Source organism: Megascapheus bottae, chromosome X (assembly GCF_031878675.1).
Source record: "Megascapheus bottae isolate mThoBot1 chromosome X, mThoBot2.hap1, whole genome shotgun sequence".
In the NCBI taxonomy this organism is placed as follows: domain Eukaryota; kingdom Metazoa; phylum Chordata; class Mammalia; order Rodentia; family Geomyidae; genus Megascapheus; species Megascapheus bottae.
In genome coordinates, this window is record NC_143547.1 from 45,962,466 (window position 1) to 46,031,941 (window position 69,476).

The window sequence follows — 69,476 nt, forward strand, 5'->3', positions numbered from 1 at the left end:
ATAAATAAAGGGAACTCTGTTTAGCTATTTAGAGCAGAATGCTCACTGAGTAGATCAAGACCAATGGGTCAATCATAAATACAGGGCAATTGATTGACTTAAAATATTGTTCCATTTATTGCATCCATTGAACAAATAGGCATGTAGCATTTATTACATACAGGCAAGCAGCAAGCAGTGACAGCAGTGTGGAAAGGCACAGAGGATGGATGATGAAATACTCACTGCACCAGATCCTCAACAGAAGGAAGGGCCCCAGGCCTCAGTGGTACTCCTCATTTCCCTCACCCACTCCTGAAGATCCCCGGTGGACAAGGGAAAATATTCAGAGGGATCACAATCTTTCGGCTAACTTATTTTCCTATGACAATCAGCTGAATGTAACAGAGGAACTAATGTCTAATGACAAGAGAAGCATTCAGAGCATCCAGTCCAGGATCATGAAGGCCAAACACATCACCTGGAGACCAGTATGGAGTCACAGCAGTCTCTACATTGAGCTTCCAGGAGGCGCACTGCCTAAAGGGAGCCAGGAGGATTTTACAGTTCTGCTGGAGTTTGCTGAAGGAGAAGCTCCAAGATGTCTATATCTTCATTTGCTCCTATAAGAACTGTGAAGGCAGAGATGCCTTGCTTCCATCTTTTAGCATTTTTTTTGCCAGTCCTAGGGTTCAAACACAGGGCCAAGATGATGTCCCTGAGGCTTGTGCTCTATCACTTGACCTGCAGTGCCACTTCTGGCTCTTTTGAGTCGTTTATTGGAGAAAAGAGTCTCACAGATTTTCTTGCCCAGTCTAGCTCCTGAAACTTGTTTCTCAGGTCTCAGCCTCCTTAGTAGCTAGAATTATAGGCATGAACCACCAGTATCTGATATCCTTCAGCTTTTTAAGCTTTGAGATTATGAGATCAGGGCATTCCCTTTTCCCCAAGAGACTTGATGTTTGTTTCATGGCCTGCACATTGGAAAGAGAGTCTTTGGGTAAGGAGAAGTAGTAGGTCCAGTATGCATTCTTGTGGCTGTGTCTTGTCTTGAGTGAAATGGGAATTCAGACTCCTTTTTCCTCCTTTGTTCCTAAGTCATAATTCTGCAAACAGATACTCATTCCAAATTAGCAGTATATTTCTTGAAGTTTAGTATTGTGTTAATATTGACATGGATTTAATTCTAAAGTTTATATTTTACTTTTTATGGCTACTATAGGATGATTCAGATTCTCCTTGTAATTTGAGGAAGCATTTCTTATTTGAAGTCTTTGAAAGTTGTACGTTTCTTGACTTGGCAAGATAGGCAATAATTTGCCCTTCTATTGTGCTCAAAAATCTAAATAAAAGTGATTGCTTCTATCACAAAAAAAATCCCACAACTGCCACAATTGCTATAGAGGATTCCAAAAATAAATGAGCCTTATTTTCACACTGGCTGATGAAAAAAATACATATTTGCTGTGCCAAAAGATATGTGAAATCAAGTATATAATCAACATAAACAGAAGTGCTCTCTATATAATTATACTCACATATATATATATATATATATACGCATACACACACACCATACTTGGATCATTTGTTATATTCATGGAAAACTGCATTAAAATATCACCACGTTGAGTAATATTATAAAGTACCTTCTATTATTACCAGAGAGATGTATGTTCTCACAAAAGAGATTGGCTTATACAAGCAGTCACATACACATGGGAATCAGGAATTTAGAGTTCATAAAATAAAAGGTTTAGCCAGGTGCTGGTGGCTCATGCCTCTAAACCTTAGTCACTGAGGGGACTTAGATCAAAGCTGGCCCATTGTTACATTGGTTTACCCTCTGTCCTATGTTTCATGATCTTTTTCCCTTCCCTTCCCTAATTCAAATAAACAAATAAATGTATATATAATACACCAGGTACCAAAGTCAGATATAGCAAGTTTTGTGTTGATTTAAAGAATTCAATCTTGTTTTCCACAACTGACTTAGTATACCTGGGGTCTTGATAATCCTCAGATGGCGATTAGGATTACAGCACCTCTCTGGGGCACTGTATCACATATATGGAGCTCTTAGATTCATCTGTATTGGAAATTTTTCTGTCTCTATAACAAAATACCTAAGGCTAGGTACTTTGCAAAGAAGAGATCTATTTAACTTACACTTTTGAAGAATACAAATGACATAATTGACCTTTGGTAATTGTCTCTCTGGCACAATATGGCAGAGAAGTCAAAAATCAAATGGCCATATGTAGAAGGAGATATATAAACTAACCTTAATATCACATGCTTTTCCAACAGCTAACTCAGTCTGTGAAAACAAGATTTGATTTCTTCTTAGAGTAGTTTCCTAAGTAATAATCAGCATTTAGTAGATCCCTTTTGCTAATTCTTTACCATGTGTCAACATCACTACATTAGGACTAAGCTTCTGGCACATGAACCTTTGGGAGACATACTTACAGCATTTTACCTCTTTAAATAGTCCTGCTCACTTAGCTAAAACTATAAATTCCCTAGAATTTACTTAGTATAATTTTAGAAATAATTTTCTAGAAATGGTACTATTGAGCTGTTTGAATCCATAAGTTATCAAATTACTTCCAATAAAATAAGAATTGTATAGTTTATTTTATTGTATGTGCAAGACCTTATGCACTGCCTGTCTACCTGAATTTCATTCTATTCTAATAGGTACTACCAGAGATGGATTCAAAGATAACTTTTATGTGCGGGTGGGTGTGCCAGTACTAGAGCTTAAACTAATGGTCTGGATGCTGGCCCTTAGCTTTTTGCTCAAGGCTTATGCTCTTCTACTGGGATCACATCTCCAGTTCCAAAATTTTGTTGGTTAATTGGACATGGAGTCTTATGGATTTTTTTCTCTCCACCTGGCTTCAAATCACCACCCTCAAATCTCAGCCTTCTGAATATCTAGGATTACATGAATGAGCTACCAGGACCCAGCTAAAAACACCTTTTAAAATTCTGGCCTAGAAACAAAAGGTTTATCTTTGTGATTGTTGTTCTTAATGTACTATATGAACTTGTTTCTTTTTTCTTTTTTTCCCCTTATGGTTAATCTCATGTAGTTTCTGTATCTGACATTGTTACACAGTATATTGCATATATGTATATTTATTTGAAGTAGGGAAGAGAATGGGGAAAACACGATTATTGGGAGGGACTGGGGGGAGGGAAAGGGGTCAAAAACATGAGAAGTGGTATCGATGTACAAGAGGTAATGCACCTACTACCTGACGAATGTAACTGTAACCCCTCTATACATTATCCCAACAATAAAATAAAATCTAAAATAAAAAGAACCACAAAAGAGCTAAAAAAATATTCCAGCCTAGGAAATAGGAGACTGGACTCTTTCAATATGATGTTTAGTAAGTTATATCCTCTCTAAGCCTCATTTTCCTCATGTGCAACATGAAGAAGAGCAGAATCTCAACCCTATCTACACATTAGAACCACTTAAGAAACAATTTTTTAAAACATCCATCTGTATGCCGGGGCCAACCGGCAGCAAACCAGGGTTCGCAGATTGGGGTTCCTGAAATCGGGGGCAAGGACTAGGAAAAAATAGAAGAGAGACAGACACACCCGGTCCGGGATGTCTGCAGTCCAGGTAAAGACTGCCGCGTTTATTTTCCACTCCAGCTTCTTCCCTCCTTGAGACCCAGGGAACTTCCAGGTGTTACATTCATATGGTAAATCTCAGGTCATTTAAACAGAATAAGGCCAGAAAACAATAAGACAATAAAGCCATTGTCTGATGCAAGTCAAGGTACAGTTTGATTCCACTCTGGCTCCCAACATCTGTACTCCTGGCAAACTGAATTAGAGTGTTGGAGAATGCTCCTGTGTGCTTCTAATATACAACTGCAGTTGAGCACCACTGCTTTTTTTTGTCTATTGTAGTACTTGAACTCTGGGCCTGGGCACTGTCCCTGAGCTCTTCAACTCAAGACTATCACCCTACCCCTTGAGCCACAGCACCACTTCCATTTTTCTATTGATTCATTGGATATGAGTCTCACGGATCTTAGTGCCCAGACTGGCCTTGAACTGGGAACCTCAGATCTCAGTGTCCTGAGGAGCTAGGATTACAGGCGTGAGCCTACTTTTTTGTGTGTGCTGGAACCAGGCACTGAACGCAGGGCCTGGGCCTTGTACATTAGCTTTTATGTTTGAAGCTAGCACTCTACTGCTTGTGCCTTAACTCCATCTCTGGTTTTTTGATGGTTCATTGCAGGTAAGAATTGCATTTACTTTCCTTCTCTATGTTACCCTACCAATAAAATTATTTTTTAAAAGGGCCCCCACTTAAGACATACAGCTTTATTTCCTTCTGTTGTTTTTCTTTTTGCTGGTTTATTGGAGATAAATCTCATGGCCTTTCATGCCCAGGCAGGCTTCACTTTGTCCCTCAGATCTCAGCCTCCTAAGAAGCTAGGATTAGAGGTGTGGGCCACCATAGCCCATCTCTTCAACAAGTTGTAAGAGACTCATAAACTATGATTAACTGTGAGTGCAATAGTAGTTAGTAGAATATTATACTTGATAATGACGATACTTTATACTCATTGAAATTCAGTTCCTACTTCCCTTCTACAACTCTCCAAAAATGATTTCTGCTGTCTGTTTTCTTGAATTTGAGTATACTAGGTATTTCATATAACTAGAAATACCTAGTATTTGTACTTTTATAACCTGGCTTATTCTACTCAACTGGCACAACGTCCATAAAGTTCTTCAGAATGTCCTTCTTTTATAGTTAAATAATATTCTACTATATATGTATATCATATTTTCTTTCTATCTGTTTTTATTTTGGTGCCATATTTGGGGCTTGAGCTCAAGCTTTGTCACTCACGACTAATGCCTAACCATTTAAGCCACAGCTCCACTTACAGCTTTTTTAGTGCTTCATTAGAGATACTTGTCACATGGACTTTTGCCCAGGTTGGCTTCAAACGATCCTCAGATGTCAACCCTCTGAGTAGGTAGGATTATAGGGATGAGCCACGGACATCTGGCTTTTATTCATTTATTGATAACCATACTTAGAGTTAAATCAAACTTTTAGTTACCATGAATAATGTTTCAGTAAACATGGGAGTTAAGGTATATCTTTAAATTCATAATTTCAAAATCTCAAAAGTGGGATTTCTGTATTATGTATTTATATATCTAATTTTTGAGGAAATTCTACACTATTTTCTACAAGCTTCATTTTCTTACATTCCTAGAAACAGTGCAAAAACATTCCTTTTCTCTGCTTCTCTTTCATTGTTGCTACTTTCCAATTTTCTAAAATGGGCATACTACTGGGTGTGATGTACCTTTCACATCTGTCTGGCTCTTTATATGTGACTTCTTTGGAAAAAAATCACAACTTCTTTACCATTCTGAAATCATATTATTTTTTTCTCTTCATTTTTAGGAATTTTCAAAATATAGTCATATTTTATTTGTCAAGTCTATAGAGACATTTATGAGTTTTAGGATATGTATATGCATTGCATACTACTTCTGTACAGATATATCAGGCTTATAAATGTAATTCTTGTTCATTTAAACTGTTCACAGTTTATTTTACTGCACAGAAATATTTTAGTCTAGTACAATCTCATTTATCTTATTTATTTTGCTCCCTATGATTTTGGTATGATATTCAAAAAGTCATTTCCTAGACCAGTGTCATGGAGCATTCCCACTGATTTTTCTAAGAGTTCGATAGCCTGAGGTTATTCAATCAATTTTGAATAACACCATTTATTTTTGTGCGTTGTGTCAGTTAAGAGTTCCATTTCATTCTAATTGGCATGAACCAGTATCTTACTGTGTTGATAATTTGCATTGTCCTGCTGACAAGAGAGGTTATCTGTCATTCCAAGTGCTTGCTGAAATCACCTACTTTCTTTGGCTAAATCCCTATTTGAGTCCTTTACCGACTATTAATTGAGCTATTTGTTTTTCTGCTTTTAGGTAAGAGTCTTTACACATTCTTGTGTATGACACTAATTTTGTATGTTGATCCAATCTGATAGTCCTGAGGTAAATCCTACTTTCCCTAACTATTATTATAAATAACTGTTTGCTATTGAATTGAATATGCTGGGATATTGTTAAGAACTTGTAAATTTAATGGGGACCAAGACATGTGAAAGGGTATCAATGTATGGGAATTAATGCACCATCTATCTGGCAAATATCATGTAACCCTTCTATTAATTACAATAAAAAATATATTTAAAAAAAGTTATTTTCACTCAGGTATACCAGGTCATTGACATGAATTTGTAGATATAAATACATCTATATGATAGAATATATATTCTATAGACATATTGATATATTATTTAATTCAGTATGCATTTATGATAAGATTCAGCTTAATTTTAATTATGTTCTTAAATTTATGTGCCAGTAATTGCATAGAGAATGTTTATCTTTAGTACTTGTTTGTAGAACATGACATTTGAAATGTGATGTAAAAACTCAGTTTTAAATGGAAACAAGAAGTTTATCCTTGTGAAAGGAACATAGGCTCAATGGTTTCCCTCATTTGTCATAATCAGTACAAATCTTGGGCTCTCATAGCAGAGATTTACAATAGAGAAAAACCTAGATACATAAGGCCATATAGTATGATGCTAAATGAAAGGACCTCCAGGATATAGAAACAAAAGCCATATGATGAGTGATTGTTGTCTTTAATGTACTATGTTATCTCTCATCTCTTTTGCTGTCCCTTGGTTATCTCATATTGTTACAGTATCTCACTTTGTTATCTGATATATTGGATATATTTGTATTTGGTTATTTGAAATTGGATAGGGAACGGGGTGGAAACAAGTTGAGGGGTGAGGGTGGGGGGAGGGAAATGGGGAACAAGACATGTGAAAGGATATCAATGTATGTGAACTAATGCACCTTCTATCTAGCAAATATAATGTAACCATTCTATTAATTACAATAAAAATATATGGAAAAAAAGAAGTTTATCTTTGTGATTGTTATTCCTAATGTACTATGTGAAGTTATTTATTTCTCTTTTTTCCCCTTATGGCTAATCTCATGTGGTTACTGTATCTGACTTTGTTACCTGGTATATTGTACATACATTTATTTGTATATTTGAAATAGGGAAGGGGGAAAAGAAGATGATTGGAAGAGTTGGGGGAGGGAAAGGGGGACAAAAACATGAGAAGGGGTATGTGTGTTTGAGAAGTAATGTACTCACTCTCTGATGAATGTAACTGTAAATCCTCTATACATTACCCTGACAATAAAACACAATTTAAAAACTCAGTTTTAATAAAAGTTTTAATTAAAAAGTTACTTTCATTGGCACTTATTAGGTTGTGTACAGAGTTTTCATTATATTTCATACACACTTAAATGTACTGATCATATATATCTACTTGTTTACTTTCTTATTCTCTCCTTTCTTCTTCCCCTTTTTCCCATATTTTGCTTTCCCTCTTTGACTTTCATGATCTTGTTTTGGCTTGCTTTGTCTAATTTTCCTCTAACTTGCACAAATGAGAGAAAAGGTGCAATATTTGTCATAGTGGGACTGGATTATTTTACTAAACTTGGTGATTTCAAATCCTAACCATTTTTTATTGTAATTAATAGAAGGGTTACATTATATTTGCCAGATAGAAGGTACATTACTTAACAAACATTGTTAACAATATGATTGTAACAACCATATTGTTACAGTATCTTACTTTGTTACCTTATATATTGGATATATTTGTATTTGGTTATTTGAAATTGGATAGGGTAAGGGGGAAAACAAGATGAGGGGTGGGGGCGGGAGGGAGGGAAATGGGGACCAAGACATGAGAAAGGGTATCAATGTATGTGAATTAATGCACCTTCTATCTGGCAAATATAATGTAACCCTTCTATTAATTACAATAAAAATATATGAAAAAATTCAGCCTATTAAAAAAGACTCAGAAAATTTACAAATGAATACAAACTCCATAGCAATATTATTCCTTCCTCTATGTCTATTTTGTATTCCTTCTGTGAATTTTTCAAAAATAAGGAAATAGGGGCTGGGAATTTGGCTTACTGGTAGAGTTCTTGCCTAGCATGCATGAAGACCCGGGTTCAATTCCTCGGCACCACATACATAGACAAAAAAAAGCCAGAAGTGGTACTGTGGCTCAAGTGGTAGAGCTCTATCCTTGAGAAAGTCCAAGGACGGTGCTAAGGCCCTGAGTCCAAGTACAGGACTGGCAAATATAAAAATAAAGAAAAAAATAAACCCAAAACTTGTGTGGAACCACAAAAGATACAAATAGGTAGACCAGTTGAGTGTGAATAAAAAAGCTAGAGAAAGAAATGAATAAGAAAGAGTAATAAAGGAGTGAATCATATCAAATCATATTATATTCACACATGGAAATATCTTTTTTTTTTGCCAATCCTGGGCTTGAGCTCAGGGTCTGAGCACTGTCCTTGGCCTTTCTCAAGGCTAGAACTCTACCACTTGAGCCTCAGCACCACTTCCGGCTTTTTTTCTATGTATGTGGTACCGAGGAATCGAACACGGGTCTTCATGCATGCTAGGCAAGCACTTAAACCACTAGGCCAAACTCCCGGCACACACATGGAAATATCTTAATGAAAATTTTCTAAATAACTCCTACATATTGGTAAAAATGTAAAAGTACAGAATAATAAAGCTGAAGACACTGTTCTTGCTTTCAAATTACATTACAAAAAAAGGTGAGACAACCAAATGATGATACTGGTGTTTTTAAAATAGACACAGAATACAAAAGAATAGAGTAAGGAGCCCAGAAGTAATTCCCCATATATATTAAAGTCTAACTAAACTTTTTTTTGTGGTTCATGGGGCTTGAACCTGACCTGGGCACTGTTCCTGAGCTCTTAAGCTCAAGGCTACTGCCCTACTTTTGAGCCAAGCCCCACTTCCAATTTTCTAGAGGTTAATTAGAGATAAGAGTCTCAGATCCTTTTGTGTCCAGTCTGGTTTTGAACCTTAATCCTTAGATCTCAGCCTTCTGAATAGCTACGATTATAGGCATGAGCCACTGAGCCCAGTGAAATCTCTAACAAAGGTGCAATTTGGATAGAACAGTAATCTATAAGTGGTGTTTGGTAAACTAGATACCCATGAGAAAAATAGATGAAATTCAACCTTTCTCTTATACTATATTTGAAAATCAACTCAAGGGCTGGGAATGTGTTCTAGTGGTAGAGTGCTTACCTGGCATGAGTGAGCCCTGCATTCAATGCCTCAGTACAGAATACATAGAAGAAGCCAGAAGTGGTGCTGTGGCTCAAGTGGTAGAGTGCTATCGTTGAGCAAAAGAAGCTCTGGGACAGTGCCCAGGCCCCGAGTTCAAGCCCCAGGACTGGCCAAAAAAAAGTCAACTCAAAAAAGGATTAAGGACCCAGAGTTTGGCCTAGTGATAGAGTGCTTGTCTAGCATGCACAAAGACCCAGGTGCAATTTCTCAGTACCACATACATAGAAAAATCCAGAAGTGGTGCTGTGGCTGGCTGCAATGGTATAGCACTAACCTTGGAAAGCCCAAGGACAGTGCTCAGGCCCTGAGGTCAAGCCATAGGACTGGCAAAAAATAGGATTAAAACATTTGTTGGGCTCTAGTAGTTCATGTCTTTAATCCTAATTACTCTGGAGGCAAAGATCTGACGATTGTTGTTCAAAGCCAACTCAGGCAGAAAAGTTCAGGAGATTCTTATCCCTTCAAAGCTAGCCCAGACAGGAACATTCATGTGATTCTCCTCACCAAATAACCACCAAAAAGCTGGAAAAAGAGCTTTGGCTCAAATAGTAGGGTGATGGCCTTGAACAAAAACCAAAACAAAACAAAACAAAAAAAAGAAAAACCAACTTTGGGACAGGGCCCTGGCCCTGAGTTCAGCACCAGTATCCATCCCCCTAAAGCAGTAATGTTTAAAAGTAGGACCTGCTCTAAAACCATAGAAATCCTAGAAAAAAAGGGGAGGGGAAATTTCCTTAAATGTAATCTTGACAATGCTTTCTGGATAGGACATCAAAGGCAGGAACTAAAGCAAGAAGAGATAAGTGGAATGATAGCAGATTAGAATAGACCCTACCCAGTGAAGGGATCAGTTAGTGAAACCAAATTCAGCATATAAAACAGGCAAAAGTATTTGCAAAAGACATGTCCAATGAGGGGTTAGTATCTAACATATCAGAATTCTACACTACTCTAAAGCAAAAGAGAAAAAATCATTTGAAACAGAGAGATTTAAATAGACAATTCCCTACACATAGCATAAACATGGCAAGTGGATACATGAAAAGGTGCTCTACATCACTAACAAGGAAATGCAAATCAAAACCAAAAACATCAATGAGATATAACCTCATACTTTTGATAACGTATATAATCAAAAGGGAAAGACTCCTGACAGGGATTTGGAAACTATGGAATCCTCATACACATTGGTGAAAATATACATTGATAAGTCTGTTAGGAAATAAAAGAAAGTTTCTTAGAAAATTAACAATTACACTGTCTACAATCACTAGCTTGATGATTTATTTCCACCACCATGATCATTGTACCTTTATTCATAATATCCAAGACATGACAATCTAAATACCTGTTGATAAGCACATGGATAAAGAAATTTATGTATAAAATATAATACTTAACAGGAAACAAATACTCCCAATTGTGGCATAGATATAACTGAAAGATATATGTGACGTGAAATAAGTCAGCCTTCAGCCTTTTAAATATTGAGTGATATCGCTGGGCATGGTGGCTCACGCCTATAATCCTAGCTACTCAGGAGACTGAGATCTGAGGATCGCGTTTAAAGCCAACCCGGGGCACTAAAAAAGGAGAGATTCTTTGTCACTAGAAAATGAGAAGTAGGCCTGTGGCTCAAGGAGTAGGGTGGTAGCCTGGAGCTGAAGAGTTTAGAGACAATGCCCAGGCCCAGGGGTTGGGCAATAGCTTTGAGCTGAAGAGCTAAGGGACAGTGCCCAGGCCCAGAGTTCAAGCCATATGACCCACAAAAAAATTGATATTACTCATACGCAGAATACAAAAATGTTGAACTAATAGGGACAGCATAGAATATACTGATTCCCAAGGCTGGGAAGTAGAGAAAATGAGAAAGTAATTGTCAAAGTATTAGCATAAATTAATTGTACAAAGAGGCCTCATTGTGACATTTGCAACAAACATATAATTACTTTGATCAAATTAATTCTATATTATTGTCTCTCTTTCTTTTTCTGCCAGTCCTAGGGCTTGAACTCAAGGTCTGGGCATTGACCTTGAGCTTTCTCAAGGCTAACCCTCTACCACTTGAGCCATAGCACCACTTTCGGCTTTTTTTGTATATGCCGTACCAAGGAATTGAACCCAGGGCTTCATGCACACTAGACAAGCACTCCACCACTAGACCACACTCCTGGCCCAGGAAGTTTTATGTATTTAATTTTTAATTTTTTTTTTAAAACCAGGCCAAGAGCAATAAGGTTTCATCAAAAAGAAGAGGCCTATGTGAGAGGAGTCTCAGACCTACAAGTACAGCCACATGTTGAAAATTCACACACACAAAAAACACAAGGATTGTACAAACAGTTTGATGTTCTGTAACATTCTCCAAGGCATTCATTTTGTTTTGTCTGCTTAGATCATACCTCTAACTTTCAAAGCATATATGGTTTCTGCAATTAACATTCCTTTTCCCTGATTTCTCCTTTAGAATGCTGGAATTACACTATCTGTTGAAGGTTACTTTCATCTTCTTTTAGCCTTTTGGAACTAGAAAGAAACTTTAGATAATGTACTTCTATCTTGTTATTTTCTAGATGATATTGAGTGACCCCCGCCAAGACTACATAGCTTGTGCGTTGTAAAGCTTACTTCAAAGCTCTTTTCAGAAATTGATGCCTCCTGTAATTTTAGTTCTTTTTTACATTTGTTCATCTGTGAAAATTTTCATTTCATAACATTTGCTAATATTTATTTCTTCATTTTCTCCTAACAAATAAGAGTTGCAGAAAGTTATGAGGGGAGGGGGTAGGGGGAGGGACATGGAGACAAAAACATAAGAAGGGATATCAATATGTGAGAAGTAATGCACCCTCTATCTGGTGAATATAACTATAACCCCTCTATACATTAAAATTTTTTAAAAAAGGGTTGCAGAAAGTTTAGTTTCAAGTATTGTTCAGGAAAAGGGAACTTTGATTTAAATGACTTAGTCCAATTATTTAATGCAAACACAATCCTGGAATACAGACAAAAATAATTCACCAAAATATCTTCAGTTCTACATGAAATTGAGGCCTACAAGTCATGAAAGTAATATTGCTAAATATATTGAGGAGTTATGCGCCTTGACAATGAAATATGGTATTTTCAGTGAAGCTAATACTGTCACCAAACTGGTTTCACCTATTATAACATGTGTTCAGGCCGGGAGTTTGGCCTAGTGGTTAAAGTGCTTGCCTAGCATGCATGAAGACCTGGGTTCGATTCCTCGTGTACCACATACATAGAAAAAAAAAGCCGGAAGTGGTGCTGGGGCTCAAGTGGTAGAGCTCTAGCCTTGAGAAAGTCCAAGGACAGTGCTCAGGCCCTGAGCTCAAGCCCAGGACTGGCCAAAAAAAAAAAATAACATGTGTTCAATACTTCCTAGTCTATACCTCTGCGATGGATTATTCTTATCAGCTCCATACATACATATATTTACTTGTAAATTCCGAAGAGTCTTTGATCTCTTTGTTTCTAACAAGTATCGCTAAAAGTTATTCCTTTCTCTTCTATACCTCTGTTCAGTGAACGGCAAAAGTACTCCATCAGCGTGGCACCAGTGGCTCATGCCTGTAATCCTAGCTACTCAGGAGGCTGAAAGCTGAGGATCAGCGCAGTCCAAGAGACTCTTCTCTCCAATTAACCACCAAAAATCCCAAAATGGAGCTGTGCCTCAAAATGGAAAGAGCACTAGCCTTAAGCTGAAGAGCTCAGGGACAGGGACCAGCCCTAGGAGTTCAAGACCCACAACCAACCAAACAAAAAAAGGACTTCAAAAGTAGTGGGCAATGAAAAACTATGTCCAAGTCATCCTAGACTTCATCCAACTCTTTCTCATTGAACTCTTTTTCTAAAACCTCATGACTGTATCTTAACAGTTGTTTGCGGATTTTCAAAATCTTTGCTATCACTAATACTTCAATTGATGCTACTGCTGTCTCTCATGTGGATAATGGTGAAAGCTCATAGATTTAGATTATTTGCCTGGACCGAGAAGACCAAAGTAATACAGAATTTAGATATTGTAATTGAGCTTTAATTGGTGGCAGGCTGTTCATAACCAATTAGCTAGTGACGCTGTAAACACATGGCTGGTGGATAACATTATTGCTGCTTTTGTATACTTACTATAATCTACTGTAAGGATTATTAGATTGATGATGTCTATAAAATATGCTTCATACTGATTTGATTAAGTTGTATTGCTATTAGACTTGAAAAATATTTCCGCTGAGCACCAGTAGCTAATGCCTGTAATCCTAGCTACTCAGTACTGACCTAAGGGTCAGTGACTGAAACCAGTCTGGGCCGGAAATGTCATGAGACTCTTACTTCCAGTCAACTACAAACCAAATCCAGTAGTAGAACTGTAGCTTAATTAGTTGGATGGTAGGGACAATGCCTAGGCTCTGAGATCAAGCCTCAGGACTGACACACAAAAAAGAAACATGTTTCATTTATTAATTAGGTTATTGCTTTTCGGAGGGTTTACATTTTGGGGGGGACAGGGCACTTAATTTTTTGAGCTTTAAGTATATTTTAGATACAAGGCCCTTGTCTGATGCATAGTTGCTGGGTTAAATAATGTTTGTCAAAATGAACTCCAAGGCAAAAAAATGAAACATGTTCAAAATACAGATTTTGGAACAATTTGAATATAAGAACAATTTATTTGTTTATTCCACAATTCATGAATGAGAACATCTATGTGTCCAAGTGAAATTACTTACAGAACAGAAAGCACAAAAAATAAGGACACACTCTTAGGAGAGGGCAACAAAAGCACAATGCAGATGTGCAGCTGATTATACAAATAATATTTTTTTAAATAAACTCCAGGAAATAGAAACAGAAGTTTTTTTTCTTTTGATCTTGTTGGTTCATTGATCTGTTTATGGGGAGGGTAAGGGGGCAAAGAAATGGAAGGATAACAGGTAAATTAATGCAGCAATGGTACTCATTAGACATGAGAAAAATGAACTTGTGGGTGGGGATGGGAGGGCAAAACTGGGAGAGAGTAAGGGAAGGGGTGACACTGTCCCAAAAGAAATGTACTCTTTACCTGACCTATGTAACTATAACCCCTCTGTAAATCACCTTTATAATAACAATAATAATTTTTGTGGGGGGGAGGCATGGGGCTTGAACTTGGCCTGGGTGGTATCACTGAGCTCTTCAGCTCAAGACTACCACCCTACTCTTGATCTAAGCCCCACCTCCCGCTTTCTAGAGGTTAATTGGAAATAAGAGTCTCAGGTCCTTTTGTGCCTGGGCTGGCTTTGAACTTTGATCCTCAGATCTCAGCCTCCTGAGTAGCTAGGATTACAGGCATGAGCCACCATGCCTGGCAACAATAAGAATTTTTCAATAACAGTTTTCTAAATGTACTCCAATTGAAATGGAAACAAAAGGTTTTTTCTTTATTGCTGATTTTGTTTTCTTTTCTTTCTTTTTTTTTTCATTGATTTGCCTTTGGGAAGAACAGAAATGGAGGGACAAAGGGTGAACATGCAGCAGTGGCCTTCACTAGACACTATGTTGAAATGAACTATACAACTTATGGGTGGGTATGGAAGGGGAAAACTGGGAAAGATTGAGAGGGAAGGGGTGACATTCATAGTCATAGCCAGGTGCAGTGGCGCTTGCCTGTAATCCTAGCTACTCAGGAGGTTGTAATCCTAGCTACTCAGGAGGTTGAGATCTGAGGATTAACTTTCAAAGCCAGCCCAGGCACAAAAGGGCCTGAGATTCTTATCTTCAATTAACCTCTGGAAAATGGAAGTGGGGCTTGGCTCAAGGGTAGGGTGGTAGCCTTGAGATGAAGAGCCCAGGGATAATGCTCAGGCTTAGGGTTAGCCTTGAGCTGAAGAGCTCAGGAACAGTGCCCAGGCTGAGTTCAAGCCCCATGACCACAAGAAAGAAAGAAAGAAAGAAAGAATGAAAGAAAGAAAGAAAGAAAGAAAGAAAGAAAGAAAGAAAGAAAGGGAAAGAAAGGAAGAATGAAAGGAAGAAAGAAAGGAAGAAAGAAAGGAAGAAAGAAAGAAAGAAACGCATTCATTAATTGACTTACGTAATTGTAACTGCTCTGTACATCACCTTTACAATAACAACAGAAAAATTAAATGTAAAAAAGTAGTTTTAAAAGTAAGGACTCCTACTTTCTCTGAATGCTTTGTATCCGGTCTCGTATCTGATATTTCTTGATGCCTCATGCTCTTAAAATAGTCTTGTTTTGAATGAATCTTATTAGAGAAATTAGCTCTAAGGATGATTCAGGTTGAATATGTTTGATGACACTACTGCTGTTTTCACTTACATTCCTCTATGTATTGTCGGTAATCATCTCCACCAATACTACATGACAATTCCAAAAGCAAGGACTCTGATGATCTCTGCATTATTTTCAATATACACCATATTGGCTTACTTAGACAGTCCAAGTATATCTGAATAAATATGTCCCTTTAAAATAGTTTCCTAAGTAAAATAAAATATGTAAAAATACTTGGGAAAATCAGACAGAATTAAAAGATGAATAACATTAAAGCAATTTCTTATTGGTGAAATGCCCAAAGATAACTGAACAAGAGGTTTTGACAATAGCTTGAATATTTGTAAATGCCAGTTTCAATGAAAAGTGCTTCTTTATGAAAAACATATTGCCTTTGTTCTTTCAATAATTTAGGTAGTTCTATTTTGTGTAGCAGTTGTTACTTTAAGTAGACAATTCTATTTATGTATAAAATATCTCAATTTAAAAAATAACTTTAAAAATTCCTGTAAAATGAATGCTTAATATAAAATTCAGTTTTCCTACACTTTTCTATTGTGAAATGAGAGGTGTGCTGCTTTAGGTAAATGTTTAAGATAATATAAAATTATATAATGTAATCATTCTAAAATACATAAAGGATAATTGATAGTTTTCAAGATAAAATAGTAAAGTTATAAGCATATTAACAAATCTATTTTCTTGTTTTATGCAATACTCTAAATGTCAAGTTGATCCTCAACTTTAATGTATGTAAAACAGGGGTACTTATTAAAAGTGTAGATTCCTAACAGGATATAAAGTACAGACATAACTTAGGCATTTATAATCAACTTAGTTTTGTCAAGGGCCTCAAGAAGTGATAGAAAAGTGCTGGGAAGATGGGTTTGATGATACAGAGCACGAGCATTTGGGAGATAGAGGAAGGAGGAGGATGTGTTTAAGGCCAGACTGTGCTACATAGGAAACTCTTACCTGAAAAAGAAAATAACAAAAACAAAACATTGCTGAGAAAACTGTCTGTCCACAGGCACCTGCACACAAAGACAGACAGACAGGCATGCAGGCAAGCACGCACACAAAAACAGACAGGCAGGTACACACACACACACACACACACACACACACACACACACACACACACACACCCCAGTGATCTTCACTTGATATCACTCAGATATGAAATATTTTAAAAGTTGATCTAATGTAAGAAGACAGGGTGATAGAACATGGTCCATCAACGTGTACTAAGCTATAATTTGTTAGGAGTAAGAAGTTCTACTATATTATATACCAGTATAATCAAAACAAGGTACTAAGTACATCATCTAAAAACTAGAAGGCAGGATTTTGAAAGTTTTATTATAAAAATCATGAACGTTCAGGGAGATAGGTATGATATTCTGATTCTTTTTTTCTTTTTGCCAGTCCAGAGGCTTGAACTCAGGGCCTGAACATTGTCCTTGGGCTTTCTCAAGTTTAGCACTCTACCACTTGAACCACAGCACCATATCTGGCTTTTTCTATGTATAGGGTACAAAGAAATCAAACCTGGGACTTTGTGCATGCTAGGCAAGTACTCTACCACTAGGCCAAACTCCCGGCCCTGGTTATCCTGATTCATACATGATAAAACATATGCATGTATTGAAATACCAAATGTTGCCCCATCAATAATATGTGTGGATTCTCAAACTTCTCAATGATTTTGTTTTCATGTTTCAATTAAAATTTATTTAATGAAAAAAGTAAAGATAAGAGCAGAAATGAATGGCAAAAAACAAACACTGCTCTGAAGTGAAATTAGTAATGATTACGAGATTAAATAAAAAGACTAGACTGATATGTTACTAAATATTTGGGTAGAAAGGATTACGTATAGGAGATTTAAAACCTCTACCATGAGAAAGACCTGTTTACAAATTCTGTCCTGTACTCAATTTGGAAATTAAGATTAGGGAATTTTCCTACCATACTCTAATTGCTAAAGGCTTCTCGCTATGTCTACAATTTTGCAAATAATTGAAGTTTATGCTGAGTGCATTTCCCTTCTTTTAGTTTGGAGTTTTCTTAAATGTTGGGCAGGTGATGCCTAGGTATCCAATGTCCAACAAAAACTTTGAATGCTGAGAAATTGTCTAGTGGGCCCTCTGTAGCAAAAACACCACACACATGTCGCTACTATTTTTTTCCTTAGGTAAGTACAACCTGTGTGACCTTCATGGGAAGGAGAGAGCACTCAGGAAGCTACATGGGAATTTCTGCAGACTGTATCCTTCCTTATGATACAATTGGATAGCCTTACTATCCATCAGTAGCAGTGTCAGCCCTAATAAACTATATGCTCAATGCGTCTAATAATCTCTGAATCTAGATCTGTTCCTGGGGTTTCCAAATTGTCTCTCCTCTCTAAGAACTCTCTATAATTTACAACAGAAAATCAGTAAACATTTTTAGCTGTTTGTTAGCATATTTTGAAGGTTCCTAAGTTTCAAAAAATTAGGATGATATAATATTAAATGAAGGGAAATAAAAACATAGCAATATGGCCATGCTTAAAATTTTAAATTCCTTAAATATATAAAAGTTATTTTTCCCATGAAAAGAGCATGTTTTCACTTCCAACACTATGGTATTCCTCCCAAAGCCTTGCAGCCAGATATTGTCAGCTAATTTCACTATTTCTGGCAGCTTCTCTCTCAAAGGAGATCTGATTAGCATACCTCCATGGCCACCAAACTGATTTAAATCATTTTTATAATGATAATAAATTCCCTTCAGGAATCCAATTCCCTGGCATACAAGCTCAACAAAACTGCAACAGTATCTTAGGAATAATAAAAATATGCCTTGTTAGAATTAGATATGGAAATTCTCTAAGTATAGTATGCTTATGAAATCAATGTTTATCATTCATAAATGCTTTTATAGCAAATTTTGTGTTTTAAGAGTTTTTCCCCAGATCAGTATAATCAAGCTACTAGGTCCTGGTAATTTTCTGCTTAATATAGGTCTCCGTTTGGAAAATCTTTGTACTGATCTTGCCAATTGGGCTGAGACTCTCAAATGCACGATAGTCTGGAGTTCTTATCTAATTCTTCTAACTCTTCTTTCACTAGTACCAGACTGAAGTCTATGGTAATTTTAAGGCTCTTATTTGTTACTGCTTAGGAGTGGCCTAATAGGCCACAGGCACCCCCTCCCCCAAAAATGAATCACTGGCATTTCTAAATTCATGTTGTACTTGCTGTCTGAAGAATCCAAATGGTACCAAGCCATGGCACAAAAACCGAGACTGGTTTTGAAGAAGAGATGTATCTAGTATCATAACACCATACCTCAAACCCTACTACAGAGACATAATAAGAAAAACAGCTTGGTATTGGCAAAAATAGACTTGAGGACCAATGGAATAAATTCAAAGACTGAGAAATAAAACCATACACTTATAGTCATCTAACATTTAATAAGGGGGCCAAAGACATACAGTGGGGGATAAAATAGCTTCTTCAACTATTGTGTCAAAGACCTCAACATCAGATCCAAAATTTTGAAAGTGCTACAAGAGAGAGTAGGAGAAACATTAGCACTTATAGGCATAAGTAGAAAGTTCTTAAATAAAGTCTCAGGGGCACAATAGATAGGAAATGGGCAAGGGAGCTGAGAAGAGACTCCTCAGAAGAGGTAAGAATGGCAAAGAAATCCATGAGGAAATGTTCATCATCCCTGGCCATAAAGAAAATGCAAATCAAAACAACTCAGAGATTCCATCTTGATTGGCCAACATTGTGACTTCAAAAAACACACACAAATGTTGGTGGGGATGTGGAGAAAGAGGAACTCTACTGCCCTGCTGGTGGGAATGTCAACTAGTACAACCACTCTGGAAAGCAATGTGGAGGTTCCTAAACATATACCCACCTTCCCTATGACCCAGCCATACCACTTTAGGCATCTACCCTGAACATCATGAATCAGGATATGATAAGGACACCTGTGCATCCATGTTTGTTGCCAAATTATTCACAACAGCAAAGATATGGAAACAGCCCACATGCTTCACAATAGATGAGTAGATCAAGAAAATGTGGTACAATGGAATTTTACACAGCCTTTTGGAAGAATAAAATATGTCATTTGCAGAGAAACAAATGGAGCTGAAACAATTCATGTTAAGTGAGGTAAGCCAAACTCAGAGAGATAAATGGTAAATGTTCGCTCTGATATCAGAAATTAGATCTAAAAAACACACTGATATGATAAATTTTATAGGATTCTAGATACACACAATGAGACCCAAAGAGGATACTCTCAGGAGAGTAACACAAAGATACAATGCCTAAATGCCTCTTCAAATTTATATAAATCAATGTATGTATACTGAAACAAACTCTAACATATGGAAATAAAAGACCTTTTTAGCTTTTGATGATTCTGACTTCTTTATCTTATATTCACCCTCCTAAAGGAGGGTGTACTTATGTGTGTATCTTTGGCAGCAGTGTAAGGGGAGAACACAGATCCTGGGAGAAAAAGAGTAAAGAAGTGTAGCAGTGTAGCTCATTGGACACTGAGGAAAGTGAACTATACAGGATGAACTCATGGATGGAGATGGGAGGGAGAGACTAGAAGAGAATGAGGGAACAGATGCCACTGCAAAAAAGAAAATGAACTCATTACCTTACTCATGTAATTGCAATCCCTCTGTACATTGCCTCTATAATAACAATAAAGTAAATGCTTTTTTAAGAAAAAGAAGTGATTTATTGCCCAAGTGGCAAAAGGGATCCTCACTTATGTGGAATAGTGACAGCCCAGTTGCCAAAAATTTATTTTAAAGTTATTTGGGAGGAACAATCAAGTACAAGGAAACATAGTTGCTAGTGATAAATGTAGCTGTACAACTGCAAATGAAAAGAATAAAACTGGCTGGAAATTCCCTTCCCCCAACAAAAGAAAAATAGAACCACAATATGATCCAGTAATTCCACTCTTGGGGCATATATCCAATGGTAATAAAAATCAGTATGTACAAGAGGTATCTACTCTTCCTGTTCATTATATCTTCATTTATGATTATCAAAATGTAGAATTCATTATTTCCATCAATGTATGACTATATAAGAAATTATATAGGAAAAATGAGGGGAGGGATTGGGAGAGGGAAATGGGGACAAAAATATAAGAAGGGGTATCAATGTGTGAGAAGTAATGTACCTACTATCCGGCGAATATAACTGTAACCCCTCTATACATTGAAATAAAAAATTATTTTAAAAAAGATGAATATTTTTATGAAGAAAAAAGAAATTATGTATATACATAATGTTTACCTTAAGATGGTACATAGTACATGCACAATAGAACAGAGCTTTGTAGAAACAGGAAATGCTATCTTTTAGAGCAGCATGGATGAACCTAAAGGATAGCATAAATGTATAAGCCTGATTCTGAAATATAAATACTGTATTCCTGAAATAAATACTGAATAGTCTTATCTCTATGCACAATCATAGAGGCAGGGAGGAGAATAGTGCTTACCAAAATAGCAGAGAGATGTTGAGAAGATGTTAAAGGATACAAAATTTCAGTTATGTAGAAGGAATAAGAGATGTATTACACAACAAAGTAATTAGCAACTTAAACTCTATATGAGATGGTGTGTTAACTTGTTCAAATTAGCCATCCTACAATATATGCATACTTCAAATATACATTGTACATAATACATAATTTTTTTGCAATTAAAATAAAAACTGATAAATGAAATATCATGAATTATGTTAATTGAAGTATACCAGTTATATGATTTCATTTGTATGAAATATCTAGAATAGGTCCATTTGCAGAAACAGTGTAGATTGATGGTTTGAGAGCAATGGGAAGGGAAAAGTTGGGAATGGCTACAAATAGATACTGGATTTATTTTGAGGGTGATGAAATATTTTGATGACAATGGTTTAGTATATACACTAAACAATTCAATTATACCATTTACAATGATCAATCTTATACTCAGGAGGATGAGATCTAAGGATCACAGTTCAAAATCAAGTGGGCAAGAGAGTCTGTGAAACTCTTACTTCCATTTAACTACTGAAACACTGTATCAAGTGGTAGAGTGCTATCCTTGAGCAAAAACACTCAAGGATAGTGTCTAGGCCATGAGTTCAAGGTCAAGGACCAGTAAAAATAAATCAGTCTCATTAGAGAAAGCCATTAGAAAACAAAGAGAATAAACAAACAATATGATCAATAAAAGTGATGTTATTTTATATTTCAACACAAATAAATAAAATTGGGGCCAGGAGTATGGCCTAGTGGTACAGTGCTTGCCTACTATGGACCAAGCCCTGGGTTCGATTCCTCAGTACCACATACACATAAAAAGATGGAAGTGGTACTGTGGCTTAAGTGGCAGAGACCTTCCCTTGAGCAAAAAGTGTCCAAGGATGGTGCCCCAGTCCTGAGTTCAAGCTCCAGGACTGGCGATAAACAAATATAACTATTATGCACTGGAAAGAAATGCCAGCATTTCACACCCAGAAGATTGTTTCAAAAGTGATGAAACAAAGACAGTTTCAGAAAAAAGTTAAAAGAATTCATTACTAGTTGATCATATTAAAAGAAATAGGTAAAAAATGGTTTTCAGTAAAATGGAATATAATATTGAAGAGAAACCACACATAAAGAAGTGGAAGTCTTCAGAAATGTTTAAATGAAAACGACAATTTTAATCACTCATACTCACTGTTTAGAAAACTGACTATAAAATAGCAGCACGTATGTAAAAGTAAAGCAGAGGATAGGAAGGAAGAAATGGAAGTGTTCTATTATAAGGTTCTTAATACTATAGGTGAAGCATTGTGGTAATATTTGAAGTTATACTGTGAATCCATATGTATATTCCAAATCATAGGACAACTACTTGTATTTTTCCAAATGAGGTATAAACAATAATTACATTAAGGGTAAATTTTAACGCTAAATCAGGAAAGCACAGAGTCCAGAAATAAATCCATATCTATATGGATAACTGACTTTTAACAAATGTGTTAATACCACAAAGTAGACTGAGGATAATCTTTTCAATAAGTGTCATATCGAAACCTCTTTGTAACAACTTGGGATGATGTCTCATACTTGTAATCCTATTTACTAAAGAATAAAATGAATCATTGACTTAACTGTAAACATGAAACTATAAAATATCAAGTTTTATAACCTTGGTTTAGGCACAGTTATATTAGATATATTACAGTAAATCTCATACTTGTTAAAAATGACTGAGAAAGATTTTTCAAGAGTATTGAATGCATTCTCTTAATGTCTTTATATTTTAAAAAAGTTGTGTAGCCAGGCATTGGTGGCTTACACTTGTAATCCTAGTACTCAGGTTGCTACAATCTGAGGCTCATGATTCAAAGCCAATTTGGGTAGAAAAGTCCTATGAGATTCATCTCCAATGACCCACCAAAAAGTGTAGCTGTGGCTCAAGGGGTAGAGTGCTTGTCTTGAGCAAATAAAACCCAAGGACAGCAGCCAGGCCCTGAGTTCAAGCCCTAGGACTGGCACAAAAAGAAAAAAAAAACTTAAGTGAGAGTATTACATTTGTTCAATTCACTACAGTGGCCATTTTATTATACTATAATATCTTGTTGAAAACCTTAATTGTTTATGATCAAATTTATTGGAAAATTGCAATGGGAGAAATTGAACTTAACTCCAATGCATTAACAGCAGATTAGTAACCATTGATGAGAGGATGAAAGGTGATTTAGAGGAACTTGTTTAGGTACCAACCAGAAGGTACATTCACTGGAGATCAGGGCAGAATAAGGGACCCTTGATGAACTGGTTTAGCAAGATTCTTGCTCAAACTAAGCTGAGCTGCTCAAGATGAAGACCTCCTCTAAAAAGAAAACTCTAAAAAGTTGTACTAAAACTTAGTCAAGGAGGGAGTCCTTAGTCATCTCTCCTGTTCAATGAAAGAAGTGACCTTATTCTTTGCTCTAAGCCCATTTAAACTTGATTATCTTAATCATTAAGGACCAGAGTAAGTATCTGTTGTGATGAGATAGTAGAGATACATGATGTGAGCCATCAGGCATTTGATAAATGAGGTACTTAAAGAAAGGAAGACAAAGATGACTGCTTACAAGAGATCATAAACTCATTATTGTAATCTAGAGGGTATATAGTCCAGAATGTTTCTAGATGTTTTGGTCTAAAGCATGTTTAGATGATAGAGTGAGGACAGCAGTGATAAGTTTATGGATTTCCTAATAAACAGTTTAAATGTTTCTGGGGATGACATAGACATCCGAGGGGTTCTAGCAAAACCATCTATCATCATGAGTATTGTCTGAAGTAAAGCATAATAACCAACTTAGCAGCAGTTGTACATATCAAGATTGTCCATTTGCTGCCGGGATGAGTCCTTTGAAGTTTATAGCAAGTGGTCTAACTTCAAGTTGTAAGATTTTCTAGGTACCCAAGAGAGGGTGGAGGAAGGCAGGGAAGGCCACCTAAAACTTTAAAGATTTAATACAGCGTTAGGGTTTAGTTTTCAGTGATGTCACATCAGGAACATGAGAAAAAAAGGAAATATTAATCTTGAAAGTTGCATACAGATATTGAAGAAAACTAGAAAGAGTTAATATCTTGTAAAGATTAACAAAATTGCCAAGATAACAAAATATAGCACAATTTACATCTAGGTAATAAGTGAAAAGAGCAGCAGCATGATATTTACCATAAGATGATATACAGCTCAATGACAATGAACTACTATGACAACTGTGTTTATTGCATCATTATTTACCATAGCTAAGATTCCCTTCAGTAGATAAATGGATCAAGAAATGTGATATTTACACACAATGGAATTCTATGCTGCCATCAGAAAGAAAGACATTGCCCTATTTATAAGGAAATGTGAAGACTTGGAAAAATCATATTAAGTGAAGTAAACCACACCCAAAGGAACATAGCTCCATAAGCTTTCCTCATTTGTCATAATTACTATATGTCTGGGATAGTCCTACAAGAGGATCACAATAGCTTAACACTATGTAAATATGACTATAAAAATTATGCTAATCAAAATGGACTCAGAAATCTGGAAACAAGAGAGGTTATTTTTTTGTTCCTTTGCTTTTGTTTTTGTCCTTTAATGTACTGTGTGAAGTGATTTCATTTTTCTTTCTTTTTTACCTTTGCTTTATCCATTGTTGACACTGTTTTTGTTTTTGGTACCCTATTTCTTGTATACACTTTTATCTGATTTGGGGAAGGGAAGAAGAATAATAAAATGGACAAAGGGCAAACCAAGGTAACAGTGATACTGATAAAACACGGTTGGAAACTAACTTTATAACTTGGGAGGGAGGGGAGTAGGGGGAGAGAAAGTGGGAGAAAACAAGGGAAAAGGTAACAATGTTCAACAAGAAATGTATTCATTACCTTACTTATGTAATTGTAACCCTCTGATAACACCTTTGCAATAAAATGAAACTAAACTAAAAAAAATAAGAAAAATACTAGAACCATGATCACTCCCCAGAGCAGATTACTTTCTAGTGAAAAAAATTTTCTCTACATCTTTCACTTTGATCAAAGATAATAAAAATTGTTATTGTTATTTACAAAATAAATCTTGATTTATTCGATATGGACTATGTCTTAAATGCAGCCGAAATGGTAATTGACTTTTTTTTTGCCAGTCATGGGCTTGAGCTCAGGGCCTGAGCACTGTCCTTGGGTTTTCTCAAGGCTAGAGCTCTAACACTTGAGCCTCAGCACCACTTCTAGCTTTTTTCTATGTATGTGGCACCAAGGAATCGAACCTGGGTCTTCATGCATGCTATGTAAAGCACTCCACCACTAGGCTAAACTAACTTTGGTTAGTCAACCAGAATTTCCAATTATGTACTGTTATAAGGAAGATAGATCCTTATTAAATCTACATAATTATATTGCTTTGAAAATAAGATTACTCAATACGATTTTTTAACTCTGAAGGAAACAGCAAGAGGGAAAACTTTCATATCTGGTGGGAAAAATTATAATCTATTTAATTGTTATGTAATATAAATTATGCATAGCCTAAAAGAGAAGATAAATTTGTTTTTTATCTACAGAGAATAGGATTATTGAAGCATCAAAATGTTTCCAACAAAAGCTTACAGTCACCCTGGTAGCTAATTACAATTTTTTGAGGAGGTATTCAAGTAATGTATGAACTATCTATAGATGACAGATCAGTTAAAATGACCGTGGTTAATAATTAGATGAAACTTTATTCAAAAAAATCAGTCTAAGCGGGAGTGGTGGCTCACGCCTATCTACTAGCTACTAGCTACTCTGGAGGCAGAGATCTGAGGATCGAGGTTCAAAGTCAGCTTGGGCACTACAAAGCTGTGAGACTCTTATCTCCAATTAATTACTAAAAAATGGGAAGTGGCGCTGTGGCTCAAGGGGTAGAGCAGTACCCTTGAGCTGAAGAACTCAGGGACAGCGCCCAGGCCCAGATTTCAAGCCCCATGAATGCCCCCCCTCAAAAAATTCTATAAGTAAGTTTGTTCCTGTACTATTGATAAATGTTGATGAACACTGATAAAATAACAAAAAAGGGTTATGATTAATAACATAATGATAATCTCAGGCAAAACAATACCAGGACATATCTTTAACAGTGAGGGCTTTATATAATGAATGATTGTTGTCCTTAATGTACTATGTTGTCTCTCATCTCCTTTGCTGTCCCTTGGTTATCTCATACTGGTATAGTATCTCACTTTGTTATCTGATATATTGAATTTATTTGTATTTGGATATTTGAAATTTGATAGGGAAGGGGAGAAAACCAAGATGGGTGAGGGGTGTGAGGGGGGAGGGAAATGGGTACCAAGACATGTGAAAGGGTATCAATGTATGTGAATTAATGTACCTTCTATCTGGCAAATATCATGTAACCCTTTTACTAATTACAATAAAAAAAATAATAAAAAAACAAAAAAACAGTGAGGGCTTTAACAAATTTCTAGGAACCTTGCTTAAGTTCTAACATTTATATTTATGTTAATATAAATGTAATATAGGGGAGGCTAAACAGCTCTTATTTGATGATGTTTCTCAGACAATTTAATACATCAAATTAATCTAATTATTTTCACGTCTCTCTTTTTATAGTATAAAAAACAAATCCAGGGAGCATAGCCTAGTGTTAACATGGCTTGCCTACCATGCATAAAGCCCTGGGGTTTATTCATCAGTAACACATACACAGAAAAAGCCAAAAGTGGCTTTGTAACTCAAGTGGTTGAGTGTTAGCCTTGAGTAAAAAAGTGTCCAAGGACAATGCTCAGGTCCTGAGCCCCAGGACTGGCAAGCAAGCAAGAAAGGAGGGAGACAGGGAGGGAGGGAGGGAGGAAAGAAGGAAGGAACGAAGGGAAAAAAAGAGAAAGAAAGAAAAATCCATTGAAATTTTCAGGTTAACTTGAGGTCCAGGGAAAATATCAAAAGTTTCAAAAATGTCAAAATATAATAATCTGTTAAATAAGATCATGAGTCACTGTGAAACAATATTTAGTGACCTATTTTAAGTAACAAAAGATTTCAAATTAAATAAAAAAAAGAATGAAATTTGGAGCAACATAGATGAACCTGAAGAACATCATGTTAAGTAAGTTAAATAAACCAGGCACAAAAAGACAAATACTACATGTTATCGTTTATTTGTGGAAGCTAAGATAGCTGGCCTTGGACTCCTGTAGCTCAGTTTTACACACACACACACACACACACACACACACACACACACACACACACACACGCACGCACCTACTTCATATAGGGAGGTGATAGTAAAGATATTCATTAATGGGGACAAAATGACAGTTAAATAAGAGGAATCCTATAGTACAAGTGGCAAGTATAGATAATTTGTTGTGTATTAAAATAGCTAAAGGCATGCATTTTTTACCAGTCCTAGGCTTGAACTCAGGGCATAGGCACTGTCATTGGGCTTTTTCAAGACTAATGCCCTACCACGTTAGCCACAGCACCACTTCTGCTTGTAAAGAAACAGAGAAGTAAACATGACTGCAAAAAAGCAGAAACACAACCCTTTAGCTCCTTTAAAAAAAGAGAAGACCGAGCCAGGTACAGATTGCTCATGCCTGTAAATCCTAGCTACTAAAGGTGGCTGAGATCTGAGAATCACAGTTCAAAGCCAGCCTGGGCAGAAAATTCCCTGTGAGTGAGACTCTTATCTTGACTTAACCACTCAAAAATCGGAAGTGGAACTGTGGCTAAAAATAGAGCAATAACCTTGAGTTAAAGAGCTCAGGGACAACACTCAGGCACTGAGTTCAAGCACCATGATTGGCATACATACATACATGAAAAAGAGAAGACTGTTTTATTAAATAATCAGGAATATAAAGTTAACCTAAAGCATGGAATAGTATTCTGATAAGTCAGGGAATCTTTGTTTTATAACTGCTCAGAAACTAAAGAACATCTTGTGTCTTTTGAAAAATATTTACCTGTTATATTTTAAAATCTTTTTAAATGATATATAAAAACAACACAATTTAAAAATTAATAGATTGTTATGTAGTGTTTTAATACAGATACCCATCATGTAATGTTTACAAAAGCTTCAACATATCTATCTCCTCAAGCACTTATCATTTCTATATGTCAAAAACTTTCTAATCCTTTTTCTAGCTATATGAAGTGTTCAGGTAATTGCTGTTGTCTAGATTGCTGTTAACACTACTATACAATAGCACAACAAAACTCCTGCTCTTAATTGTAGCTGAGTATCACTTGATCTACCATTACTTTTCTGTCTCACACTCCCTCAGTCTCCACAGGCTCTGGTAACCATCATTATTCTCTCAATTTTTAGACCAGCTTTAAAAAATTCCACATATGATTGAAACCATACATTACTTGTCCTCCTATTCTTGGCGTACTTAATATAATAAATTCAATTACCACTCACATTATCACAAACCCTGAAATGTCTTTTTTATGGCTTAGTAGTACTATACTGTGTATATGAGCTGAGCCAAACTTTCTTTACACATTCATCATTTATAAGAAATGGTGGGATAGTTAAACCATATAAGATTCCTATTTTGTAATAGGGTCTTCTACTATGCAGTCCAGGGCAGTCTTAAACTTGCTAAATAGCTTAGGCAGGCCTAGAACCAACAGTCCTCTACCTCAGCCTATCCAATGCTAGGGTTACAGGTTATATTTCTATTAATTTTAGGAGGAAACATTATACTGTTTCACAAAAAGGGGCATACTTATTTACATTCTCATTAACAGGATGGAACGGTTCTCTTTTCTCCATGCTCTAGCTGGAGTATGTTGAAATTTCATATTCAACAGAATCATTGTTAAAGACTTGCTGATAGTGCTATTTTGCGAAAGGGTAGAAAAACTTGAGGAGGAAATGGTTCACTGGGTCATGGGCTTGTGGCTACATCTTGCTTTTTTTTTTTTGCCAGTCCTGGGCTTGGGCTCAGGGTTTGAGCACTGTCCTTGGACTTTCTCAAGGCTAGCATTCTACCACTTGAGCCTCAGCACCACTTCCAGCTTTTTGTTATGTATGTGGGGTACCAAGGAATCGAACCTGGGTCTTCGTGCATTCTATGCAAGCACAGCAAGCACACTACCACTAGGCCAATCTCCCGGCCCATTGCTTTTTTTTTTTTTAAGGCAATCATGGAGTTTGAACTCTGGGCCTGCCACAGTTTCTGAGGTCCAGCTTAAGACTAGTGATCTACCACTTGAGCTTCAGTGCCACTTCCAATTTTCTGGTGGTTAGCTGGAGATAAGAGTCACGGATTTTAGTGCCCAGTCTGGCTGTCCACCACCATCCTCAGATCTCAGCCTTCTGAGTAGCTAGGATGATAGGTGTGAGCCACCAGTGCCTGGCTTGCTCTTACATCATTCTGATGGTCGCTTTCTGATTCCTGGCTTTCCTAAGATGACCAGGTTTCCCACGTTAGACCTTTCGTTCATACTGCAGACCTGGAAATAAGAAAGTCAGGAACTATGAAGTAATCATGAGCCAACACAAAACTCTCCTCCTTTACATGGTTTCTGTGAGGTTTTTGTCACAGAGATGAAAAACCTCAATCTCACCGGTTTTTATTTTACCTTTGTAATAATGGCCATTCTAATTGAAATAAGTTAATATCTCCTGGTCATTTAATTAGCCTTTATCTGATAATTAGGGATGTTGAGCAAATGCTCAAAAACCTGCTGGCTATGCATATGTCTTGTCTTGAGAACTGTCCATTTTTGCTCAGGTTCTTTGGGTTTTCTTTGCTACTGAATTGTCTTAATTCATTATATCAACCCTGCATCAAACATATATTGCAAATATTTTTTCTCATTCTGTAGGTTATCTTTTTGCTTTTCTTCTGCTATGTGGACTATTTTAATGTTGATGTAATCCCATTTGTCTGTTTTTGCTTTGTTGCCTTGCTTCCTCTGAAATCCTTGTCATTCCAACGTTTTAAAGAATTTATGCTTTCTCCTAGTAGTTTCCTAGTTTCAGATCACATACTGAGCTTATCAATCCATTTTGAGTTGACCCTGAAAATGGTGAGAGACAGGTGTCTAATTTCATTCTATTTAATGTGGATAAGCAATGTTCAAAGCATCATTTCTTTAAAAGTTTGTCCTTTTTCCATTGTATATTCCAACAACTCCATCAAAAGTAAATTGGTTATAGATGTCGCAGGTTTTCTTCTAGGTTCTATATTCTTTTACTGGTCTATACTGTTTATTATAGCTTTATAGGATATTCTGAACACAGGCATTATAATTCCTCTGGGTTTCTTCTTTCTCAAGATAGTTTTTAATTATTTGGGATTATTTTGTGATTTTAGGATAATTTCTTGCTCTCTGACTATTATTTGTGTTTTGGTAGGGATTGCAGTGAATCTGTAGATCACGTTTGCCATTATGGGCATTTTAACAATTTAATTTTTCCAATATATAAAAATGTTTTCCCAATATTGTCTTTTTCAGTTTTCTTTCAGTAGTGTTTTATAATTTTAATTATAGAGTATTTTTCATTTATTTTGATAAATTCATATGTACTGGGGATGCTACTTATTGTAAGTAGATGTCATTTCACATCTTTTTCAGATGCTTCCCTACTGGCCTATAGCAATGTTATTCATTTTGTATCTTGAAACTATGTTGAATTCATTATTCTAGTAGTTTATTTGGTGTGGTTTGGTGGTTGTCTTAATGTAAAATTATGTCAGCTATAAACAGTGAAAGCTGACTTCTGTTTTGGCGGCCATATTGTTTGGGTTAGGACTGTCAGAATTATGTTAAATAAAAGTGGCAAGAGTGGTCATTCATGTTAATATAGGTATTAACACATTTCTTAAAATCAAAGCTCTAAAATTCCTAGAAGTAAAGTCATTAGTGACTTGGATAGAGCATGTAAAAAGCTAAGAATCCATCCAAATTTAAACTTTAGTTTTGGGGAAAGATGCTGGAAATTTAAATAAGACACACATTGGGAAAATTACTTGGAAAACCCATGTTTGATCAAGAACTTATGGGTTAATGGTCTACTAAATTATCCTTCAATTGCAAGAGTCAGTAGAGGAACTCAACAGTACTCACATCTTTGAAATATAACGGTGAATGGAGACAGAGCAAAGTCAGCCAAGGAACTAAGCATGGGGCAAAACATAGAGGAAACCAGGTGCACGCTTCCAAGTGGAGTCAACACTTAATTACTTCACTTAGAAGCTGTGAAAACAGATGTGAAAAGTTGTCTACCTGTTATACTCATTAGTCTCACTGCCAATGATTTTCTGTGGTTGTTGTGTGGGGAAAGTTAGTCACATGGGCACTTTCTGCCTACTGTGTATCAAAATTCCAGACAGACTGCCAAAACGAAGGCAGGTGTTCAGCATAAACCATATTACTAGTATAAACAATTGTTTGCATACTACTTAGGCAGAATGATTCATTCCTTTTTATATAACTAAAGGAAGCATAGCAATATATTAATTTTGAAGACATATAAAACTCAATGTACATCATCTACAAGAGCAAAAACATATGCAAGGACAGTATGAAGAAGTACATTACAGTATAACAGATTGTTGTAATGTTTTACATCAAAGGGAAGGTATATGCAGGGTGAATTTTACTACCTCTAGAATGACCATAAAATACAGATATGCATTTATTGAAGTATGTGTGTGTAAATATACACATAAGCATATACTCACACACAAACCCTATTTCAATAGAAAGGAGGAAGCCAGGCACCAGTGCCTCATGCCTGTAATCCTAGCTACTGTAGTTCAAAGCCACCCTGAAAAGGAAAGTTTGTGAGACTCTTTTTGTTTTTTGTCAGTCGTGGGGCTTGAACTCCTGTCTATGACCTCTTCAGCTCAGGGCTAAAGCTCTACCACTTGAGCCACAGCACCACTTCTGTTTTTTCTTGTGGTTAATTGGAGATGAGTCTTACAGACTTTTGTGCAGGGCTGGCTTTGAACCATGACCCTCAGATCTCAGCCTCCTGGGTAGCTAGGACTACAGGTGTGACGCACCAGCGCCCAGCTGTGAGACTCTCTTTAAAAAATTAATTGAATTTGGGGCCGGGAGTTTGGCCTAGTGGTAGGTAGAGTGCTTGCCTAGCACGCACAAAGACCTGGGGTTTGATTCCTCAGTACCACATACATAGAAAAAAAAGCCAGAAGTGGTGCTGTGGCTCAAGTGGTAGAGCTCCAACCTTGAGAATGTCCAAGGACAGTGCTCAGGCCCTGAGGTCAAGACCCAGGACTGGCAAAAAAATCAATTGTATTTATTTTTGTTTAAGTGGTACCAAGGAGTTGAATCCAGGGCCTCATGCATGCTAGGCCAGCGCTCCACAAATAATCCACATTTCTTTCTAGCCCTTTGTGAGACTCCTAATTCCAATAAGCTGCCCTCTAAAATGGCCCAAGTGCAACCGTGGCTCAAGAGGTAGAGCACTAGCCCTGAGTAAAGGGAGCTCAGGGACAGCACTCAAGCCCTGAGTTGAAGTCCCATGACCAGCAAAAATAAAGGAGGACAAAAACCAGATAAAACAAGTGGAAAAATAAATGGTAATATATTAGACTGAACACATTAGTAATAGTATCCTTTCAATGGTAATGGACTTAATAAATACTGGTAATGATACAAATTGTCAAAGTGATACAAAGCAAAGCCCAATTATTTGCTATAAATGAGAAACTTGCTCTAATGAAAGCACAAATAATTGAAAGCCAAGTCTATGGCAAATTACTCAACAAAAATGAGGTTATCTAGCCAGCCTTGCAAACAGCCACTTTAAAAAATAAATTTCATTGTGTATATTGAAGGCAGATAGCATTATTTTCTTGGATACATATAGAAATCAAAAGGTTACTATAGTGAAGTATATTAACATATCCACCATCTTACTTAGCAACCCATTTTTTTGGTGGTGTTGTTGGTTGCAGGGCTTGAACTTTGAGCCTGGGCGCTGTCCCTGAGCTCTTCAGCTCTACCACTTGAGTCACAGCACTACTTTCCCCACTTTTGATATTGTGTAGGAGAACTCTGTACTTTTTAATCTGACATATCTGTTACTTTCCTCTAATCTATTTTTCCCATTTCCTTATTTTTCCACCCATGGTAATTACTGCTTTGTTTTGTAGTTCTGTTAAGTATGATGTTTTAAATTATTTAACATATAAGTGATATTAGGCATTTTTTCTTTCTGCATTTGGCTTATTTCACATATCATAATGTGTTCCAGGCTCATCCAAGTTATGGCAAATATAAGATATCACTTTTTTTTACAGCTAAATAACATTCTGTGACCCTACCACAGTTTTAATAATACTTTATAGCTGATGCTAATCAGAGAAAATGGCATAGTTTTCTTTTCAAGTCTTTGGTTACTGGTGTTATAAAACATATTTGGAAATATTCCCCCTAGTTATGTTTTTCAGAAGTTTCAAAAACATTGATATTAATTTTTCTTTGAATGTCAAATTCTGCTGAGATGCTTCCTAGTAGTGGGCTTTTCATTACTGAGAAGTTTTCAATTACTTATTCAATATCTGTTTGTTGTTGATCTGTCCAAGTACTCTATTTCTCCTTGAATATATCTTGCTAGGCTGCACTTGTCCAGGAACTGGTCTACTGGTCATACAATTATACAATTTGTTGGTATATATTCATCCATAAGTCTTATGCTTTTTATTTCTGAAGTGTGTATTGCAATAGCTCCACTTCCATTGTATGTATTTGAGATTTCTTTATATCTTCATTAGACTAGAAAATGGCCTGTTAATTTTATTTTATTTTGTCAGTCATGGGGCTTGAAGTCAGGACCTGGATCTTTTCAAATTATTTTTTCATTTATTTATTTTTTTTTGCCAGTCCTGGGCCTTGAGCTCAGGGCCTGAGCACTGTCCTTGGGCTTCCTCCAGGCTAGAGCTCTACCACTTGACCCACAGCACCACTTGCAGCTTTTTCTATGTATGCGGTCCTACCTTTTTCTGTTGAGATGGCGCTTTCAAACTTTATTGCCACACTGACCTAAAACTGCTATTCTTCTAATTGTGGGCTCCTGGCAGTTTATATTTGCGAGCCAAGATATTCCTAGTTTTCTAGCGGGGCTGGCCGCTAATCATAACCCTCTTATATCTGTCTCCTAAGTATCTGGGATTACAGGTGGGTACTACCAATTCTGGTTCCTGTCCATTGTTGAAGTGTTAAAGTCTCATATAATTATCAATGTATTGCCTGTTTCTCCCTTGATGCCTATTAATATTTCATTTTGAAATTTAGTTGCTCCAGTGTTATATGAACAACTGCTTTGTTCTCTTAATGAATTGGCCCTTCTTACTACATAATTCTCTTCTTTATTTATTGACAGATTTTTCACTTGAAATTTGTTATCAGATGTAACTACAGCTGCCAAGGCTCTCTTTAATGGACCATTTGTAAGTAGCATCCCCACACTGTCACCTTCAGTCTATGCATTCATGGATCTACGCGTATCCTTAAAGTTTAAGTGAGTCTTCTATAGGTGGCATATAATTAACACTTTGAAAATCCAGTCTGCAACTCTATACCTTTGATTGAAGAACTTAGAAACATTTAATTACAGGTAACAATTAATAAAGAAACACACCTGCTATTTTAAAATCTGTTTTCTAGGTCTTTTGCTCCATTATTTATCCCCCGCTTTTTACATTTGTAACATGATTATTTTCTCATTGGATATATTTCTCTTTACAGTTTGCATATTTTCTAGAGTTTTCTTTTTGATAATTGTAAAGCTTATGTAAATGTAACTATACAATTTTAAGATGATATGCTCTGTAACATACCAAAACACTTTTCACTTCCCTCCACAAACATTTTTGTAGTTGTACTGATATTCAAACTCAGGGCTTCATGGTTTTTCAAAAGTGCTCAAACAGGAGCAATTTTGATTTTATTTTGTTTTTGGCATGCAGTCATGATAACCTTTCCCAGGCTCCCTACAATGTTTCAACAACTGCTGCCTCTACCTCTTGAGTATCTGAGATTGCAGGTATGTTCCACAATCCCTAACTTAATTTGTTTTTGATGTTATTATGTACACATTCTTACATATTATGCTTATTAATGACTCACTTACATTAATAATTGAACTTTTAATTTTTAATCTTCAACTTAAGAGATACAAATTGATCCTACAACACCTAAGCATTCAAGAATTCATTATGTATTATTTCTAAAAATGAATTTTTTCTTTTTTTCTAAAAATCAATTTTATAGTATGTATATGTATTCACGATAGTAATTATCCTTCCATTTCTGCTTGATAAACTATCTCAAACACATTTTTTTGTAAAGCAGGACTAGTGATAATAAATTCCCTACTTTTCCATGGCTGTATTTGATTTCACTCTCTGAAAGACAACCTTTCTTACTATATACAGTATTCTTGGCTGACAGCTTTTGTTCTTTCAACACTTATGTGTCATCTATCCATCACCTCCGAATCTACAAGATTTTTCCTGAAAAACCTGAGGATAATTTAATAGTGATTCTCTTATAGGTGATTTGCTGGATTTCTTTAAAAATATTTTATTAGCATAGATTAGTGGTACAAAAGGGGTTTCACATGACATTTCTATGCATACACATAATATACTTTGATCAGTTTCACCGTTTCCTCTTTCTATTATTCAAAACAATCTTCTTTGGTTTTCGTGAAAAATTGAAAAATGTTTTCATTATGAATTTTACATACATACATGATATAAATTCTTCCATTTTCACCCCATTTTTCGCCCTCTCCCTCTCCCCACTGGTTTCCCACACAAGTAGTTCCCCTATAATATTCATGTCCTCTTTTGTAAGATCTAGACTCCACATATGTGAGAAAAGTTGAAGTTATTTATTTATATGAATCAGCCTTGTTTCACTTATTTTGATCTTCAGTTCCCTCCATTTTCCTACAAATGTCACAACTTCATTCTTCATTGTGATGTAATAATACTCTACAGCGTATAGATACCACATTTTCTTTACCCATACTGTGAGGTTTGAGTTTCTGCTTTTTAGAGACCTTTAAAACTGGTTTCCATAACACTAATTTAAATCCAAGCCAACAATGTAGGAAGGTTCATTTTCCTCTCTGAGTCCTCACCAGCATTTTGGTATCGTTTCCTTGAAAACTGTCATTCTGACTAGGGTGAGGTGGGATGTCAGCTGTTGGTTGGGTAGAACGAGATGGCTCTGGTTCTGTGACAGCTCAAGCATATGTATGAATTCTTCAGTTCTCATAATCAGTGATGTCTATGGTACCTCAGGGCTCTAGGCAGCAGGAAGTTGTGATGGCAGCACAAATTATTAAGATGAAGACTTTAGGGATCATCCTGATTTTTCTTTCTTCACAGTGGGAAATCTTAGCTAAGGTGGATCTATCCATTTGGTTTAACATAGATCCTAGGAAATCACAGTGGCAAAGGTGCTCTGAGTAGTTTTAGAGCCAATCTCATGGTCTTGAAGAATTAGCAGATACACTGAGTTCAGGTTCGTTTTGCATGCCATGGATAGGTAGATTGTATTTCTCATGCCAAGTCAGTCAGGGTCTATTTCCCGAAAACATACTACTGTAGCTTATACTCAATGAGTTAGGACACAACTGTACTTTGGGTTGTGCAGCACAGCAACTCATGACTCTGAACAAATAGCTGAGATTATTGGAGAATGATGGAGTTGCAACTTTAGATCTACAACCAACAGAGTATAGAAGAGCCCAGATTCTGAGGAAAATATACCAGGCAGTAATGACTGTAAATCGGGGGTGTTAGGGACACATCAGTTACCCAGGTTCTGTCACATCAGTGGCAGCAGTTGAGAGAACCCATGTAAGAGTACTGTAATGATTCTACTTCAAAGAGAGTTATAGTGCCTGAGCAGGGGTCTGGTCTATATCCAGGCAGATAATTTAGTGTAGCTGTTTGTCTTTGAGGGAGCCCAGCTGAGGCTCTGAATCTCTGGGACATGAAACACTGTGTTTTCTCAGCCTTGGTTTGTGCATCTGCACATATGCATCAGCAAAGCTTCTGAATCCTTGTTGACAAAGACCACTGTAGTCAGGCTATGGTGCTAAGAGCTGAAATGGCTCTGATATGGTAGACGTTTAAATCCCCCAGTGGGGATCCCTTACCTTAGGGATGTTGGATGTTGGATGTTGGATGTTGTCTCTGGGTTCAAGGTCCTCTGGGTCACATCTTGCAGCTGTCCCATTTCTCTGAGGTAAAGGTCACAGTCACATCGTTGAAGGTTACCAACATCTATCAGCTACCAGCACGCTACAAAGGGGAGATTCTGCAGGAACAGACACTCCAAGGTCCTACCAAGGATGGGGAGGTAAACCTCAGTGTCCAGCTCACTTCATCCACCTGGTGGATAGACACAGGAAAAAATGTATTCTTCCAATGGTTCCAGTTCCAGGATGGTGTTATTCCCTAATATGTGGTAAATTCAAGGGCTACATGGTGTACAGCATCAATGTGAGCTACTTCTCCAGGAGTAATTCAGCATTTAGATTCTGGGCAGTTACCTAGGCTGAGCTTAGGAGACTGAAAGGACGATAGAAGTCTCTAGCAGGAAAAATTACAGTATCCTTGGAGCTGATAAGTGGGCTAGGTCCTCATGTTTACCTTTTCCCATCAAGAAGTCTCTTCTACTTTTTCTTTATGGTTCAGAGCTAATCCTAACTGGGGGAAAGAGGTGGTGGAATGAAAGTTTTCCCATCTCTTTAGTTTGTAGCCATTTAACTTTCTGTGCGCTACATGATTTTTGCTATTGATTTGCTATTCTTCAGGGCTCTCTTTCAGTTACTTTAATCAAAATGTAGTTATTTATTAATTGCTTTGGATTTGGTCTTCTTGCAGATCTTATTTACTAATGGCCTATTTGAAGAGGAGTGGCCTTGGAAGGTCACGTGAATTATTTTTTCATCACCTGCATACAGAATGCAAAGTGCCTCACCAAAATGAAAACAAACAATCTAGGACAAAACATGTTCATAAACATGAAATACACCGCACCAAAGATAAATGATATTAAAATAAGCAAATGAAATAATGCCCCAAACCAATAATCATTTGAGAATATAAAATAAAACCACAGGCCTTGATGGCCTCATGGTTGAATTTATCAAAGATGGAAATATTTGAGCCGGGAGCATAGCCTAATAGTAGAGTGCTCACTTAGCACGCATGAAGCCCTGGGTTCAGTACCTCAGTACCACATACACAGAAGTGATGCTGTGGCTCAAGTGGCAGAGTGCTAGCATTGTGTAAAATGTGTCCAGGGACTGAGCCCAGGCCCTGAGTTCAAGCCCCAGGACTGGCCAAAAAAGATGTAAATATTTGTTACATCTTTATACTACCTAAATCTGCTCAGACTTCCAGAACTGAAGAGTGGTATAATTGTCAACTCAGTAGGCTAGCATCAATTTAATAATAAAATCAACGATATTGAAAGAAAACTATTACCCAGGTGTTGATGGCTCACAACTGCATTCCTATCTTTTCAGGAGGCTGATATCTAAGGATCACATCTGGAAGCCATCCTGGGCAGGAAAATGATGAGTCTCTCATCTCTAACCAACAAAAAGCCAGAAGTGATCTATGGCTTGAGTGAAAAACCTAAGGGAGCCAGGCTCACACCTGTAATCCTAGCTACTCAGAAGGCTGAGATCTGAGGATCACAGGTCAAATCCAGCCCAGGCAGGAAAGTCTGTGAGACTCTTATGTCCAATTAACCACCAGAAATTCAGAAGTGGCACTGTGGGTGAAGTGGTAGAACTAGCCTTGAGCTGAAGAGCTCAAGGACAGTGCCCAGGCCCAGAGTTCAAGCCCCACCAACGACCAAGAGAAAAAAAGAAACTCAGGGACAGTATCCAGGACCTGAATTCAAGTCCTAGTACTGGCACCAGAAAGAGAAGGAAGAAAAGAAGGAAGGAAGGAAGGAAGGAAGGAAGGAAGGAAGGAAGGAAGGAGGGAGGGAGGGAGGGAAGGAAGGAAGGAAGGAAGGAAGGAAGGAAGGAAGGAAGGAAGGAAGGAAGGAGAAGGAAATAATTATAGACCCAAGAAGCTTCTGTGTGGTATGTTACAATTATTTCCACTAGCTTTTCTTAATACTTTTGGGTTGCTTTTACAAGGGAAAATTTTTTAGTCGATATGCCTACAAGGACAGTATAAAACATCCTGGTACATAATATTGTGGTAAAACAATATTGTTATTAATTCTGTATGTCAGCAATGCCTGTCATTTTGTACTCATTAACCACCAATTATTCAGGGATCCTCTTATGTGCCGGGTATTTGATAAGGTTCTATAGGACATACATGTAGCCTTTGTGATGTTGAAGAGTGGGTCTGTCTAACACAGATTCAGCCATTCATTAGCTGAACAATCTTCGGAAAGTCACTAAACGTTTCTGAGTCTGTTTCTTCATCAGCAATACAAATAATAGCATATATTTCATACAACTAATTTGAGGGAAGATAATGCTGTACTTTAAATGAGCCATCTGTTCCCTGAGAAATGCTCCTTTTAGGTTCTGTGAAAGGGATACTTTAGGTGAAAAAGAATTTCCCTGCTCTTCTATATTGGAATATAAAACCTCCTCCACCCTTCTCATTGACTGTGGGTCTTTGGTTTCTTATAGCATTAATCATAGAAATGGTGTTTATTGGGATGTTTACAATTTGCAAATAATGTACTTAAATTTACTACAACTGTCACTTTTTCTTTTTTTTTTGCTCAAGAAAATGTCTTTATTTATAACCTCAGTCTTATGCCCAATATAAACAACGATCATTTTACTAATTGGCTGACTATTGAGTGATGGCTATTGAGACCCACCGAGTTTAAAAGAGCTATTCTAGAAATCCTGAGGACATATAATGAGAATGTCAATGCATCCTGTCTTTCTAGAATTTAACTTTTAACAGCAAATTTACTCTTGTAAATAAAAAAAAAAACGGGGCTGGGAGTTTGGCCTAGTGGTTAAAGTGCTTGCCTATCATGCATGAAGACCCAGGTTTGATTCCTCGGTACCACATATAGAAAAAAGCCAGAAGTGGTGCTGAGGCTCAAGTGGTAGAGCTCTAGCCTTGAGAAAGTCCAAGGAGAGTGCTCAGGCCCTGAGCTCAAGCCCAGGACTGGCAAAAAAAAGTAAAAAAAATGTATATGAGTACTGAAGACAAAGTTATAAAAATCCCTTCAGTGACATAAATTCAACTTTTTGATGGCCCTAAGAAACCGTATTTTCATAGCATAAGACCACAAAAGAAAAATAATAATGGTGCTATGTCATTTTTTCCTAACCACTTTCCTGTCTCTTGTTATTTTTTGGTCTTGTTCTGCTTGAGTTATCTAACTTAAATGATCTCTAGTTCATTTTCCTGCAAATGACATGACTTTTCCTGTGTGTCTGAATAATAATCTATTCTGTACATGTACCAGACAATTAAGAAATTGATCTTACATAGACTATTGCAATAAGGAAAACATGCATCAGTTATAACCATCTCAATGAGAAAGGTGGGTCTTGAATTCAAGGACTGGGATCTGTCCCTGAGCTTTTCTTTATCTAAACAGAAGTTATTGAACACCAAGGGTGGTTTCATCTTGGCTACTGTAAACAGTAGAGAATTTTAGGTGTATGTGTGTGTGCGCATGTGCACTCTGGTCCTGGGGTCTGGGTTCTGTCCTTGAGCTTCTTTTGCTCAAGGCTAGTACTCTACGACTTGAGCTACAGCTCTACTTCTGTGTTTTGTTTTCTATTTTTTTTGTAGTTTGGTGCAGCTAAGAGACTCCTGGGCTAGCTTCATACTATAATTCTCAGACCTCAGCCTCCTGAATAGATATGATTACAGGAGTGAGCCCTGGCATGATTTTTAAGCTCAAGGCTATTGCTATATCACTTGAGCCACAGTTCTACCTCAGACTTTTTGTTGGTTAGTTGGAGTTAAGAGTCTCTGTTCAGGTTGGCTTCCAATTTCAATAATCAGATCTCAGTCTCCTGAGTAGCTAGGATTACAGGCATGGGCCACCATACCTGGGTTTATGTTTAGATTTTGAAGAATATTCAAACTGTTTTCCAGAGTGGTTGAACCAATATTAGGGTCTAAATTCAGAGCCTCGTGCTTGCTTGCCTGGCACTCTACCACTTAAGGTATGTCGGTAGCCTCACTTTTTGCTCATATCCTTGGAGATGCAGTTTTGTGTATTTCTCTGTTCAGGCTGGCTTAATTCTGCATCCTCCAGAGCTCAGCCTCCAGCAATGATTACTGATGTGAAACACTGGCATCCCAATTAAAGTATTGACAGTATACTTTTATTTTTGAGTGGAGCTGGTGCGGGGGGGGTGGTCTTGGGGCTTGAACTCTGGGCCTGGGCGCTGTCCCTGAGCTCTTCAGCTCAAGGCTACTGCCCTACCCCTTGAGCGACAGTGCCACTTCCAGTTTTCCAGTGGTTGATTGGAGGTAAGAGGCTCATGGACTTTAGCACCCAGGGTGGCTTTGAATTGCGATCCTCAGATCTCAGCCTCCTAAGTAGCTATTATTATAGCTATTATTATTATAGGCATGAACCACCGTGCCCAGCAACAGTATATTCTTATATCCATTTTAAATTAATCTGACTTTTTTCCATTTAAATAATATATTTATACCAGTTAAAGTCATTTTATTTAGCATGTCAGGACATGTGTGCCTTTATTAATTTCTTTTTTCACCCATACATATAGTATATTAAGTCAGAATAATAATACCCTCCATTATATTTCTATTTTCTATTTGTTTACTCTGTTTCTAATTCCTCTTTTTTTCTTTTCACATATTTAAACATTTTTGAAATTCCTTCTTGATTTGTGGTGTCTTAGATATATCAATTTGTATTATTTTCCTTGTGGCTATTCTAGGCATTAAAATATACAGATAGGGCCAGGAGCATGGCCTAGTTGTAGCGTGTTCTCCTAGCATGCACGAAGACCTGGGTTTGATTCCCCAGAACCACATACACAGAAAAAGCTGGAAGTGGTGCTGTGGCTCAAGTGGCAGAGTGGTAGTCTTGAGCAAAAAGTGTCCAATGACAGTGCCTAGGCCCTGAATTCAAGCCCCAGGACTGGCAAAAAATAAAAATAAAATAAATAAATAAAATATACATATATAACTTATCACACTGTACTGCTACCAGCATTTTACCACAACTGAAGCAAACCTCATTTCCATGTATGCTACTTTAGCCATCTCACTTATTATATATATATATATATATATATATATATAAGCAAGTGTCTTAAGCATTTCATTTCTGTACATTGAATACACCAAATGCAGCTAGTTTTTTATTCAGTTATAAAATATGATTTAAGATACTCATGAGAGGTCGCTAGAACAGCATAGACAGCCCAGAAATAAAGTCATGAATATACAGTTCATATTTGACAGGGGTGACAAGAATATACAATGGGAAAGGAAAGCGTCTTCAACAAGAAATGCTAGGAAATCTGGATATTCATATTCAAAAGAATGAAATTGGGTCTTTATCTTATAAAATATACAAAAATTAAGTCAACATGGACTCAAAATGAATTTAGACAAAGTAGACATAAGTCCTCAAACTATGAAACTCCTAGAAGAAAACAAAGAAATTGACCTTGGCATTCCCAGATTGTTTTTTGGATATAACATGCAAGAATGAACTATCTGTTCAATTTGATGCATGTTATACCTAAACATGAAAATCAAAGCAAATGCTCAAAAAATGAAAAGAGAACTTACAGATAAGAAAAGTATTGGTAAAGTGTATACCTGATAAGTGGTTAATGTCCAAAATGTATGAAGAACTTACGTAAATCAGCAGCAGGAAAATAGTTAACAGATTAAGAAATGAGCATAGAATTCAAAGTCATATTTTTCCAACAAAAACATAAAAATGGGGTAGGCACCAGTAGATCCTGTCTGTAATCCTAGCTATTTAGAAGGCCAAGATCTGAGGATCATAGTTTGAAGCTAGCCCAAGCAGGGAAGTCTATGAGATTCCTATCTCCAATTAACCACCAAAAAGCCAGAAGCAGAAGTGTGTCTCAAGTGATAACACCCGAACCTTGATGCAAAAGGCTAAAGGACAGGGGTCAGGAGCATGGCCTAGTGGAAGAGTGTTTGCTTACCATGCACGAAGGCCCAGGTTCGATTCCTCAGTACCACATACATAGAAAAAGCCAGAAGTGGTGTTGTGGCTCAAGCAGTAGAGCTCTAGCCTTGAGATAACCCAAGGACAGTGCTCAGGCCCTGAATTCAAGCCCCAAGACTGGAAAAAAAAGCTAAAGGACAGTGCCCAGATCCTTGTGTTTAAGCCCAAGTACTAGCAAATATTTTTTTTAAAAAGACAAAAAAATAAAACCCATATCAAATTTGTTTACTTCATTCAAAATCATTTGCATCATTACCACGAAGATGAGGCTAACCAGGAGCTGATGGTCCACCCCAACTGTGCATTTGCTTCTCCACCCCAGGTAGAGGGAGAGCCCTTCAGATGTTTCATGCTCATGTTCAAAAACCCCAGAACTGTGCAGCCAACATTCTGAGTGAGGCAAAATCATGTAGGAGTGATGTAATAAGCTTCATGTGTTTAAATTGTGACACTGTAGAATAGGATTTTTAAAAAGGCTATGCTGGTTTTGACCTGAAAACTTGAGAAAATGAGAGAGCAACCAAAAACAAATAACTATATCTGTGGACAAAACCCTACCATCCCCCCTCCACCAAGAAAAACAGCTATAAGAAGTATAATGTCAATACCAGCAGACAAGGTAGTCTGATGTACCATATTTTGACATCAGATATATACAGGGATTTGGAGGATAAGTTAAGATCTATGATTTCAGAAAGATCAAGAACACTGGGCTTCTGAAGCAAATGTACCACAGCCTCGCTGCCTTGTTTCTAGTTCATCTCACCACGGAACAACAAAGGCAAGGCCATGTGTAGCTGGGGACCATGTCCTAGGACACTTTCAAAATTCATCCATTCCCCATGCAATGCTACCCCATCCAAGGTATCTCTGGTCTCCAGTCTTTTGATGGCGTACCAGAGCAGCCCTCAACCGGCAACTTCCCTGCCTTGCTTTCATGTGGGTCTACTGAACCAGCCTATACTGCCCCTGAGTAAGTCTGTTAGATAAGTGACTGGTCCTTCAGCCAAGTTGTCATGTCTGGGGTTCTACTCCTCATCCAGCCCCCCAGACTCATAAGCAGATCTGGGTTCTTGGTGCCTGGGTTCTTGCCTTTTGGTTCTTCTGTAAATCTTGGGTTCTACAGGCTACTACACAAAAGGGTTATTTCTACATGTCCCATGATCCCTCCTAGGGAAATACCTGGACAGGCAGTCATGTCTGTGACTTTGCACACTAACCAGATGGTCTACTCAGGGTTCTTCCTGTTGATAAGAAATCCATAATGGGTTCTCTCCACACAAACACCTGTGCCAGACCACTGTGCCCAGATATGGTTCTCCTATACTTGTCTCATCTGGGGTGTTCTTTCTCAAGAAGTCTGTACCCTCAGGTATTCTCCCCGTGAATCAAGGTATGAGCTCTGCTGTTCTTCATTTTAGTTAGAATCTTTCCTCTGGACACACCAGTAAGGCCTGGAATGCTACAGTTCAGCTAGTCAAGTGGCACCAAAAATTTACCTGTGAACTAGCCCAAGAAAGCTGGATGTTCACAGAACAGCCAGGCTCTTATGTCAGGCTCTATAAACAGGCAGTTCATTCTTACAGGGAAAAAGGTGAATGAGATCCCTACCTACATGCTGGCCCTGTACGACACTCTGCCTACTCTCCCTAGCAGTGGCCTTGTGACTGTTGCACTACACCAGATGCTTGTCCAGTTCTTACCCTGTGATGGGGACATGCAGATTGTCAGCTCCCTGTGTAGGCTGCTTTCCCCATAGATGCTGATGAATATTATCCCAATTGTGTTTGTTCAGTCTACCTCACCTAGGGTGGATGTGAATCAGTTGCTCAAACAAGCCAAGCAAAGGAAAAAATGTGCTGCTTTGCAATGTTTTTTGTAATGTCTTTCAGGCTCATATGTAAGTGACTCATCAGCAGGGTGAGTCAAAGAAGAGAGGAACTAGAGTCTCAAAAGCTGGTGGTACATATACCATTCTGAATTGCTTGTGCTGCCTTTCCTCTAAGGACCTGATCTGGGAGGAAGAGCTAATGTACCACTTGCTCACAAACAGCATGGGGAACTTGTTATGCACATGCACATTCCATAGTGTTGGAGTCCATTAAAATAGGCCAGCTGGACTAAGCAAATCAGGAGTTAAGAGCTTGCACCTGAAGGACAGTTACCACATATGTCTATAATCCACACAATGTTCAGGTCTCTGGCATTCAACTACAACCATTGCTGTGGGGTCTATGCTGGAAATGTGACCCCTAGCAACCATTGCCGTTTATTTGCTGCATTGTAGGACTAAATGCTCCAGAGTAGTTCAGACATGAAAGTCCAGCCGGGTTTTATTGAAAACAGTGAACTGCTGTGAGTCAATGGGTAAATGATTCTTGACTCTACCTTTTTTGGTAAAGAGAAAGCTGTTAGTCAGTGATTCAAGATCACAGGGGTAGAGTGATAGGGAGGAGCCACAACTCATTCTAAATGCTGATGTAACCCCAAGCCTAAAGAATGGGATGAATGGGGTGCCTTTGAAGAAACAAAGGACTGAAAGCAGGACAGTAGGCCCAGCAGACAACAATGACTTGCTACAGGTCTTTGGCATTAGCTCCTAAAAATACAAAGGTTTTCGTACAAGTAAACATGGATTATTAGGGATCATTTCTATAAAAGACCATATCGTACTAGGAGAATAATGAAATGTCTTCACTCTTACAGGTGTGGAAAATTGATGTGACTTCATATTTTGGAAAAAGAAGTCATATTTGCATGAAAGCAATAAAAATCCTGAAACACCTTGTATTTCTAAGCGTTAGTAACTTAAAAATATTGAGCACGTACCTTTGAATATGAACCAGAAACCTGTGAAAAAAGTAAGACTAAAGTCCTAGACAGTGATTTCTGGTTGACTCTGGCTGCCCTTCTGTGCTCTGTGGAATGTGAAGGCTTGTGGCTCTTCATGGGTTTTAACTACTCTAAAAAACTTCTGTTAAGCAAGTGAACAGCTCTCTAGATTTGCTGTTACCTGAAGTTTGATTTTTAACAGTTATTCTAGTCATTTTTCTCTGTCTTTTTAAATCAGTTGTGGGACTTGAACTCTGGGCTTGGGTACTCCCCCTGAGCCCTTCAGCTCAAGGCTACCACTTTACCGCTTGAAACACAGCACCACTCATGTAGACTAAATCTTTTGGTATTCTATACACACATTGCTTCCCAGTAAAATTGATATTAAATCTTTAAAGACAGAAAATCTACAAATACTGTTTTTCTCATTATAGTAAATTTTTGCTTGTTGGAAATACTTGGTTGCAAATTAAACCATTGCTCTTTCTTAGCTTTACTGGTAGGAGCTAACAGTAAAGTATATGCTAAAAGAAACAAGCATTTTGGTATGTATGGTCCCCTAAGGACACACTTTTAAGTAATAACTTTTACTAAATCAATGAATGTTATTTGATAATGACATTACAATTTGCAGTTACTTTTACAAGTTGGCCCTGACAGTTGTTTTAAAATCATAATTCACAGAATGTTTTTATTTATTAGCGATATCCCAAGCTTAAGGTCTGACGTGCAGCTTACAATCCGGCCTTATTTTATAAATAAGTCCTTGTGGGAACAGAAAATATTTTTGATAGAGTGACAAGTCATTTTTCTATTCAAAGCTAACACAAGGTAAATTTGATGCCTTAGGAATAAACAGCGAATAAACACACCCAGATTATTCTCATCACCTGGACTAATACATTGGCATGGGATTCTTATGGATGTGGATACAACCTGAAATGGAGATCAGGTTTCAGATACAGACTGAAGGGGTAAACTAAGAGCTCCATTGTTGTGATTGGAATAGCTTGCATGGTTTCTTTTTTTTTTAAACCAGTCCTGGAGCATAAACTCAGGGCCTCTGTGCTGTCCCTGAGTGCCTTTTGTTCTAGGGTATTGCTCTACCACTTGAGTCAAAGCTTCATGTCTGGCTCTTTCTGTGATTAATGGAAGATAAGAGTTTCACAGGCTTCCTTCCCAGACTGGTTTAGAACTGGGATCCTCATCTTGGCCTCCTAAGTTACTAGGATTACAGTTGTGAGCTGCCATTGCCTGATTTTGAGGTGAACCACAGGCACCCAGGTTGAGACAGTTGTAATAAATAAAAATTTAAAGAAGACTCCAGTTGTGAGGATTAAATAACACAACATATATAAAGCATATAACATAGTGCCTGAAAAATAAGTATTCAGTGAATGGCAACTATTATTGCTATTATTATTATTAATATCAAAGAACCCTTTGCCTTTCTCATTTATGCTTTATAAATTTTATCAACAAACAACTCTTATAATTTCCATTTCCCTCTTTTCCCCTTAAGTACTAGGTTAAATCAAACTAGAAGCAGGTAGAGGGTAACGACAAGTGACAGCTATGAAAGAAGAGAGACACCTGAAAATGCAGATAAGGCATGGTGATTCGATGATTCTAATGAGCAGAAAAGTCAAGATATATTTGGAATTTCATGTATACATGTATTTTTCTCATGAAGTGAAAAATAAAGCTAGAGAGATCATGAATTACTCTATTTTTATTGATGAAAGACTAATAGTTGGGAACAACTGCAAAAACACTTTAACTCTTTAATAAGGGATTACTACATTTTAAAAACATTTTATTATCTTTAAGTAGTTTTCACAAGGGTTTTCAATTCAACATGCCAATTTATGTCTACAATGCATTTTAATCAGTGTCATCTCTTCCATCATTCCTCTAGCCTCCCGTGTATCCCAATCCCACACATTCTCTCAAGTTTCCTGGTTCCATTTTCATGAATATTCATTGAGTATTCACCCACAATTCCTCTCTCCATTCATCCTCCACCTGTCCTTAACACCAATTTTCCTCAGACAAGAAGACTGGACAACTAGTATTTGTGAATAATTGTGAAACATTAAGACTACAAACCTCCTTAAGAAGTATATTGTACACCATCTTAAAAGCTTGCATATAGAACTTAAGAGACCAGTGGAATCAGAAACAGGCAGCAGAAAATAATTTGCTCAAATTTTCAAAAATTTAAATATAAGGACAATCCAGCAAAACTTGACTGTGAAATGAAGAAGAAAAAGAATGATTTCCAAAATGTGAGGTTTTAGTGCTAATTTTATTAACACTGATTACTCATATTCAGTTCAGAAACTAAGTTATTCTTATATTCAGAAAAAAAACATTTCTCAAAACATAAGGCCACCACTTGATTATATGTTGTCTACCCATTTTAGATTTCAGTTTGTTTAGGAGCCAAGATAAACAACCTCCATACTTTGTGTGAATTTCTACTGTATTTTTACAGGTATTTTAAATATAAAGTTTCCAGAGAAGTGTAAATGGATTTTTTCCGTCAATGATCATGATTATTTTGTAATAAATATGGATAGTTATTACTATGATTTGAAAAAGGACAGGCATAGTAAAAGAGAAAATGAAGCATGTAATTCTGTTTCAATCTAAACTCCTTTTCCCCAACCCTCTAATTTACACATTCAAAAGTAAAACCACTCTATCATAGCCTTGACTACAGATACTTAAATTATTTTTCCTTTCTTTGGTGGTTATTATTCTCTCTTCAGTAACTTCTTTAAGTTTTCCAACCAAATCAGTATTTTTTAAAATCATTTTTCATACATCACTGGAAAATCAAACAACAATTTCTAAAAATCTTTACAGTTCCAAATTTCAAAGTATAATTTTCAGTCATACAGAATGTGTTGGGGAATGGGAATATGGCTTATGAAGCCCTGGGTTCAATTCCTCAGTACCAAATAAACAGAAAAGGCCAGAAGTAGCACTCTGGCTCAAGTGGTTTAGCACTAGCCTTGACAATGCCTAGGTTCTGAGTTCAAACTCTAAGACTGGCAAAAAAAGAGAAACTTTGGAACCTGAACCAGTTTCACAGCTGTCTTCTAATTTTCTCCAACTGTATGACTTGTTCACCAATGAGAATGAGAATGTGACTTTACTAGCGACCCACCATAAAAAGATTCAAGAACAAATAAGAACAGAACATTTATGTACAAAGGTGACTATGACCACATCTCCACCAGCATGTATCATTATTTTTCTTGATAATAGCCATTCTAACTGGGATGAGGTGGAATCTCCATGTGATCTGTATTTCTTTTATGGCCAGAGATGTTGCACATTTCTTCATGTGTCTCTTGGCTCTTCTTATTTACTCTCCAGAGAAATCTCTTTGTAATTCTTTAGCCTACTGATTTGTGGGGTGGTTGTTTCAGGAATTTTATTGTGGTGTTTAAATTTTTTGAGCTTTAGTTATTTGTGATATGATACCCTTATCTGTTCTATAGCTACTGAAGACCTTCTCCCAATCTGTAACAGGCTTTATATCTATCTTGCTAGCTATGTTCTTTGCCATACCGAAGCTCTGCAGTTTAATGCAATCCCATTTATCCAAGCTTTCCTTGATTTGTTGTGTTTCTGGATCTTTATTTACAAAGCTTCAACAACTTGTGTTAAGGGGCCCTATTGCATCCCCTAACCCTTCCTGTAATATTTTCAGGGTATATGCTCTTACCTCAAGGTCTTTGATCCATTTGGAGTTGATTCTGCTGCACGGTGATATATAAAGGTCTAACTTCAGTTTTCTACATGTTTATAGACAATTTTGCCAGCACCATTTGTTGAAGAGATTCTTTTTTCTTCCATCTAATAATTCTGTCTTCCTTATCAAAGACTGGGTTGCCATAGGTCTGTGGGATCATGAATTTCTTGGTTTTCGATTCTATTCCTTTGGTCCTCAGGCTTGTTCATGTGCCAATACCAGGGATGTGGCCAAAAGGGATAGCTACTACACTGTTGGTGAGAATGTAAACTTGTTCAACAACTCTAGAAAGAAGTATGGCAGTTCCTCAAAAGACTAAACATACAACTACCCTATGATCCAACAATCCCACTCCTGGGCACTTACCCAAATGGTCACAAATAAGGCCACACTAAAGCTGCCAGCACAACTGTGTTTAATGCAGAATTATTTACCATAGCTAAGAAATGGAACCAACCCAGACGGCCCTCAGTAAATGAATGGATCAAGAAAATGTGGTATATATACACAATGGAATTCTATGCTTCCAAGAGAAAGAATAGCAATGCATCATTCATAAGGAAAGAGAAAGACTTGGAAAAAATCATAGTAAGCCAGAACCAAAGAAACAATAGGCTCCACAGATTCCCTCATTTGTAATAATTTGTATATGTCTTGGATACTCCTACCAGAGGATCACAATAACTCAATAGCTATGTGCATATGAGCATATAAAATGATACTAATCAGCCGGGCACGGTGGCTCACAACTATAATCCTAGCTACTCAGGAGGCTGACATCTGAGGATCAAGGTTCAAAGCCAGCCAAGGAACAAAAGGACCTGAGAATCTTATCTCCAATTAACCTCTAGAAAATAGGAGGTGGGGTGTGGCTCGAGGGTAGGTCGGTAGCCTTGAGCTGAAGAGCTCAGGGACAACATCTAGGCCCACGGGTAGGGTGGTAGCCTTGAGATGAAGAACTCAGGGAGAGTGCCAGACCAAGTTCAAGCCCCATGACAAACAAAAAAAAGATACTAATCAAAATGAATTCCAAAACATGGAAACAAGAGGATTTTGTACTGTTGTTTTTAATGTACTGTGTGAAGTTTTTCTTTTTCTTTATTTTTTTCCTTTTTTTAATCCCTTGTAGTCACACCATTTTTTATTTTGGTACCCCATTTCTTGTACATATTTTTATCTGGTTTGTGGACAGAAAGGTAAATAACAAAATGGTGAGACAAAGGTGAAATGGTGAACAAATGCAACAGTGACACTCACAAGGCACTGTTGGAAATGAGCTTTACAATTGAAGTAGGGTTGCTGGGAGGGAAAGGAAAGTGGGAGAAAAACAGAAGGGGGTAATAAAGTTCAACACAAATTACACTCATTACATTACTTTGCAACTGTAACCCCTCTGTACAGCAACTTTACAATAAAATTAAAATAAAAAGAAGTGCATATGAAACAGGAAACGTGAAAAGATGCTGAAATGCTGGAAACAGGAAATTTAAGCTCTTTTTTCCCTTATTTTACCTAGTTCTCCACTATAGGAAAAACACAGCAACTATTGCTTTGTACATTGTTCTATTGGTGACAATAAAAGACATTAAGTAGCAATGATTTAGGAAGCCAACTCCAAGCTAACTAAGTTACTGACAGACAAGTATGGATAGTATCCATACTGATTTGATTCCCAAATGTGTGCCTTTCTATAGTCATTGAATTTTAATCTGTTTTGGCACAATTAATAATAGTGCTTTTGATAAATCAGAACAAAACAAAGCTATACTAGCATTCATTCCTCCATAAATATCAGGAATAATCTCTGTGGCAGGTAATTGTTCAGTTTTCTTAAGATTTACTTAGAAAAAATGGAACAATAGCTACTTCATTCATTCTACTTGTAATTACTGCTACTTCATCATTGACTATGTGTATAGATTTACCTCTCCACTTTGAAACCATTGTAAGAATTCAACTTTTCTATTGTTCTCCTATGCAAATTCTACTTTGTTTGCTTATTTATTTTATGAGTGAGATAGGGCCTCTGTACGTTGCTGGAACAGGTTCTACCACAGCCTATTGAGTGCTATGACTAAAGGCACATGCCAGTAAATCCAACTGATTTTTATTTATTTATTTATTTTTGCCAATCGTGGGCTTGAGCTCCGGGCATGTCCTGAGCACTGTCCTTGGACGTTCTCAAGGGTAGAGCTCTACCACTTGAACCTCAGCACCACTTCTGACTTTTTTCTCTGTGTGTGGTACCGAGAAATCGAACGTGGGTCTTCATGCATGCTAGGCAAGCACTCTATCACAAGGCCAAAGTTCCGGCCCTCATTTTTATTTTTATTTTAAAATTAATGTTTTATTATTATTATTAAGGTGATGTGCAAAGAGGTTGCAGTTACATAAATCAGGTAATGAGTACATTTATTTTTGGACAATGTCACTCTTTTCCTCACTCCCAACTCATTTTTAAACTAGCACATAAAGTAGCACATAAAAAATGTACATTTCAATGAGTGTCATGTGATGTTTTGGTGTATACATATACTGTGTTATGCTTAAATCAGATTAAAGATAGTTAATTTTCTTGATTGTGTAATATCTATTTTAGTTTATTTTCTATGTTGCTGATTTCCTACACCATTGTGTTGATCATTAAAATAAGAATTTTGCCACAGTATGTAAAGTTTCTCAAAACTATGCAGTTGCCAATTACAATTTCATTCTTTTTTTAAAACAAGAATGTTCTTTATCTATACAAAGAATTACATTCTTTTCCAAAATCTTCAGTTGCTGGGTGCTGGTGGCTCACACCTGTAATCCTTGCTCCTCAGGAAGCTGATATCTGAGGATTGTGATTCAAAGCTAGCCTGGGCAGAAAAGTCCATGAGATTCCTATCTCCAAATTAACGAACAGAAAACTGGAAGTGGTGCTGTGGTTCAAGTGGTAGAGCTAGTCTTGTGCTGAACAGCTCTGGAACAGTGCCCAGGTGCAGATTTCAAGCCCCATGGCCAACAAAAGAAAAAAAGTCTTTTAATAAACTTTTCACTGTATTCACTTAACAAGTGTCCAACTATACTACACTACCTGCCAACTCCAAGCACTCAAGTAAGACAACATGATTGGAGTACTGAATGGAAGAGAAAACTAAGTAAAGCAACACATACTTTAGAAGCAGTTAAAGAAGAATGATGTGTGTATGTGTGTGTGTATGTGTGTGTGTGTGTGTATCCTGTGCACTATCAGATTTCCCTTAAGGTTGAGAAGTTTTATAAAACTATTTTAAAAACATGACACTTAAGGAATCAGAAGAATCTATACCTTGAGAATAAAAGCAGGTATTCAAAGTTCCTAGAATGGTAAACAATGTGAGTAAAATAACATGGTAATAGAAAGCAGAAAGGTAAAAGGAAGCATAGAGAGAGAAGCCAGAGGGAGAAAGTTGTGGCTAAGAGAAATGAAGTCTAGAGCTTATCACAAATGCAAAGCAACACCCAGTTTGGGAGATGGGAAAGAAAAAGCCTGGGATTTTACACCTTTTATTGGTGATAATCCTAAAGCACTGTCAGGTGTTTTGTAAGACCTCAATGGCACCTTTGCATGACCAATTTCAATCTACATTGGTCTGAAAGAGCATAAGTCCCCAGAGTGCAGCTACCTCAGCCAGTCAAATGGAAGGGTAATAAAGAAGAGCTTCAAGCAAAGTAGGCTTAGAGAAAAACAAAACTTAATGTTGCTGTGTCAAATAAAGCGGTAACAGACTGAGATTTCATTATTCTGCAGTACTTTCCTAAAGCTGAAACATTCGTAGAAGCACATGCTTGGCAAGTGCTCTTTTACTGAGCTATATCCGCAGACACCTTGCCATACTTTTTTTTGCCAGTCCTGGGGCTTGAACTCGGCTTGGGCACTGTCCTTAGGCTTTTCTCAAGACTAGTGCTCTACTAACTAAGCCATAGCACCACTTCTGGCCTTTTCGGTGTATGTGGTACCAAGGAATCAAACCCAGGGCTTTATGCATGCTAGGCAAGCACTCTACCACTAGGCCAAACTCACAGTCCCACCTTGCCATTCTTAATAAGCTACTATGCCAAATACTGTACAATCAAATATAGGGTGACCACGATCAAAGCCCCAATTTTTCCTGACCCTTCACTTCCCCACCATGATCTGGAACACAGCCAGAAGCATGGGACTTAATATTACTTTTATGAAGCGACAGAGAGCGAGAAATAGAAGATCAAAATATTACCTAAATGTACATCTAAGTAAACACAAGATGGCACTTGGCCAATTTAACTAGCACTCAGAATCCTCCTTACTAGCAAGTCATAACTTTCAGATTGATCCAGCAAAAGAGAATTTTGCTACTCATTTGCTCCATGTCTGGGAGAGCTTGTTTTGATAATTGTACTGTTTTAATTTTGATCTCAGGGATTTGTGCCTAAGACCACTTACACAGCAAGGAAAAGCTTCATATAAACACAAGACATTTCAAGATGGTATCTTCTTACAATGCCATCCTGCCTACCCTTCTCTATGCAGTTGTCTACTTCTTCTTCTTCATTTTGCTCATCTTCTTCCAGCCTTTCTTCATCTTCACCATTGTGCTCATCCCTGCTCTTGTTGGCTCTTCCTTCTTGCCTTTCTGCTCCTGCCTATATGCTTTCTAAAGCTTCTTTTTTAAATTTTTTTGCATTTTTTATTGTAATTAGTAAAAGGGTTACATGATATTTGCCAGATAGAAGGTGCATTAATTCACATACATTGATACCCTTTCACATGTCTTGGTACCCATTTCCCTCCCCCCCCACACCCCCCACCCATCTTGGTTTTCCCCCCTTCCCTATCAAATTTCAAGTAACCAAATACAAATAAATTCAATATATCAGATAACAAAGATACTATAACAATATGAGATAACCAAGGGACAGCAAAGGAGATGAGAGACAACATAATACATTAAGGACAACAATCTCTAAAGCTTCTTTCAAGGAGGGTAATGAACCACTGGAACTCCATCTCTTCCCCAGCAAAGAACACATCACTGGCATTGTCTTGCACTTCCCTTTCATTGTGAAATTACTGGCATTTGCTCCAGACCTTACAGACACTGTAGGAGGGCTATGGTTTTCTTCAGGGATTCATACTGGAGTCTTTGTGTGCCAGGCCACCAACAGGAGGCAGATGATCCTCTGCACTCCAGTGAAGCTCTGGGTAGCTCTGCCCCATTCACCAGGATGTGGAATACAGCATGAAGATGCTGGTGGTGCGGGAGATGGCACTCCTCCAGGTCTCCTGCACCTACTTGATATTTCTAGTGATGACAAGCATTGGGCAGATTGAGATTCTCTGGCCTTTCCACCACTGCCACCGCTGGGGTTCAAGCTTTCCAGGCCTCAGGCTTCCTCTTCAGGCTACCATAGCCACAATTGCATTCTTAAGAGCCACGGGGAATGCTGTCACTAGGACAGATGAACAGACTTGGGGTATAGTAGATATAAAAACACCTTTTGTTTTTTCCAGGCCACTAAGTTAAAACCAAGTGTTCAGAAAGCAGCTTTAAGGACAATGTCAAATAAAATCAATCGCCCTTTCAGGAATGGATAAAACAAGTCTTTTGCTACATTCATTCTTTCTTAGATACTTTCTTGAAGACACATTTTAAGTTGCAAATACAGGTATCATGATTAGTTATTAACAATACAGGTGTGAGAACCATTAAGCCCTATGTGTATCAGGTGCATTGAAGCATGATAGTATCTATTATAAAGTATAAAAAATGCAAGGATTGCCCTGGCTATTCTGAATACCACTTCAAATATCTTCGAGCTGCTGAGAAAGTAGCTAAAACTGGAAAACGAAAGTATTACTACAGTGGAGTGTGGAGACCTAGGCAAAAATGAAGCTCTCTGAACCCATGAAAATGACTCTGTGTACAAGAATTCACTACATATAACTGAGAAGTTTTTTTCTCTATGGAGAAAGAAAAATATATAGATTTCACACCAAATTTTATTCTTTACCATTCATGATAATGTTTCTTCGACTTTTAGTTTGATATTTGACAGCTAACCTAGTTTGCTGAATACCATCCTGCATGTAAGTTTGTTGTACTGTTTCTCTAGTAAGGTATCTTTTTGTGTGTGTGCCAGTCCTATGGCTTGAACTCAAGGCCTAGATGCTGTCCCTGAGTGGTTTTGTGTTTTTTTTTTTGTACTGACGGCTAGTATTCTACAGCTTTGCTCTCAGCTTTTTGGTGCTTACTTGGAGATGAGTCTCATGGTCTTTCATAATGATGCTAGCTTTGAGCTGCTATCCTCAGACCTCAGCCTTCTGAGTAGCTACTGTCAGTAAGATCTCTTTTTAGATGTGATTTGTAAAGCTGCACTTTCTCCACCTACAGATACTAAGCAGCTGAAAAGTGTACATATTGTACAACACTTATTTAACTTGATTACTCAACATGATTGCCATAACATGTAAAGTTTCTAAAACTATGCAGCTGCTAATTATGATTCTATTCTTAAGAGCCACAGGAAATGTTGTCACTAGGACAGATGTAACTTGTAAAGAGGCACTTTCTACACCTAAAAGTTACTAAGCAGTTGCCAAATGTGTATATTGTACAACATGATTATTTAATATGATTGCCACAGCATGTATAATACTTATCTAACAAGTGGAAGTCAAAATAGGTAAACTAAACCTCAATCCAGAATTAGAAAAATTCTGAGAACTCCTTTTACTTTCGTTTTCAATTCTTCTCAAGCCGTTGTTGCTGTTTACTGTTCGCTTGTTTGTTTTGGTGTCTTCACATTTTGTAGTCCAAGCTGGTCTTAAAATAATGATCCTCTTCCCCCATCCTCCTGCAGGAATTAGAGTCACCATGCCCTACTCTGAGGTTGATTTTGAAACTACCCAATCCATAACATTTAATTACTGCCTCTTTTTCTGCTAAAAAAAAAAAAACAATAAAACGAAGCCGGGCGCAGTGACTCACTCCGGTAATCCTAGCTACTCAGGAGGCCGAGATCTGAGGATGGAGGTCCAAAGCCAGCGGGGCACTAAAGTTCATGAAGCTCTTATCTCCAATTAACCACCAGAAAACCAGAAGTGGCTCTGTGAATTAAGGAGTAGGGCGGTAGCCTTGAGCTGAAGAGCTTAGGGACAACACTGAGGTCCAGAGTTCAAGTCCCACAACCAACCAAAATAAATAAATAAATAAATAAAATGAACCATGGAAAAACTTTCTCTATTTCACGTCTAATTTCCAAGTTACCTATAAGTGTTCATATATTTTAACAAAAACTCACTATTCCTTAACATGTTCTATATGCTAGTTATGACCTAGGTAGTAAGGATGCAAAAATAAACTAAAGAGATTAGCTAAGCTGAATGCAGATGGCTAATACCTGTAATCCAACTTAGCTACTCCAAAGACTGCTATCTGAGCACTGTTATTCAAAGCCAGCTAGGGCAGAAAAACCTGTGAGATCTTTATTTCCAATTAACCAGCAAAAAACTTGAAGCAGAGGTGTGACTCAAGTGGTATATCACTAGCCTTAAGTGAAAAATGCTAAATGACAGGCACTTAGGCCCTAATTTCAAGCCCCATAAGTAGCACAAAAAGAAAAAAAAGACAATCCCCTTACAATTTATGTATTTGGAGCCAAATAATAAATAACTATATTAAGGCTTTGCTCCTCATTACATTAAGAAAGTAGTTTAATAAGCCATAAAGTACAATGAAGATGTTTGCAGAAAAATGGCTGACTCAAGAGGTTATCTTCACATTAAGCAAAATAACTCAGTCTCATCAAGACAGTTATTGCATATTTTCCATCAGGTGAAATTTAGGAGAGAAAAGAAAGGAAAGTAAAATAGAGCATAGTAGAGATATAGAAAGCCAAAAGGAAAGAGAAAGAAAAGGAGGGAAAGAAATGGTAATGGGGTGAATATGGTAAAATGCTTATTATGTCCATTTATGGAAATGTCATAATGAAATGAATTATGTCTAATAAAAAATAAGAGACAGGGGCCAGGTGCTGGTGTCTCCCACATGTAATCCTAGCTGTTTAGGAGGCCAAGATCTGAGGATCGCACTTTGAAGCCAGCTCAGGCTTTAACTTAATGATTCATTCCATCTGATATGATTTATCTTTCTTTCTGAATGGTTCCATCCCTCTGCCTATAATATATGCAAATCTTCCCCATTCTTAGAAAAAAATGGAGAGTGATGGTGTAAGACGACAAAATAAAATCCTTAGCAGCCATCCTCCTGAAGAAACATCAAGTTGAACAATTATACATTCATGAAAGTACATTCACAAGAGCCAAGAAAATCACATGCTAGATCACAGTACATTCCTTTAGCATAATAATGAGAACGACTGAAAGAAAGAATTGCACTCTCCCTCCATATCAGCACTTCCTAAATTCCAAGTGAGGCAGAGTAGAAAAGCCACCCACTTGGTAGAAAGAGAAAGAAATAAGTGCAGGCCTTTGAATTGGAACTCAGTATGAGGACTACCATGGTCAAAGTCAGTAATGGCAAAAATTCTGTGGCCTCTGACCATAGGCTAGTGGCTCCTAGGAGCCTCAGGACCTGCTCTAGAGTGAAATGGAAAACCTATGACAGAGTAGGACAAACTTGTATGCTAGACTACATCACTGTCAATCAAGGTGTGGGTCTGGATTGTACTTTGGGATTACTGGTTTTAGTACCTGTTAGTTTCAGATGTAATCTAGTTTCATTGTTAGCTTCAGCCTTGGCAGCCAAGGGACTGCTTCTACCATCCCACCTCTAATTCACAGCCGTAAATTAAAACTGTCTACTGGGAAAAACAAGAGGATTTTTGTCAATGACAAAGTTCAACCACACAATAAAATAAGTTTGCCCTAAGGAATATTATAATCAAGTTTTCAAAAAAAAGAAAGATTGTATCAAAACTGACAAAAAAGAAGAAAATAACTTTTGTGATAGCATGGATAATAAGTGAAATAAGTCATACACAGAATTATAAATATTTCAGAATGTTACTCATGTGGAGTCTGAAATAATTGATATAACTGAAGTAGAAAGAATAGTGGTTATGAGAGATTGAGGAATGCATCAAAATGGTAGAAATAGAAAAATAGGGAGAAGTTACAAACAGGTACAAAGTTTTAGTTGTATAGGAACAATACGTTCTGGCACAGTAGGGTGATTTTAGTTACAAACTATTATATTTTAAATTAGGAGAGCATTTTGAATGTTGTTCCCAATGAAATGACGCTAAAGATAACAGAGATGCTAATCATTCTCATTTGATTATTATACAATGCACATATGCATTGAAATATCACATGATGTGCAATTATTCTGTCAATTAAAACATAAAACTAATTCTGTTCCCATTGATACTACAACCTCCACATGTAATTATTTGATCTCTTTTCCTTTCCCATTGATACTACAATCTTCACATGCAATTATTTGATCTCACTTTTCACATCAGGGTCCTATATAGGCTGCATTAATTTCTTCAATTGTGATTTTTATCTCAAACTGCTCAATTGGAACTCCAAGATGGTGAATAGTGGCAGATATTATGTACCTTTGTCTCCACAAAACAGAAATAAAACCTCCATGTAAGTAGTTACAAGGAAAGGTAGGCAAGTTAGAAAGTTAAAAAAGCATACCTAGCAAAACGACAAATAGTGTTTAGAGAATTTTTCGTGACGAACTCTAAATCTCTAAAAGAAACAAAGAGAAAACCTTGTTGAAAGGAGACTAGAACTTTCTCTGGATGATCTGCTACATTGACAATCATCCTAGTCTTCCATGGATTTCTGTGAAAAATCTGTCATCACTGCAGGTCAAGTCATTGCAGGATCTTCATTTCTTTGGCTTCTTTTTGCCAGCTCCAACATTGACCTTAGCAGTACCTCTGACTTTCTTCATTCCGTTTTTGCGTTCCTTTCGCTGTTTCCTGGAGGTCTTTTTCTTTTCATACAGGTCATGTCTTGCAAGTCTGTGTTTGGGTTCATTTTTCTTTGCATAATCCAAGGAATCATAAATCATGCCAAAGCCAGTTGTCTTGCCACCACCAAAATGGGTTCTGAATCCAACTACAAAGATGACATTGGGTGTGGTCTTGTACATTTTGGCAAATCTTTCCTGGATTTCTGTCTTAGGTACTGTTGCTTTTCCAGGGAATGACATCAATAACCATCTGCTTACTCTGAAGTAGTCGGTTGGTCATGAACTTCCTGGTCCGGATAGTTACTGTGTCACTCATGATGGCAGCAGACCTTCAGACAGCCAGGGAGAAAAAGAGACCTGCTCTTCACTCTTCTTTTCCTTTTTTTGTGGGTTTTTTATTCCTTTATTTTTGAAGATAACTATTTAACAGTCTAAGCATAGGTTGTCAAGCTTTGCCTGGGGCTACTGGACAGAAGCAGAATGCAATCTGCATCCGTGACCCACATCAGGGGAAAAATAGGAAGCCAGCTAGCAAGCAAGGGTGAACTGCATTCGGCACTGAGAACCCCTACACAGGTCAGCTTATTGTATGAAGGAAAACACATCTAGACTCTGTGGGGAAATTTGTGACTAAGCCACCTGATGAATGGGCAGAACACCTGCCCCAAACCTGAAGGGATGAAGCCACATAAACTTCCCTATCAATACGAAGAGTAAATAGCTTCTGCCATTAGGCCTTACCATCCTAGGCCCAATGGGGACTTTCTTCATCACAGCAAGGCCACATAGAGTTTCAATCACCAGTAACTAACACCCAGGTGAACCAATGAGCAATAGGCCTGGCTTCCTCCAACAGCATTGCCACCACCACCAGCCCCGCCCCTCACCATGGTTCCTCCCATTAAAACCCCAAGGTAAACATGAGTCTATTCTTCTCTCACCCTCTCCAGACCATGGCTATAATGCCAAAGGTCCTCTCGGGTTTTTTCTAACAACATCTGCCAGTTGCAATGGTCGCTCCTATCTTGATTCTCATTGTCTGCAAGAACTTTGACCCCAGCCAAACCCACCATGCAGAAATTATCCCTGATTCCAGACAAAACTTTTGGCTAAATCAACCAGCTATGAATGGTCCTCACATGTGGTTCCACACAAAAGGACCAGGGAAGTCTATTGGTATTGAGCATGAGCAAACTAGCTCTCTTTACCCCAAACCAAGAAAAGGCATACGAGTGAGGTAATTGACTGACTAAAGCTAAACCTATCATTTCAACACAGTAGCATATGTATATGCATCCAATGATTGTTATTTTCCTTTTATTTTCCAAATGAAACATTAAAATAGAGGCTGAAGTGAAAAGAGAAAGACTGCTGCTGCAGACAAGCTGGGATTTCTCCACTGGATTCTCCATGCAGAGCAAAGCACAGGTTTCCAGAGTGGTAGAGTGCTCTCTGGCCCATGAGCTGGCCTGATATCTACTACCTCAAACTACTGTGTCAAATACCTTTGGTTGGAATCACCAACCAAACTCAGACCTATTAGCCAACACTTGGACAATCTCCACAGGATCACATCAAAGCTGCAGTTGGTCAGTCTAGGGCCCCAAGAGGGTATGTAAGAGTGACAGGAGAACTGTAGGCAGAAATCTAGGTACTACAACTGGATGAATACATCTACTGTCCTAATAGAGCACAGCAGACACTCTTCTAAACAAGGAAGAAATGTTTTCAAAAATTTCTTAGTAGGGCACTGGTGGCTCGCACCTGTAATCCTAGCTACTCGGAAGGCTCAGATCTAAGGAATATAGTTCAAAACTAGCCTAGGAAGAAAGGTCCTTGAGATCTTTATCTCCAATAAACTACTGAAAAAAAGCCAGAAGTGGTGCTGTGGATCAAATGATAGAGCTCTTCCCTTGAGCAAAAGAAGTCCAGAGACAGTACTCAAACCCCAGGACTGGCATAAAATATTAAGTCCTTAATATTTCTATATCTTGTCGTTTCTTCTCTTTTCCTTTACAATTTTCCTATTTTCCTTTACCATCTTCTCTACTGTGATTTACTCTTCCTCCTCCATTTATTACTGTTTTCTTTTCTTTTCTTTCTTTTTTTTTCTTTTTTTTCTTGGTCAGTCTTGGGGCTTGGATTCTGGGCATGGCTGCTATTCCTGAGCTCTTCATCTCAAGGCTATCACCCTACTTTTTGAGCCACCACACCACTTCTGCTTTTCTAGTGGTTAATTGGAAATAAGAGTCTAATGGTCTTTAGTACCCTCGCTGGGTTTGAACCTTGATCCTCAGATCTCTGCCTCCTCAGTAGCTAAGATTACAGGTGTGAGCTACCGTGCCTGGCTCATTTATTACTTTTTCTATCCCTTTGCAATTCCTGATGATAGCATTATCCTCCACAATAGTTGAGCCACACACTAGTATTTGTCTTCCTGAAGCCTTCACATTTCCCATGTTTCTTCTTTATTTTGTCCCTCCTCCCCTTGTTTTTTTTTTATTAATTTTAAATTAATACAAATAAGCTTTATTCTTCTAAATTCCCTACTACACAATTTAAGAAAGGTAGCTCACCTCATATATAATGTGACTAATGTTACAGATAATGTTGCCAGTGCTATTTTGTTTTACATAAATATCTGGTTTGCCAATGAATATTTTTGAGTCCATTGTTGCGTAGTTATAACATCATGTCATTGGTGAAAATCAGTATACCAAACCTGCCACTACCAAGTCTTGCTGGAACATAGAGAATAATTCAAAAGATAGATATTAAGTGACTACAAGCCCCAATTAAAAATTGGCTAACTGAACACATTTTCAATGTAGAGATGCATGAAATATTAAAAATGCATGATACCTCAGAAAGTAAACAAACATACACCAAAAGATCTGAATGATAATAAAGTGAAGGAAGGGCCAGGTGTTTGGTCTAGTGGTAAAGTGCTTGCCTAGCATTCATGAAGACCGTGGTTGGATTCCTCGGAACCACATATATAGAAAAAAGCTAGAAGTGGTGATGAGGCTCATGTGGTAGAGCTTTAGCCTTGAGAAAGTTCAAGGACAGTGCTCAGGCCCTGAGTTCAAGCGAAATAAATAGATTAAAACTTTTTAAAAGAAAAACAAAGTTAAGGAAATCTCAACTATTGAGCTCAAAGAATGATAAGAATGAATTTTTAAAGAAATATGAAAGAAGATATGAATAACTATCTTTTTATGTGTGTGCAGATCCGAGAGCTCAAGGCTTTGGTACTATCTTTGAGTTTTTTGCTCAAGGGGACCACTCTACCACTTAAGCCACAGTTCTACTTCCGGTTTTCTGGTGGTTAACTGGAGATAAGAGTCTCACAAATTTTCTTGTCCAGGCTGGCTTTGAACTACAATCCTCAGATTTCAGCCTCCCAAGTAGCTAGGATTTTAAGTGTGAGCCCCTGGTACCCAACAGGAATAAATATCCTAACCAAATCAAACAATATAAGAAACAACTGCCTCACTTTCTCAGAGCAGAAATTATCAAGAAACCAAACAATTAGCCAAGTGTGGTGGCTCACACCTGTAATCCTAGCTACTCAAGAGGCTGAGATCTAAGAGTAGCGGTTCAAAGCCAGCCCGGGCACAAAAGTCCATGAGACTCTTATCTCTAATTAACCACCGGAAAATCAGAAGTAGCGCTCTGGCTCAAGGAGTAGGGCAGTAGCCTTGAGCTGAAGAGTACAGGGACAGCGCTCAGGCCTAGAGTCCAACCTCCAGTACTGCCAAAAGAAAAAAAAAAGAAAAAAATTGCTGGACATCTCTGGCCATACAAGAAATGCAAATCAAAACAACTTTGAGATTCCACCTCACTCCAGTTAGAATGGCCATGATCAAGAAAACTAATAACAACAGATGCTGACAGGGATGTGGCCGGGAGGGATCACTGCTACATTGTTTGTGAGGGTGTAAACTTGTTCAACCAGTATGGAAAGCAGTATGGCAATTCCTCAAAAGACTAAACATAGATCTTGCCTATGACCCAGCAATCCCACTCCTGGGCATTTACCCAAATGTCCAGAAACAAGGACCTACTAAAGTCACTAGCACAATGATGTTCATTGCAGCATTATTTACCATAGCTAAGATATAGAACCAACCCAAACTCCCCTCAGTAGATGAATGGATCAAGAAGTTGTGGTACTTATACACAATAGAATTCTATGCTGCCTATTAGAAAGAATGACATTGCTCCATCTGTAAGGAAATGGAAAGACTTGGAAAAAATCACATATATGTGAAGTAAGCCAGACCCAAAGGAGCATAGGCTCAATGGTTTCCCTCATTTCTAATAATTAGTACACATCTAGGACTCTCCTAGCAGAGGTTCACAATACCTCAAAAGCTATACAGGATGAGACTAAACAAAATGCACTCTAAGTTAATGAAACAAGAGATTTATCTTTGCGATTGTTGTTCATAATGTATTATGCGAAGTCATTTCTCTTTCTTCCACTTATAGTTAATCTTACGAGGTTATTGTACCTGAATTTGTATATTGGTATACTATATATACACTTATTTGTTTACTTGGAATAGGGAAGGAAAGGGGGAAATAAGATAACTGGGAGAGGGAGTGGAGAGAGAAAGGGGGATAAAAACATGAGAAGGGTATCAAGGTTTGAGAAGTAATGTACCCACTGCCTGATGAATAACCCCTCTATACATTATCCCAACAATAAAATACAGTTAAAACAAACAAACAATAACAAAGGCTGGCAAGGAGATAGGGGAAAAGAAACCCTCATATACTGTTGATGAGAAAATAAACTAGTGCAACTACAACAGAAATCAGTATGGAAGTTCCTTGAAAAATTATAAATAGACCCACTATGCTATTCTCAGACATATGTCCAAAGGAGTGTTAATCAATACACAAAAAAGATACCTGCATACCCATGTTTATTGCAGCTCTGTTCATAAAAGCCAAACTGTATAATCAGCTGAGGTGTTAAAAAACAATGAATAAAGGCAGCTATATATTTATATACATACACCATATTACAATATTACCATATTACAATATTATATTACATACTATATAATATATGCTATTATATACCATATTATATACATACTATATTATATATTATATATACATACACATACCATGGAGTATTACCCAACCAAAAAGGAAAATAAAATTATACCATTGTGAAAAAATGGGATGCAATGGGAGTTCATCAAGTTAAATTATGTAAGTTAAGCTCAATAGCCAAATACCACATGTTCTGTCTTATTTATGGAACCTAGACCTAAGATGGTGAAGATAATAAAGATGATAATGATAATGGGCCATGGCAGTAAAAGGGTAATATCTAAAGGGATCAATAGGAGGACAAAGTAGAAAAGAAAGGATAATGAGGAGTAAAGAGGATAGAAGTACATTATATGCACACAAAAATACACACACATGTGTATACGTGCATATATATGGTATATATATACATATATACTCATATGAAGACAGCATAACAAAACCCAGAGAACATTTCTATATTTCAATATGCACTGCAAATCAGTCCCCACTCTATGAAATTCTGTTTATAGCTCTGGCTTTAGGACTCTCTAGTTTCACTTTATCTCTGGCTAATTGCATTTCAGTCTAATTCATATAGATCTCTTTCCCCTCCCTTATCATGAATGTTCTCTAAAATGAAATTCCTCTTTTTAGTTCCCATCTTGTCACATTCTTTCCACTCTCAGATAACCTAATTCACACCTATATCTTCCAACTGCAATTTTAATCTATCAGTTTTTTAAATATATATCACTTTATTTTCTCTGAATTTTAAATTAGTATATCCAACTGCACACTCAAAACTATACCTGAGGAAAGATGGTAGACTCATAATTTTTTATAGTTCAAGCTCCCACATAGCTCTGTTACTAAATTCTTCTGATCTATCTAACAAACGGATCTTTTTACCACCCTCAACAGAACCTCGGTGAATGTTGTCTCCATATTTTTGTTCATGCCTATTTTATTAGACTATTTTTCTATTGCCTATCAAATCTACTCAACCAGTGCTTCTTGACATTTAATAGGCATTTGAATCATTTACAGATACAACTGAAATACATATTCAGGAAATCTAGAGTTGAGTCTAAGCACCTGATTGATACTAATAATGATAGTTTATGAGACAACAGTTTAACAAGGTCTATAATGTTAATGCTCTACTAAAGCAGAGAGAATGTTATATATTTTACCCATTGCTATACTTCAATGCTTAGGGAAATGCTGGCATAAAACAACATATAAATATTTGTGAAATCATGAATGAAATAATAATTTAGAATCCATTTAATAGCATGTGTCATGACATGTTCTCTGAAGAATTTATATTTAAACCTAATCCAACAATCAGTGTTTATTCTTATTTATGCCTATTTCTATTAAGAACTAAAGTGTTTACCAATGACATCATTTTATTTATTTATTTGTTTTATTGTTGGGATAATGTATAGACGAGCTAGATTTACACTTGTCATGTAATGGGTGCATTACTTCTCAAACATTGATACCCCTTCTCATAGTTCAATGGCATCATTTTATAATCATAAGCGTTTTTTTTCTTTGAATACTTGTACAAAAGGGTGTGAATTTAACATGCCAATTTATGCACGCAGTGTGTTTTGATCAGTCACTCCTCCTGTCACCTTCCCCTCCTCCCATCCATCCTATTAACATCCATCTCTTAAAGTTTCCTAGTTCAATTTTCATGAATGTACATTGAGTATTATGACTATATTCACCTACCATTCTTCTCCCCATTCATCCATCTTCTCTCATGAGCCCCTATGCGTCTCTGTGAAGACTTTCAGCTTCCCAGTATGTATGTCCATTAGTTGTCCAAACAGGTTATACTACTATGAAATCTGTGTATACCATACTTACGTCGATTTGATAATGTAAATATGCATATAGCCCTGTATCTTTTCATATATGTTTGTTTTTGGTCTCACTTCCACATATAAAAGAAAATATGTGCTCTTTGTCTTTCTTTTTTTTCATGTCTTTTTTCTCTTTTTTCTTTCTTTTTTTTTTTGTTGGTCCTGGGGCTTAAACTCTAGCCCTGGGCACTGTACCTGAGCTCTGTAGCTCAAGGATATTACGCTACCACTTAAGCCACAGCACCACTTCCTCACCCTTTTATTTCTGAGCCTACCACAGTATTCAAAATGATTTTTTCCAGGTCCATCCATTTTCCTGTAAACGCCATATTGTTCTTCCTGGTGGATGAATACAATTCTATTGTGTATGTATGTGTCTACATAGCATTTTCTTGACTGATTTTTCAGCTGCATGGTATCTGAGATATTTCCAGCATAGTAATTTTGCCTTTTAGTTTGCTTTTCGAATAAGATTTTGCACTTTTACCCAGTCTGAATCCAAACACTGTAATCTTACTTTTCCCTCCTGAGTAGCTGGGATCACCATGGGTACTACCATGTACCCAGCTTATATTTACAATGAATTTCAATCACCTCAATAGCTTTCTCCTAACTTATACTAACAAAATGTATGATAATTGGCCGTATTCCTAAGTTCTAAAAGTTATTCAAGCACAAATAGTAATTGCAGATATGTATGTTATAATTTCTCATATTTTGAATCACTTTAACTCAACAGGAATTTTAAGTATGTGTTCACTGTGCCAATTGATCTTCATAACATACTCAAAAGCTACACAAGGGTTGCTTTGGTATGTGTCTATCAGTAATGAGATTTAAACTTCGTGCTCATGCTTATCTTCTGCATACATGGCTGGTGTTCCACCACTTGAAATATACCTAGATTTTTGCTGGTTAATTAGAAATAAGAGTCTCACAGACTTTTTTGCTCAGGCTTGCTTTGAAATGCAATCCTTATATCTCAGCTGCCTGAGTAGATAGGATTACAGGTATGAGTTACTAGCACCTGGCTTTACTTTGATGTGTGTTTAACTGACAAAAAATCATTAAACTGGGGCACTGCTATAGTTATAAATATGGATAAAGGTTTTCCCCAAAGTCTATATGTTATAAGGCTTCATCCCCAGAGTGGCAGTGTGCAGCTAATGTGACCTAGTGGGAAGTCTTTAGGTCACTGGCGATATTCCCTTAAGTCAGATTATGGTACTCCAGTCTCCCGAACACATTCCTTTTGGCTTATGATGTAAGAGCTTGCTTCATGTGCATCCCATCACTGTCATCGAGTACTCGCTACAGGGGTCCAAAGCCAGGGGACTGGTCAACTTTGGATTGGAACCTTCAGGGGCCTAAACCAAGTAAATCTTTTCTCTTTTTAATTGTCTCAACTATTTTGAATGGCAATACAAAGTTGACTAATATAGGTACAGCAAGGTAAGTAACTCGAGTTCACAAATTCTTTAATGGCAGTACCTAAGCTAGGATGCAATACAGGGCAGCATCTCATGGCCTCAGACTCCATGCTACTGCCCCCATACAGGGTATCCAAGCCCTCCTCAAGTAGGACCCTGAATCACAGGCTTCATCCTAGGCACCAGAGTTGCCACAGGTTTTGTACTAGAGCTTGGTCTGTGTACATAGATCCAGGCTTCAGAACTACCCCAGTATCGGGTAAACAAGTTTGGCTTCAGGTATCAGGCTTGAACTGATATATAAACTCCACTCCTTCCCAGTGCCAGACCACTTGCTTTGTTTTTCTTCTCTAGGTTGTTCCCTACAACCTAATGCTCCAGAAGAAACAAGGTCCAAAAATCATCTCCGCAGACTCTAGTGCTACATTCATTTCCCACACATCCAGGTTTTATAACAACCCATGTGAACTCAGGTGATAGGCTATTGCCTATGGCTCTAGGACTCAGAGCCTAGGAGGCTGGGCCTCTAGTCAGGCATCCATATTCTTAGCCTTTATCTTGATCATGACAGACTTTGAGTATAGGCCAGTTCAGCGGATCTAGAATGTTAGCTAGCATCCATTGTCTACGAGTTTAGACTAGCCCCTATTCATCTAGGCTCCATTATTTTTGTAAATATTTTTAATTTTATTATGAAAGTTATATAAAGAGGGGTTACAGTTATATAAGGAAGGTAAAGGTAGATTTCTTTGTGGACAATGTCACCCTTGTTCTCTCCCAATTTTTCCTTCCTGTCCCTACCCACAAATTATATAGTTCATTTTCAACACAGTGTCTAGTCAGTACTACTTCTTCATTTTCTCACCATATGCCCCCCCAACCCTCCCAAAGAAAGATAAATGAACAAATAAGAAAAAAATATGACGAAAACAACAATGAAGAATATACCTCATTTATATTTCCTGGAGCTCATTTCAATAAACATTTTATATGATCAGAGGCACATAGGCATTAAACTGTTTTGTTCTTTCCCTAACAATATGCTCCATTCTTGTCCTATTATCAGGAAGCCTCAGGCCTTAGGCAACAGTAGATCTAGGATATAGGACTGAATCAGCAGACCCAGATTCCAGTCCTGCCTACGAAAATTCAAGCTCCAGGCCAATCCCCATTGA

At 37.3% G+C, this 69,476-nt stretch overlaps 3 pseudogenes; 2 read left to right on the forward strand and 1 right to left on the reverse strand.

The window, feature by feature from the left end:
- LOC150040989 (ornithine decarboxylase antizyme 1 pseudogene) overlaps positions 1-993 on the forward strand; it is a 10,091-nt pseudogene extending 9,098 nt beyond the window's left edge.
- A 26,698-nt stretch (positions 994-27,691) lies between these two features.
- Positions 27,692-55,321, forward strand: LOC150040990 (activity-dependent neuroprotector homeobox protein 2-like; annotated as a pseudogene).
- A 4,494-nt stretch (positions 55,322-59,815) lies between these two features.
- Positions 59,816-60,356, reverse strand: LOC150040991 (small ribosomal subunit protein eS24 pseudogene; annotated as a pseudogene).
- Between the last annotated feature and the right edge of the window lie 9,120 nt (positions 60,357-69,476).